Here is a 70,713-nt window from a genome sequence, read left to right on the forward strand (position 1 = left end):
ATATCAGCTTCAGGAACTTGGGTTGATGGCTATAATCTCTGACCACAGTGCATAATGCTTTACGACTCTGAGTCACTAAACCAATTAGCAAGAAGAAGAAGCAAGCTCGATATTCAACATCACAGTAGTGGAAAAAAAGATCTACGTCTAAGAGGATGTTGACAGAGGAAACTACAAAGAGAAAACGAGTGATGGAGCAGAAACAGGAAAAGAGTAAGTGTTCTTTTGGCTTTTTCTTGCTGGTAAGGGTTTGAAAAATCAAACGCATTCTTCTGTTGCCTCCTTCCTGTTTGACTTGTAAGTGTTACAAACTAGCCTGCTAGGTCTTGTGTTGTCACACTTTTTGTTGTTTGGCTGAGTTAGAAAAGTTGACGACTTGACTGACAGTTTTATTTCCATTTTATTGCACCCAGAAACCGAATTTGATATGTATGCAGTAATGATAAATGCACTGCAGTACTTCACCAAACAAGCCCTTCTTAGGTCGAACAAAAGTCTTTGATTTCTGGGTCAAAGTGAAAACAACTGTTTATCGACCTTTTCACCCGGCCCCTACTGGATGTGGTTAGTGAGGTGTGGCCTTTCAGTTGTAAAGCATCACATTAACTGCTTTGTGGTTCAAGAAGCATAACAAGATGAGATGTGATGAAGATTTAAATGTCGCTGTTTTAGTAGGTGAAATGTCAAGACAGGAAACTGAAGACAAACTACAGGTTGAAAGTTTCATTTTGGGCCTTTTTTTTTGGGTACAAATGGAACCATTTCCTTGGCCGGCCTTCAGTCACTCACCTCGCCCTCCTGATGGGAGTTGTACAGGTTGCATTAGCACAGACTCACAGCCTGCTGGTTGGAGAGTCCTGTGTTGGGAAAAGTCAGGACGAGTGCCAGGTCTGGAGGGGTGCACGGGCCCAGCCATGCTCAGCACGTCCCAAACAACCAGTGCACGAACCGCAGCCATCTGCTGTCCATTTCACTTACACTCTCACTTGATGCTGTGCCAGCAGCTCCTTCTTTCACCCCTGGAAATGAGATTCATCCTGCCGTCCTCACAGGAGCCACCAAAGCTTCAGGTTCATCTGGCAGGACACCGCGGTTACACTTCTGATATTTTTTTGAGAAAACAAAGAGCCATACTTCCCCTGAAACCTTTTTCAAAGCCGTATCATTTATCACAAAGCCTCTTCCAAGCCTCATCCTCCACTTACTGTAATGGCCAGAGTTTCCTCTCCACTCTTTATGAGTATGTTTCAGTAATTTCCATCAACTAAATAACCATTAAGCACTCAGCAGCATGGCCTCAAACTGTTGAAGTACATAAACGGCTCATGACCTGAACATCGAATGCATCATCTTCAAGACTGCAGCATCACTGCTTGAGTAATTTCCACTGACTAAATGACCATTAAGCACTCAGCATCCCGGCCCCCTCACTCGTTAAAACACACTGGGGCATCAGAGAAGAAAAAGAGATTGATCAGAGAAGTTATGACTCATATAGAAATAAACTACAAAGAGCCTTTAGTTTGAGTCGAGTCCATTTGAAGGCTTTCAATCCTGGGAAAAATGGGGCATTTGTTCAGTTTTACTAACTCAACATGCTTTCAGTTGCATTCAACTTTCTACTCTAAGCTTGAATATGTGAAATGACCTTTCAGAATTTTTACAGTTGTAAGAAGCCGCATTTTAGTATGAGTCACCTTACTCTTTAACACGTGGAAATAGAAAACTATGATTCATTTATAACAGAGGTTTCAAACTTTCTTCCTTAAAGCTCTGTAGTTGTATTTAAGAAAAGTTGAGTCCCTCCACGACCCAAACTGGAACATTTTATTGTCTTTTTATTGTTTTCATTAGAACATGAATCACAGGTGTCTCACTGGTTTACATACAGACCTTTGAATAAACTATCCAGTAAGTGTGTTGTCATGATTTATGTTGCAATGAGCAAATTTCATTTTGACAAACTCAGAGCAAACAAACCCCTGAGATCTTTGACGCCCCCCTTAAAGGGTCCCAGGCCCCAGGTTGGGAACCAATGCTTTAGAAACACAACTTACAACTGTGTATGTGTGTGTGACATTTTAAGTTCCCAGTTTCTTCTTTAGTTGATCTACCATACTGAGAGAATTTGAAGAGCATTAAAAAGGGCTCGCTTTAATGTTGTCAATACCAAGTCATAAACAGTAATGGCAGGATCATGATGCATTATGGATGTATAATGTTTTATAGAAGTTGATAAAACGCATCAGTAACCATTATGTGCTCTTAAAAAACAAGGTCAGGATGTTTGTGAATGAATTGAAGTTGAGTGTCCTGATGCATTATATTAAAATGCAGGATGCGTAGTTCAAATGTTTGCACTGAGGTGACTTGTTTTTGTTGTTTCTAGAGCTGCTTTTTTGTGGTCACACCCAATGTGAATGTTTTTTTGCAGTGTGAGTGTTATCAATCGATCAAAGGATATATGCAAAACTACCTTTCAAAACCATGAAAAACTCGTACGACTTGTGATGATAGAGTTGGTAAAAGTGAACCACAAAAGGTTTCCATAAAACCTGTGTTGAGTTTAGATTTCAACAGACTGATGCACACATTATTTTTAATTTATTAGACCTGTATGTTCTTTACATAGTTACAGTGTAGCAGAGTGTTTCGTTATCAACAGAACCAAATTTGTTCTTGTCACTTACAGAGAGAACATTGTTCTAGATTGTTCTGTTATTTCAATCAACCTCTGTTTGAAGCATATCACATGGTGTGGCGTCTATTTTCTATTTTTAGGCATCTATTTTTCTTTTGGCTAACTAAAACTTACCCTGGTAACAGGATAGGTTGTAACAATGGATCACCATCTATTTGACATCAACTCACGTGATCTACAAAATTCTTACAGTTCTGAATTGGTTCCATTTTAGTTAACAAATGTGGGTACTTTGTGTACAAATTTGAGAACTCAAGTTAAAAAATGCAGTGACTTATAGGTGCTGAAGCAAAAGTGTTACAACCACCCCCAGTCTCCCCTACATTAAACACTTTATACTTTGTGCTAGTTTAAAATACAGGACTTTACTTGTAAATTTGGGTTGCTGTACAGGTGCTTTATAGCTTATATATGAGTCTATACTGCTTTTGATTAAAAGTTATCAAGAAAAATCCTCCAGCTGCAACCAACAGCCTTGCTAACATTAGCTACAGCTGTGCCATTGTTCCCTCTAAAATATCATGGTATTTATTTCAGTACAATGTTTGCAATGGCTTTAATAGCCACACACTCACCAATGATATTCACACTATTAACAATCTTGTTAGAGAACTCACAACCAAACTTCATAACCAGTAAAGGTGGTACCTGATCTATCTGAATTTGCAGAATTTTTATCAGATTTAGTCCTTAGCAGTGATAGAATAATTGTTGTAGGTGACTTCAATATCCATGTGGATGTTGATAATGATAGCCTTAGCACAGCTTTCATGTCACTATTAGACTCTATTGGTTTCACCCAGGGTGTAAACAAACCTATTCATCGTTTCAACCACACCCTGGATCTTGTTTTAGCTTATGGCATTGAAATCCATAACCTTACAGTTTTCCTAGAAAATCCTCTTCTATCAGACCATTTCCTTATTACATTCGACTTTGTCCTGCCAGAATTATCTCTGCTTGGAAGAGGTGTGCTCTCTAGAATTTTGTCTGATAGTGCTGTGGCTAGATTTAAGGAAGCTATTTCAGCTGCTTTTGATTCAGTACCGTGTTTCAACCCAGTTGGAAACTCTTGATGATAGCTTTAGTTCCTCTCAGCTAGATCAGTTTGTTGATAGTGCAGTGGATTCGCTGAGAGTTACTCTTGATTCGATTGCTCCCCTGAAACAGAAGGTTATCAAACAGCAGAGAGTGGCTCCATGGTTCAACTCAGAAACCCGTACTCGGGTACAATCGTCGCGGAATTTTGAAAGAATATGGCGCTCGACCAAAACGGTAGAATCTTGTTTATTCTGGCAGGATAGTCATAGAAAATATATGAAGGCTCTACGTCACGCTCGAGCTGCCTACTACTCCTCTCTAATCGAGGAAAACAAAGGCAATCCTAGATACCTTTTCAGCACTGTAGCCAGGCTGACAGAGAGTCATAGCTCCATTGAGCCTTGTATTCCTTTAGCCCTTAGCAGTAATGATTTCCTGAGCTTTTTCAACAACAAAATTCTAGACATCAGAGACAAAATTGGTAACCTCCTGCCCTTACCTGGTGCAGATACGTCTGATACAGCAGAGACAGTTCCAGGACCAGATATTAGTCTCGACTGTTTTTCTCCAATCGACCTTTCAGAGCTATATTCCATTTTTTCTGCGTCGAAACCGTCAACCTGTCTTTTGGACCCAATCCCAACCAAGCTGTTTAAGGAAGTCTTTCCCTTAGTTAGCAACTCTATATTAGATATGATCAATTCGTCTTTACTGGCAGGCTATGTACCAAAGGCATTTAAAGTAGCGGTAATCAAACCTCTACTTAAAAAGCCTACTCTAGATTCAGGAACTCTAGCTAACTATAGGCCTATATCCAACCTTCCTTTTATCTCGAAGATCCTGGAGAAGGTGGTAGCTAATCAGCTGTGTGACTTTCTCCATGACAACAGTTTATTTGAGGAGTTCCAGTCAGGTTTTAGAGTCCACCATAGCACTGAGACTGCACTAGTTAAAGTTACAAACGATCTACTTCTAGCTTCAGACAGGGGACTTCTCTCTGTGCTTGTCTTGTTAGATCTTAGTGCTGCTTTTGACACCATTGACCATCAGATCCTGTTGTACTATTATAGCCCGGCGCAGTCTAGGCCTGTGAAGACTGTTTCGTCATGAGCCGGGGATCCGGCCGAAGATTTCTGCCTTTTAATAAGGCAGTTTTTTCTTACCACTGTAACTTTTGCTGCTTTGCTAAAGTGCTCATAATGGATAGGCTGGATCTTTGTAACATAGCAATAAGTAAGGTCTTTTACCTGCTTTTTGTAATGTTAACAGACAAAGAGTAAGGTATTTTACCTGCTTCTTGTAAAGTGTCTCGAGATAACACTTGTTATGAGTTGACGCTATACAAATAAAAATTGATTGATTGATTGATTGATACAGACTAGAACATTTACTTGGAATTACAGGGACTGCTTTAAGTTGGTTTGAATCCTACTTATCAGACCGATCTCAGTTTGTACATGTTAATGATGAGTCCTCTATGCACACTAAAGTTTGCCATGGAGCCCCACAAGGTTCAGTGCTTGGACCAATTCTCTTTACATTATATATGCTTCCTCTGGGAAATATTATGAGGAAACACTCCATACAGTTTCATTGTTATGCAGATGATACTCAGCTTTATGTATCAATGAAGCCCGATGGTACCAGTCAGTTATGTCAGCTAGAAACGTGCCTTAAGGACATTAGGACCTGGATGACCAGAAATTTTTTGCTACTTAACTCAGACAAGACTGAAGTTATTGTGCTAGGCCCTAAGAACCTCAGAGAGACTTTTTCTAGTGATTTGACTGTCCTTAGTGACATCAGCCTGGCATCTAGCACCACTGTTAGGAATCTAGGAGTTCTTTTTGATCAAGATATGTCCTTTAGCTCTCACATCAGGCAAGTTTCAAGAACAGCCTACTTTCACCTTCGTAATATATCCAAGATCAGGAATATCCTGTCGCAAAATGATGCAGAAAAACTAGTTCATGCATTTGTTACCTCCAGATTGGATTATTGTAACTCTCTTTTGTCAGGGTGCTCTGGCAAATCTCTAAAGACTCTTCAACTAGTCCAGAACGCTGCAGCTCGTGTACTGACCAGAACTAGGAAAAGGGACCACATTACTCCTGTCCTGGCTTCTCTGCACTGGCTCCCTATACAGTCTAGAATAGAATTCAAGATCCTTCTTCTCACTTACAAAGCTCTAAATGGTCAGGCACCATCTTATCTTAAGGAGCTACTAGTGCCGTACTGTCCCTCAAGAACATTACGGTCCCAGAATGCAGGCCTACTAGTGGTACCTACAGTTTCTAAGTGTACTATGGGAGGTAAAGCCTTCAGTTATCGGGCTCCTCTCCTCTGGAACCGCCTTCCAGCCGGGGTCCGGGAGGCAGACACAGTCTGTATTTTTAAGAATAGACTTAAAACTTTCCTTTATGATAAATCTTATAGTTAGGGCTGGTGCTGGTGTAGACCAGCTCTTAGTTATGTTGCTATAGGCTTAGACTACCGGGGGAACTGGCACCTTGAGCTCCTCTCTCTCTCTCTCTCTCTCTCTCTCTCCCTCTCTCTCTGTGCATATACAGTACATCATATTACTGCATGTATCTATGTGCAAATCTCAGTCACTAACCACCTACTTTCCTGGGAGCTCTTGAGCTCTCCTTGGCTCCTCAAGATCGTTGGTTGACGGCCTGCCAGAACAACATGTAGCCAGTTTCCCTGCTTCCACCATGGGCTTCCAGTCTTTATGCTAAGCTTAGATAACAAGCTACTATGTGTAGGTTATTTTTATCACAGTTTATTTTCTGTCTTTTTTTCTTTTTGATACACCGTCAAACTTGTCCAGCAGAAATCTGCATAAAGTTGCATTTGACATTTCTTGTCTACACGTTTAAATAGCCTATATTAAAAGCAAAAGCCAAAAGCTCCCTCACAGGGACATCAAAAGGAAACATATTTAAAGGCTTTACATGCGATTTTTTCATCCAGCAGATGTCGCCCTTGAGCACCAGCACGAAACCAAAACAACTTGCGGTGCATTGTTGTGTTAGCATGCTAATGCTAGCGATCTTTATTATGCTCGTATCTTCACACTGCATGTAAATTTACCCGAAATGAGAGTGATCTAGAAATGCAGTTAAGCAGTGAGTACAGTATGTTATTCTTCTTTTCTCTAGTCCCTCAATTAAACAACTTTTATACGTGAGGGGAGGAGTCAGCCGGCCGTCCTGGCGATATAAACAAACTGAAGATAGGACTCTGAAAACTCTGAAAACATCACAGACAGTGGGACTCGGATGTTACACCCATTGTAGACAGTCATTACTCACAGAGTTATTTTCAGAGGACAGACTTGATTTCTATTATATTTAAGTGTGAAAAATGGCATATAAAGCCTTTAAATTAACTGTTTGCTTATTGATTGTTTGATTTCAAGAAAACTTGAATGAACATGTGCACTGAGATATGAAGCATTTCTTATCTCAGTCTATTAATTTTCTCTATGATGCAGAGCCCACAAGTCTTTTCAAACGTTTAGTGGTGTTTAACTAAACCTCAAGAAATATAGCCCCAAGAGAGTTGCTTTATATTTATTCGTCTTTGTACACAAATGCCAGCAGCGGAGTCTCATGCAAATCAAATACTAGTATGTGACTCAGATTAGTAGAGGCTTATCAATCAAGTTCTGTGTCAGTGTGGAATCTGCTAAAGCGCTCTGTGTGTGTGTGTGTGTGTGTGTGTGTGTGTGTGTGTGTGTGTGTGTGTGTGCGTGCGTGGGGGTGAGGGCTGCTGGGTTTGGTGATAATTTAGCTGTAAATGAATAACAGCCGGATGAGTTTCTGCAGATGATCGGTTATTTTCCTGCTCTGTAGAAAGTGATGATAAGGTTTTGCAGAGTTAAGTAGGTTTCCACACTGTCCTTCACGGGCAGGTTTGCTGGTGTTTTACAGCACACACACATTATTGCTGGCTGATCCCCAACAAGCCTTTTTCCAGCTGCATTTTCACGTGTGCGTGTCCATAGAGAAAGTGATAAAGAGAAAGCCAGCAAGGTGGAAAGGATGCCAGTTGTACATCTGTGAAATGTATAAGTACCTTGTCTGTGAAATGTTAACAATTCATTGTCAGTAAAATACATTATCATGCAGACTAAAGACTGCAGGTTTCCAGACTCCTTCCCCTAAATCCTTGTCCACCTCCGCCCACCTTCAGGGACTTCAGGTGATTTAATTAGCTGGAAAAATGATCACCAGAGCTGTGTCTATGTGATAACATGGAGTTTTAGGAGATAAACTCCTCTCGGTGTTCAGTGTTGGCCATCAAAATGAAATGTTGCATGTCATTTTGTAATAGACTGAACTGTGTTTTACCTTCTGGAGATATGATCTTCGACAGCCCCAATCAAGTCGGAGAGCAAGACTGGAAGTCTGGAGCTTGAAACCTTCTTAGCGCACACCGACAAAACCTCTGTCTGTGAGTTTGAGAGGATTTCTTTGATTTGTCATTCATATGGATTTAAAATATCCAGATTTTTTGTCAGTTAAACTACGGTTCAGCCTGTCTCACAAAGCAACAAAAATCATCATGAAGACAAATACATTTTAAAACACTTAAATACAAATGTCTTAACTTCTTTAAAATACTTTCAATAGAGTGTTATCAAAAGTGCGAAACATACCTTTAATGGGTTCAAACATCTGAATACACTGAATGTATTGGCCTTGAATGTTTCCCTGGCTCTGTCCTCTTCTCTCTTATAAATGATTCAGGTGTATTTAACAGCCTTGGTGTCTTAACATCCACATAAAGATACAACAGGGGCTTTAAATTCTGGATTTTTACAGGAAGTGTGTTGAGGAAAATGCATTTTAGTCTTTGTAAAGGGATGTTTTTGTAGTGTAGGCTCTCCTGCTGCAGTGACTGTAGAGAGGAGAGCAACAGGATGACTATTATTTTCTTAAACTCACGTTCACACGCTTTTAAAAGTCTCAATACTGCTGCCAGTTTCATACCAGACGATTCACAAAGCCGTTAAAAAAACCCCACATGTAATCGAAATTGGTTTTCTCTATGACTGCTTTTTTTTCTGTCGGGTTCATTTCATTCACTGTCATCCCTCTGTGGTCTTAATGACTCAACATTAAAGTACTTCAACTTCAACAGGAAATATAAGATGGCACCCTGACATAGACAAGACGTGAGAGACTGCTCACAAACGGCTTTACCTTCTCACCCACATTTGAGTCTCTTCATCGATATTTTTTCCACAGGTTGAGAAATGTTGTTCAGCAAATAAATGGCTGAAGAAAAAAAGAGCCTTAAAGGGAGCTAGTGGTGCATTAAATCATGAAATAATGCAGAGAAGTGGGTGATTTCCCAAACTGCAGGGGTGCAAGTGGTGTCAGAGGGGCCGTTTCTGCAGGCCCCAGAAGGGACGGGATGGTATGAATGATGCACAGACTCTGCACTAGGGGCCATGACATGCTATATGAGTAAGTGTAGTCTATGAAGAGTCAAATAGTGCACCAAAAAACTCTGAGAAAAAAAACTCAGAAACCTGAAAAGTAAGAGAGATAACTCTCATAAACAGAAGCCTATCTATTGTTTCAGGGGAAAAAAAGAGCTTTACACAGTTCAAATGTGGCACATCAAGTGTGGGTGTATGAGTAGCAGCAAACGTGCACTAACAAAGGCACACAGGCACACATATGCACAAAAGTGTCAGCTGTAGAGGGTGTGTACATCCTAACCATAAACCACAGAAAACAAATGATCTCACACACACACACACACACACACACACACACACACACACACACACACACAATTTAAATCCCTGTGTGCCTTACATGCAGCCGACACTTATTCACTCAATGAGTCCATCATGGGATGCTCTGGCCTGCTGATTCTGGTTCTGATCCCAAATATTGCTCACTGCTTGGAAATTCTGGGTAAGTCTGCAGGGTTGTAATCAATCTGTGACTGTCAGCTGTTTATGGGTGTATTTTACTGGCCTGTAAGGTCTTGTTTAACCTGTGGCATTGACACTAAACAGGGCTGCTTTAGTTTTTCTCCACTGATTAGTCTTATTAAAAATGCAAACAGACAATAAAGCCACATACTGAACACATCATGAAGGCACTGAATTACTTTTTCTACCATGTATTCCTGATGGCAAGATGGTATTGTCACTCCTGCAGTGAGTTCATTATAATTGATCAGTTTGTGTCACCTAAAACCGCATTAGTTTCTTTACAGCCCTTTAAATGTAATATACGAGGGTCGTATTTAATTTATGAGGATCATTAGAGTTTCTGCTCTTTGTGTGAGGGGAAAACCCTCCGCAGGCTTTCACTTATTTAAAGTCCCGACCGAGCAGTTTAAGTCTCTGAAGTCTTTGTTTCTGCAGAGTCACAGAGACTTCCAGGTGCAGATGAAAGTTTAAACGTGTGAAAGAGATTCTGTTCTGTTTTTAGTGTGGAGTATATCCTTTGTTTACCACATCCCCAGCCTGCAGAGGAAGAGTTTCTGTGTGCCATAGTTAAATGCTGTTAGGTGAGAAAAAGCAGCCCCTCAGGTTCAGGAAATATATATGATGCAGTGCATGAATACCTGATTTTTCTCTCACTTATTATTTAGTTTCTTTCCTTAAGGTGTGCCTTTTCCATGCTTGGCTGACATTTACGTTGGCAATAACCTGCAAGGGCAAATGAATTATAAACCCACAAAGCACTATTGAACCAGTGCAGCATATTTATTTATCTCCCTCTGTGTCTTACCTCTTAAAAGGTTTGGAGGCTCTCCACATTGTTTCCATTTCTAGTGATGTATAGTCAGACTTACAGCATTTCAACACTAACAGCATTTGATGCAAACTGTATAAAAAAAAGCAGCAGACGCCTGTATATTCAACGGTTTACAAGAAGCACTGCAGCAGCAGGCTGTCATCATTTTCCTCATCATGTATCTAAAGCTGAATGGAAGTTCTTGGCTACGACGGGTGGTTGGAACAAACTGTGTCCTCAGGTGCACTTTGATGAAGTCAGCAGAGGAAGCAGGATAAGAGGGGACTTTGTATGCATTAGAGTCTGCACTCTGTCCTCTCTGCAAGAGCTGAAACCTGTCAGCTTCTATTAAATGTCCATTTCTCTGAAGACTCCCTAATCATGGCTGATTTCACAAGTAAGGGAGGAAGATGTCCTCTGTGTTTGGGTTTGGATCAGGGTGTACATTTTGGACTGTCTTTATGTCATTAACATAATGGATTCCTTTATTATTAAATATACACTGAGGGGACAAGGCCACATTTGTCAAGTGTCACTTTGTGCACAAAGCCCAATTCCTGTCTTCAGCCGTCAGAGTTAGAGTGCTCCATCATGTTTACTTTCATATCTTGTTTCTGGTTGCAGCAGCAGGTTGTTAAGACATTCTATCAGCGTCACTTTTCAGATAGCATTTATGCACTGACATTCAGGCTCCCAGATGATAAATCAAAAAGACGGATGGATCGAGCACCATCGACAGTCAAATTCTTGACTTGATTTACTGTAGTTATACCTCAGCAGCTACTTGATTGGTGCAAAGTGTTGTACACAGCTTCATGCTTCCCAGAGGATGAACCCTAATGACTTTGGCCATCAGCTGATTTCCCCTCCTCATCTTCTATGAGGTGGATTTTAAGGGTTGTGAGTAAATAATCAAATTACAACTACTGAATGGATTCAGTTGAGCTATGGCATTTGCCCATGGGTCGTTTTATTTTTTATCACTTTATTATACACTGACTTGTGCTAGTGCCAATATCAGGTCCGTATGCCATATGCATATGCGAGGAATATGACTTTGTATTCTTGTACATTTATTATATTAACTTTTCAAAAATCTTCTTAATTGTCATTTTAAAGAGGTCATCTTATGCCCTTTTTAGGGTTTGTATATTTAATCTATGTACAGTACCTGCTAAAGTATGTTCACAACAGCTAAAGTTCTTAAAAAGTGTCTGTTTTCATGTACTGCTGCTCCATGCACCGGCTCGCTTCTGACTCTCTCTAAGGCTCTGAAGTGCCCACGTTCAGAGTCCCCACGTGTGCCAAGTCTGATCTGATTGGTCGGTCTGTCGGCTCTGCCATAATTGGTCAGTCGCTCAGCACAGTTCTCGGAAATGTCCCGCCCCTTTTACCATATTGGGAATGCAGCCACTTTGGCTCAGAGGGGAGCAAAAACATTAGCACCTTAGCACTACTGTGCTACCGCAGGCTACGGCATATCGTGGGCGTGCTACAGAAGTTAACGGGCGTGCAACATGAGCTGCAGGGCTTGCCACAACGAGCCAATGGGCTTAGATCAGTGATATCACACTGACAAAGACGTCACACTGGCAAATTTTTTTCAAGGGGGGCTAGAACCGAGCGTTACATGCAGCTAATGCTGCTGCTAGCAGGAGGACGTAGGAGAAGCCGCGTTTCTGCGGACTTTGAATTTTTGCACATAGATGTGCCTAAACATGCACAGGACACTTGACACACAAACACACTAAAGAGCATATAAAACCAGAAAAAGCATAATATGGGACCTTTAATTTTTAACCACACACTTTTATATACTTCTCTTTATTTTATTTTAATGGATAATGTAAGATAATGGTCATAGATGCTACTATTTGATGTTTAGAGTTAGCTTAAAGCTTCTTTTCATCTGCAGTACTTTTCATTTGAGCATAAATGTTGGCATTTGCATGTTTGAAAATCTTTAAATTTCAGGACTTGTCCATTTCAAAGTTCTGTTTAAAAAGACGATTTGCAATTTCCATTTTAATCAAATTTAATTTCCATTTAAATTAAATTTGAATTCTCACACAATGTCACCTCCAGCCTATAATTACCCTTGATATGATAAATGGGTAGCCTTCAGCTAACAGTTGCATGTTCATGAATTCCTGGTTTTATAATCAACTATAGATTTATGACCTGCAATGCTAATGATACGTATTACCATGAACCTCAGCTTTGTTTTGAGCGCTAATAAGCTAATATTGGCATGCTCCCACCCTTTAAACAACGGTTGACCTTGTCTGCTAAATATTAGCATGCTAGCGTTGCTATTGTGAGCGTGTTAGCATGCTGACATTAGCATTTAGCTCAGAACATTGCTTGCACATCTTGATATTGATTTGTCTTTGTGTTTTGTAATTATGATAAAATGACTGAGAGCCTCATAACTACTGACCCGGTTAGTCTATCTCATCCATCACAGTTTGATTTAACAAGTGAAGACAATAGAAGAGGCGGAAATCTCCTTCCATAGAAAGCAGTCCATCTGCTTAGGACTCTTCAGATGAACTTCTGACCTCTTTGTTTTTTTCTGCACGTCAGGTCCGGGTGGAGAGCGACATCTTGATATCACACACAACATCACGGCGGTCCTGGGAGAAGATGTGTATCTGAGGTGTAGATATATAGGCGAGGGTGAGATCCTGAGCGCCACGTGGAAACGACAGATTAACACCAGAGTTAAATCCAGACCACTGGCAGGATTTACTGATGACAAGCCATTCAGCCGGTTTTCTGATTTCTCTGAGCCAGAGTCTGTCACCAACCTGACAGTAAAGATGAGTGTTTCCAGTGTAGACGCAGAGGGAAAATACATCTGTGAGTTTGAATCGGAGGAAGAGTCTTATTCTGACAGTGTTTTCCTCACTGTAGTAGGTAAGCCAAGCCAAGAACTCAACTTTACCCGACTTTATTAGAAACTTTAAAAAACTGAAAAAAAAAAATGTAAAACTGAAGTGCAGTAGGGAAAAAGAACAAAAACGGACAAACATAGATACAATTTTCCAGGACTAAATAGTACAAAATAACTTCAACAAATCAATAAATAATAAATGTGAAAATTGAAGAAAAAACATGACGTCTCAAATTTTCCTAAAAACAAGAGAGAGCTTGCTTTCCTTTATCCTGATGCACTATAATCAATTATTAAGGTGAAATCTCACCTGTATGTTCGAGGAACACATTATTTACGTTGACTTCATATATAAAGATATAGGACATGTTGCCACCTCCAACAGGTGTACAAAAATGAAGCCACTTTGATCAATCAGCATCAGCATGATAAGGACTAACTTCAAAGACAGAAACCATGTTTCAGAAAATTATTTGACGTTTCATTGGATTTATCGTTTCACTGATATCCCTCCCTTAACATGGAAGAGGTGTGTTTATGATTTGTACTGCAGCCGACCAGTAGGGGGAGCCCAAAATATTTTTTCATTCACTTTTAGGGATCTGTCATATTGTCCATCTTTATATACAGTCTATGATTAAGAAAGGTTAAAGATCTCAAATGTCTTGAAAACAAGGTCATCTAAAGATGTATATACAAGTTGATAAATGGAAATGTTTTATTATCAACGTATTTGTTTTTAAATTGTGCATTTATGGACATGTTTGTTGCGCGTTCATTCACAGCTCGACCTGAAATCCAGATCCAGGTGAGTGCTGAGACAATAAACGGCTCTCACTACCAGTCCGTGTCGTGCTCTGCTGTGGGCGGCCGGCCTGTATCTAACATCAGCTGGTTGGTTGCTGATCATCCTTCATCGGACCACCCTTTGACCCAACACACGAGCGAAACTGTTCACCCCAATGGCACCTCCACTGTTAGCAGCACCCTCCGCTTCCCCACCCACCTGCAAGATGAGGACAGTGTCGTCTGCATCGTCCAACACCCGACCTTCCCATCCCCCACACTCACCACAGTGAGGGTGGAAACGTACAGTAAGCTCACAATCACAGCTGAGGGAGTGTGTTTGTGTGTGTTGTTTTTGTGTTTCTACATCTGTGTTGCCTGGAGGTGACAGAATGTATTGCATCACCCCTCAAGAGTTTTTGCAATCATGCATCATGACTCAGCATCTTACAACACAATCACCTTCTCCTGCTGATTGTTCAGGCGTAGTTTCTTCTCTTTCTGCTCCACATACACACTGACACGCCATAAATCACACTGCACAGTGTAAGGCATTAAAGTGAGAATGCACTCTTTCACTGGGGATGGGCATATTAAAAACTATTATGCAGCAACAGCCCGGTAACTAATTAATTAACAGTATTTCTGTACAGTGCACGGTACAATTTAGTGGCTTCATTTGTCACACTCCCCTCTAATATAATTAGATTGTTGATTAGTGAAAAGACACTTTCCATTTTACAGCCTAACTAACAACAACAAACTTCTTGCACTCTTAAGTTTTATTTACAGATGAGTTTGAAAGAATCAGGTACATTTACAGCATTAGCCGCTACAAGTGAGTATTCCTTAGAGGATTTTTGACTCTATCTGCAGTTTCTGTCTCAACTGTGGAACATTTTAGAGTCTCTGAGCACCTTTCTCACTGGTTTCACGATAACCACATCTTTTAGCTACAGTAGGCAGCTGTTTTTTAGCAACAAAAAAAGCTCCCTTTACTCCATTGTATGCTGGCTACTCTGCAACAAACAGCAGACAGACTGGTAGCAACTGGCTATCAAACAGTCCAGCTAACTAGCGTAGAGCGTTTAGCACCTCAAAAGCCAATGACTTCACTTAAGGGGTCTGAGAAGAACCAATCAAATATATAAAAAGTTGATTTTTGTGCCTAAAGTTGGATTTAAAACAAAGTCATACCTTTGGGTCAAGCTTCGGATCTAAAACAAACAACTAATTATATAAAAGTTTTATTTTTTATGATCATTTAAGCTCCACTTTTTCATGACAATGAAATTCTTACACATTACTTGGTGATGGTCCATTATGGCTTTAAATAACACTGCAATAATACTTTGTATTATATAGACCATCTTCTCCACCATCTGCACTTTCCAATTTGTGATTTTCTGTGAGAATGGCATGCAAAACAAAATTTTTTACCCGGGCTGACAGGAAATCTTGTCAGTCAGATAAACAAACTGGCACAATGCCAAGGAGCGTCAATAGATGGTCCATATTAACGTAATGCAGAATAAACCTTATTGCTAGGACCATTTCAACCTGGTTATCATCCTTTATATGTTCTTATAATATCAACTTAGCAAAAAAGAGAACGTTTAAAAAAGAACAAAAAAGTTGAATGTGCCTCTCCAACACAAGTTTCAGTTCTTGAATCGCCCCCTGGTGGTCACAGGCTGAATTTCTTATTGGCTGCCCTGCGTTTGAACCTTTCCATACAAATCAAACTTCACCTTTTCTGTAGTTAATTCATCAGGTAACTTTTACATTTTTTAAGACCATGTTCTTTAAAATGACCTTCACACATTAGGCAGTCCGGAGTATCCAGATCCCTGCATGGACTCTGATAATATTCATGCAGCAGGCTGTATGATAAAAATCCATTCAGCACGAGCCAGGCCAGCCAGCTAATTTGTCTATGATACATTCACACCCAAGTGATTGACTAACTGCAGTGGTTAGATCCACACAAAACTACAACAGATGGAAGGTTTAAAGTCAAAGCGCTTTAACTCACTTTAATCGTACATCCCCTTCCGCAACAATCCAGCTATTACAAGGTGTTAGCTCACTCATCTTACTCTTTTGGGATGTTCTGGCTATTGCATGACACCACTCGTTTTATGTATTGGATAATGGACCTGATCTTGGCTGATTCTCTGTATAAAAGCCTGCGGTTCTCCCAGAGTTGGTGGGACGGCAGCTGGGCCAGACATCTGCTCTCAGCTGCAGCTCGGCCAACAGATGGGACAGGTGATAAGCCTAAGTCAGCACTCTCCAGAACCCGAGCAGAAGCCCCTCACGGCTCATGTTTAGCTAACATTAAACTCATCCGGCCTCAGCTTCCTATTTAACAAAAACACCCCGAGCCTCAACTTGCTATCTGACTTTTTAATTTGCTGGAAAAAACATTAGAGCTTGTGAAAGAATAACTCTTCTCGCCTGTCTTCCTGCTCTGCAGCGAGGCCAAATGTGACCATTAAAGCAGAGATGGTACAACGAGGAGGAAGTGACTTCTGGGTGGTCTCCTGTATTTCGTCTGGAGGGAGACCTGATACCGAAATCTCCTTGGCTTTGAACAGAGAAGAGGAGCAACAGAGGGAGGACAGCACAGACTCAGACACACAAACAAGCTCAGTCCTCCTCCCTGCAGATGTGTATGAGGGACGCAATGTCACGTGTTTGTTTGACCATCCTAAATTTAAACAGAGAGTGTCACGAGTCATAACCCTGCCATCTTTCTGTGAGTATCATTAGTGGATCACATTCAAACTACTCCTCTGAAAAGCTTTCAGAAAAAAATAGATATGCTTTTTCCATCTCTATCTGCAGATATATCAGGAGTTCATCTGTTGTACTCAGAGCTGCGAAGCAACTATGATAACTCTTTAGAGCTGCGGGAAGGACAGAGTGATATAGTCATCAGCCTGCAGGTCACTGGGAATGTGCCACGTTACAATGTTACCTGCAAAAAGTAAGTCAACATAGAAAGCATGTACTGCCAACAAGACATGACAGTTTTTTCAGGAAGTGAAAGTGAAAAAAAAGCTAGTGAAATGCAAAATGAAAAAACCTTTTCACTTCCTTGTCTGGAAGTCTGGATGGCACCTCTGTCTCCAAGGTACTCTCCCCTCATGAGCACCTGAGATCCTCAGGCAAAACTTTATAAGCTGCTCCAAAGTCACAGGTTAAAACAGCTGTTATGGCCTCCAGACTGTGGGGTTTATTCTTAAATCACTGCTTTTATCCATGCTTGATTTTGATTTTTACTTATTAAGTCATGGGTGCTTGTGTTTGCTTTACATCCACTCTTATAGATTTTCTTGCATTGAGTCATTACTTCTGACTGCATTCTGTATTCAGAGTCATTATTTCTGTCACTCTTGACATTCTGTATGTAGGTGAGCCTGATTTAAAATCTGAGAACTTCTACTGGTTGTGTTTGTTCCCCTTTTTTTCTGTTTTGGTTCGTTTAGTTAATTTATATTATTTAACTTAAAAAAATGTGTTTCAGAGCCAAGCCAGGTACCGCTTTTTATTTTCTCATGTATGTATTCTGAAACGACATACAGGTCCTGAAAAGGATGTGGTAGCACGCTAAGTGGCACCAGACCACAAGTTATATACTGCAGGAACCAGATTTAAACATGTTTCCTGATCCAAATAACACTTTTTTATGCTGCAAAAAAAGTGAAGTATGAATGTCTCTTTGTTTGCTTGTTTTTGATTGTAGAGACGATGGACCCTTGCCTGATGGCGTGGAGATCATTGGCAGTAGCCTCGCACTTCAGGGACCTCTGGAGCAGCAGCATGCCGGTGTCTTTGAATGTTTCTTCTCCTATCGCCATCTTCAAGCTAATCTGAAGTTTAATGTCACGGTTAAACCTCCGGTTACAGAGCCAAGTGGGTCAAACACGTAGAATATATTTCTTTAAAGATTTTCATGCTACATCCTGCACCGTCTGACTATAAAATATTGATGTAGAACCTTCTCTCTCCTCGCCCTCCCTCTTAAGTTCCTCCTGCTGTACGAGTTGATGTGCAGACTAAAGATGGACGGCGGGTGATTGAGTGCTCAGCAGCTGATGCTGTTCCTGCAGCCAACATGTCCTGGCTCCTACCGGAGGGTGTGTCTGGAGTCTCTTGGTTCAATTTCACTTCTCATAATGGAAGCCACTCAGTCAGAGGAGTTTTACTCCTCCCTGCCTGCTCGCCCCGGGAGCTCTCTGCAGAGTGTGTGATAAATCACCCTGCGTTCAAGGAGCCACAAAACAGAAGTATAACACTCCCTCTTTGCGGTATGTTCAGCAAATTGAGCAATGGTTGATTTTGTCTAAGTAGCCGACATATTTTTAAATGTAAGAGCTCCATAGATTTAATCTTTTTCTCTCTTCCTTTGGTTTCTTTCCCACGCAGCTTGCCCAAACATCACCATCAACTCCAGCACTGAGTGGAAAAACGGTGACAAGTACATGAATGTGGACTGCTCTGTGGACAGTGTAGCTACTGCAGCATCCATAACCTGGCATGTCGGAGCCACTGAGAGCAGCATCAGTCCTCTCTCAGAGGCTTTAGCACACTCTGATGGTTCGGTATCTTTCCGTAGCTCCGTGCACTTCATGTCCTCTTTGTATTCTGGTCACAATTTGACCTGCATGGTGGAGCATCCGAGCCTGGAGGCAGCAGAAAAAAGAACAATACGCATTCTTGTGCACAGTACGTTTCTTCTTGCTTTCACACATTTCTCTCTCTGACTCACACAGCGGCTCATCCTCCTTCCTGTCATCCCTTGTTTTGTTTTTTTTCAGAAGCCCCTCAGCTGAGTGTGTCGGTGGTGAGACAGCAGGACTCTCTGCTCTGGCTGGCCGTGTGTGACTGCAGAGGGGAGGGTGACGGGGCAAACCTCGCCTGGCTTCTTCCCGAAAATGCCAAAGAGCAAACATCCCTGCACTCTGAGTCTGAAGGCCGAGTCCTGAAAGCAAGGCTGACTTATCAGTTTGCTTTGGCCCTTCACGAGGGGCAGAACCTGACATGTGTGTATCAATTCAAACATGGAGCCACAGAGAAGAAGACCATTCACATCCCCAGATACTGTGAGTTTTAAAACAAACAATAATCTTAAGACGAACACCTGCACTCTTCTGAAATATGTTATTGGTTCATAGATCCAAAGATATGAGGTTCATCTTTAACTGACTTTCCTGCAGATATTTCCTCTTTAAGAGTCCTAAACCGCACGACCCCTCTGCAGAGCCGCTACGGAGGTGAACCCGTCGTAAACAGACTGGCTCTCCAGGAAAATCATCAAAACCAGAGAGTACTGCTGCAAGTCGAAGGCAACGTGCCAGAGTACAACCTCAACTGTAAAAGGTGGTGTACCCTCTTACCAGCTTTCTCATCATCTCGAGGAAACACCTGCACTGGGTGCTCTCTGTACAAACACAACTCTCTCACTGATAGGAGGAGCAAACAGTATTTCTGTAACATAAATCTGGAAAATGACTGCATTCATTTCCCTGTAGAGTAGACCCTTCTGTAGTTTTCAAACCACTTCACATGACTGACACATTCACCCTGTCGTGCACACATACGGACAATTAACATGCAGGCTGCCATACAAGGTACAGACCTGCTCATGTTACAGCAATGGCCACGCCTACAGGTGAAATTTGGGGTTTAATGTTGTGCTGAAGGACACTTATGTATGTGTATACCACAAGAAGATATTTAAAGATATGATTTAAAGATATTTTCATGCATGTATGAGTAAACCTACTGAGCAGTAAATCTGATTCCGATTCTGACATCAAAATTGCAACGGCCAGGGATGGAACCACCATTTTTTTTTTTGGTTTAATGCAATGATGAACCGCTGAACCAAACCAGCTTTTAATTAACAAATGCTGATAAAGGTGCACAACATGCCCTCTTGTTGCGTATTCCAGTAACATTTTACAAAAATGAAACTTCCAAGAAGTTGAAAAGTGGTGATAAAAACACATGAAGCTTCATATTTGTTGTGCAATTTGGAGGATTTGTGTCTTCAGTTGGAACAGATGAGCTTGGTGTTGAGTGCCACAAGTTGAGAACAGATGTCAGAAACTCTTTTGGCGGGGAAGTCACAAGTCATTTGTTCTTAAAAAGAGGAACAATAACAAATTCAGCCGTATCCTATTTTGAATGAAGTGAACTTGTTTTTCAGGAGTGATGGCTTAGTTGTCCAAATGCATGGGGCTGCTATGGTTTTCCCATCAGAGCTGACGGAGGAGGATGAAGGTTTGTACACCTGCCGGGCTTCTTTTTATCACCACACAGCCTCAGTCAACATTCAAGTCGAGGTTGCATGCCAGGACAAACTGTTAGGTGAGTCATTTTCTTACTTTCAGGAGAAAAAAGGAGATCTGTTCCTCGATAAACTTTGATCACATCAACATTCATTAGATATGACCTCAGTTCTTGCTGACAGCTTTTGCAATGTTTCTATGTTTGTGTTGCAGCGCTGGTGACCATGATCTGCCTCTCTTCAGCCTCGGCCATTGCCCTCATCCTTGTGGTCACCCTCTGGGTGTGCTGGTGAGTTAAATGCGTCAGCAGATGACACGTTAAAGCTCGACAGGTGATGTGTTGATGGGCAAATGAGGGCATGCTCTGCCAGTGCCGTACGAGACGAGACAAACAGGATGTGCGTATCATTAAACCAACTAACCAAAACCCCAATATAATGCAGTTTGTCATAAACAGGAAGAAATGTGGCTGAAGCAGACAGGTGTCTGTTCCACACCGCAGACCTGTGTGTAGACAGGTAGAAATGGTTTGTAGACATGAGCTATTCTCTTGTTTCCTGCTCTGACTTTTTAGCAGTGTTACTTCTGGCCACTTCTGCTGCAGGCTGCTTTGAGCCAGCCTGTTATTGCCAGAGCATCGCTGCAGAAACAGAGGCTAAAAGTTCAAAAAGTCCACATCTTCAGAAGTTATTAGCGTAATGAAATTCAAGCTGACATTCATCAATGACAAAAAAAAATCCCCAAATCCAGCTCTTAATCTTATTACGGCCGTGAGTCACTCGTCTTTTATCACTGATGGGAGCTGTCTGTCACAATCCCAGAAGTGCTTATGGTTTCTACCGGCAGAAGTCTGCACATTTCCACGCTCAGTGCCAAATGGAACTTCTCTCAGGAATGTTAGTCAGTCTCAGATCAGGTCTCTGTGTGAGTAAAGCTGCACAGTCTGCTTCAGAAGCTTTTTCAAAAGCTCTTCCTTTGTGGTCAGAACATTTGGTCAAGGTGCCATTGGGTGAGCCCCGGTCCCGTTATCCCTCGCTCTGTCGGGAGGGTCCTGTCAGGCTAATTTGGGAAGGTCAATCACATAGCGTACACAAGAAAACATGACTCCCCGGGAGAAAAGCTATTTTAGGACGGCGTCACCCTCCTCCACACCGCAGCACTGGGGACACTTGGTATCAGCAGCGGGTCTTCAATGAGTTGATGTCACTGAGGTCATAAATGTACAGAGTGATCCACTGATTCTGACATCACAGATCAATCAAGGACTCGGGTCATCACTACATATGTCCATTGAAATTCCTGTCCCATAATAATGCCAATACATCCACCAACTTGTCCTTCTAGCTTACTAAAGGTCAGATTGGGCCACAGTGCCATCTAGTGGTGGTGTTCAGCATTAAAAAAAAACATTTTTTTTTAATTATTAATGAAATTTTTTTTGTTTTCCAGCAAAAGAAGTAATGTGCCAAATTACAAGGTAATTTTTATGAATAAGTCGGTGCATCACAAGTCTTACTCTTCCTTGCTCTTGTTGTTTTGGCCTTACTGTCATGTATATCTGAAATCAATAGTATCTTAACCAGTTTCCATTTCTCTCCTACGCCTGCATTCACTTTCTCTCTCTCTCTTACCCAGAAGCGAGAGTCTCTCTCGGCCTTGACGACACTGATGCGGGGGCCTTCCTCTCCTGATGCAAAGAAACCATCAGTGACAGAGAAGGACAGTAAGGAGTACGCTCACCTCATCAGCTACTCCATAGTCATCGATGTCAAGAGTGACGTGTGAAGATTAAAGGTGTTTTGGATGACACGTTCATCTTTACATTTTTCACAAGTGAACAAATGAGGGGCTTACTCAAACTGCAGCAACGGCATTTTTTTATTTCTGTATATTTTTCTTTTCATATGAATATGGCATTAAAAGTAGAAGGATTTTGTTTATGTGATGGAATATCTGTTTTTATGTCAACAGTCCAGTTTAATTGGCATTAATCATTTTAAATGCAATATTTTACACTTTTTATGTATGTACTTGAATTTTCTGTTGATATATTGTGCCTCTAATTTTTGATATTTGTGAATAAAAAGTTCCAAGATTGTTGGTTTTCCTTCATTTCTGTTTAGTGTTATTGTTGGCCGTCTAATGACAACAAACAGACTTCCAGATCGAGCAGAGATGACCTGGCTGACACTTCAGCTTCTCACCATCTGCTCTCCTGACGTTCACAGTCACAGTCATCTAAAGCATCAGTGATTTACCATCTGCTGTAAAAATGAGAGTAAACGTATGATACATTCACAGTCTATGAGCCAGAAGAAGATTCATCTTCTACTCATGTTAGGTTGCAGAGTTGTTACACCCTCTTGTGGCAACACACACAACTGAGGGAAGCATGTTTCAGTCATGACACTCAGGGCAATCAAAACCAAAGTATCTCGTGAAGCTTTGAAAGAGGTTTGAATTAATGTTTTTATGGTGCCACAAAGTTGTTTTTGACTATGTTAGATAAACACAAGCATTAGCACAATTGCTCCAAAGAATACAGTCACAAATCTCCCAATTAAGTATCTGTATTTAATGTCCGATTGTATTTATGTATTCCAACAACACACCTTTCAGGAATATTCCACTGATCATCTCTAACCAGGGAGAATGAAAGGAAACATTATTACAGCACATATCATGTACTGAACATTTTACATTTTTTATAAAAAATGTACAACTTCTGCTTTGGCGAGCAGTAAACCAGAGCTGCACATCTAAAGACAAAGTTAGGAAAATGTCACTTATTGGGCGGGGGGGGGGGGGGGGGGGTCACTCTCATGTCAACTCATCTCTTCTTGTAGACACACGGCTTCAGCTCAAGTCCAAACTTCTTCACATTTTCTGGAGCACCTCCTGACTTCACTAACTCAAAGGTGTAGAAGTGAGTGTTCTCTGTGTCCTGAAGAAAGAACCACATGAAGACAATTATTCCTTACTCACGGTCCGTCACTGAGGAGGTGTCATTTTTTTAACAGCAGCTATCAGATACCATGGGGTTAGACTTTTTATTCCTACTGATCTGTTAGAATAATATTTGTGAACCTCCTCAAGTTCATTTAACAAAGTCTCTTTGTCACTGTATATATATCAGCCAAATAACAGAATATTCTTTACCAACACCACACACACTATCAGAGTGATGCAGCTGTAAGCTTGTTACTCCATCTTCTATCAAACTGAGTTCTTTAAAAGGTAAATGAAAGATGAAACGTGCATTGACAGTAAATAAAGCTGTTTAAATGTGTTGCTGGAAACAAAAAAAACACATGTAAGACTTAACTCTGCTTCATCTTCATCAGGGTTCAAAACATTTAAAATCAGCTGTGACATTTTATGGACAAACTTAGTAAATATGTTGAACGTGGATAAATAAGGAAGTCGTATGGATAGATCCAGTTCAATCTTATTTGTGGCCTCACCTTGGACACCATCTTGAATCCCAGGTTTGCCAGTCCAGTTACGAAGCTTCGAACATTCTCGAACCTACTCGCAACTTCCGCTATTTGTAGGACGCCCCTGCAAAATAAAGTGCAAAACAAACATGCACTTGTTAAAGTAAGTACACACACAACACTGCATTTCCTGTACTAATCAGTATGACATGTTTTTACCCCATCTTTAAAACCCGGTTGGCCTCGGCTAGAAAATCCGCGAGGTTCGTTCCCATGAGAGAAAGGCAGAACACAGCGATGTCCACCGAGCAGTCAGGAAGAGGAACCTGTCAGACAGAGAATGTGTTTCATTTTGGAGCAATCACAGCATCAGTATTTATCTAAACAAGCACACAGAAACACCGTCACACTCACGTTGGCCATGTCACACACTGTGACAAGCTCGCAGGCTGCCGCCAGGTCGAAGCTGTGCACTTTGTTCTTCACATTGCGTGCGATTTTACAGTCGCCGCAACCGAAGTCAGCGACCACCAGGGAGGGAGGCCTGAAAACATATGACACACTCCAATTAACCCCCGAAGGGAAGAGCAAAACCTTTAAGTGAAATCTTAGTTACACTCCGCACAAAATAGGACAAACAAGCCAGTGCTGTGAGTGCCAGAGTTGTTCATCGCCTCCCAAACGGCTGACGTTTACAACACGGCCCTCCAACAGCAGCTAAATGAAGCATCAATTAAAGCCCCGCACTGAGCATCAGCTCCTGCATTACTCCTCGCTCCTGAGCACGGTCATAGAAAGGATTTACTGTGGACAGCAGATAAACGGGGGAGATAATGGGAGATTTGGACGGAAAACTAAATAATATGTCAATTATAGACGAATGACTTCATTCTTTTTCCCCTAAAGCAGGTTCTGTTATTGGTGTGGACAGAGGCTGAACCTAAACAAGTCTGTCCAGCTCACAGGGGTTTGCAATTCTTTTAACACTGGATTGATAAATGAATTCTAAACCGTGAATAAAACAAATCTTCACATTCACTATTCAAATGTGTGGAATCAGGTTGATTTTAGATATTATACAAAATGTCCTGGATGGGGAACATAAATTTTCTCTTTGTGGGAACTGTATGCAGAGAATAAACAAAAATAATTGTAAATAGAAGAAACTCTGGCTTCAGCTAAAGTGAAGATTAGCTAAACCTAGATGCAGTAAATTAAATTAATAGATTAAGACTGTTGAATTACATGTGTACGAGCCATTACGCCAATGTAATTTTGCATTTGTTTTTTTAGTTGTCTTTGTAAGCAGCAGGGGGCAGTGGGCACCGTGCCAAGCACTAAGGCTGAGGGGAACCATTTAAAGTATGCAGGTGTGTCACTGTGAGGTGATGCACCAGGAAGGGAAACAAGTTGTTTATCAGGTCAGGAGATGTGACATGAAATGTTTGTCTGTTTGCAGGATCATGACCAGACATTGAACTTCTTATTGCCTCCGCATGGACCAACTGGAACGTTGCATCAGTGGCCGTTTGTTAACCGTAAACCTTTCTGTTTTTTTGACAAATAGCCACGATAACATGTGAAATTTAAAGTACAGTATCTCACTTTTGACGAATGTACGCGATGATGGCATCCACTGGATTGGCGGGCCACCTCTGAACCTGTGCCGTGTAGCCTCTGTGGTAGATCCCGAAGGCCTGCGGGTCCTGTTTGAACATCCGCCTGGCCTCGCCGCTGGTCGTGCTGTACAGAACTTCATTGATGAAGCGGAAGCGAGCCGACTCCAGACGCTCGACCATGCGGGACCTGAGGGAGGCCGAGCGGTCCAGTTTGACATCCGTTTCTGGTACGGCTGGCTCGTCCTTTTGCTCGGCGGGACTCTCCTGTCGGACTGTTTCCTTGCTGAGCATTTTCCGAAGCTTCTCTCTTCTTAGACTCTGTTCTCTGCTCAGCTCGGGTTTCACTCTTTTTGCGGGTGACTGCGGCTCGTCTGTGATCTCCACCTTGGGTTCAGCAGCTTTTTGTTTTGATTCAGTTGCACCTTTTTCAACCTTGTCACCCTTTTCTTCTCTGAGTGTCTGTGTTTCTGTTGTACAAGTTATTTCAGCCGGCTCTTCAGTTCGTTTCCTTTTCTGTGCTTTACATTCCTTTTGCTTTTTCTTGGCTGGTGTCTGAGTGACTTTTTCACTTTTGTTGTTGTTGTTGTTGCTGCTGTCTTCTTCCTTTGGTTTGTGTTCCTCTGTAGATTCTGCTTTATTTACTGCCTCCTCAGGATTCTTCTGACTAAATTTATTTTTACATTTCTTCTTGCTTTTCATTTTGTTTCTCCACTGTTGTCTGCTCAGTCTATCTGTGCCCTCTGGTATGTTTACATTTGCTTTGATAGATGTTGTTGTCTCTTCTTTCTTTGTTTGGGCCAACAATGCACATTTTCCCTTTTGGGCCCCTTCGGAAATGACAAAACAAAAACATCTTTGAGCTCAATCGTGTGAACTTCAACATTGTTTCTGAGTTAATTAGAGAATTATTAAAACTGTAGAACGATGATGGATTGTAAGCTTTTAACAAGCTTATGACTCACCAGATTTGTTGTCGTTCTTCCTCTTTTTTGCTACGAGTTTCTCCTCTTCATCATTCTGATCTACGTCCCCGTTCTCTGCTTGCTCTTTAGTCGACTCTGCTTTTTTTCTCTTCTTCCTTCGTTTCTTCTTCTTCTTGATTGGTGATGGAGCCGCTTCTGTCTCACTGTCGCTGTCCTTCTGATGCTCACTGCTCTTCCAGTCTGGCACTGATCCCAGCGTCTGAAGGGTCCGCAGCAGGCTCTTCTTCCCTACAAGCTTGGCCTGAGCAGGAGATTAAAATGATATATGAAATATTTAAATGTCTTCATTTCTGCACTTTTGATTTTTCTTCAGAAGAGTAACTTCTCTTTAACATTACTTGTGGTGCTGAACATGGTCCTTAATAAAACATATCCAAGTATCCTCTTGTATCCACAGTAAACAGCATGTCATAGTGGCTGGAAAACTCATAATTTAGTTTGGTTGTATTTCTTGCCTCTTGGAGCCTGCAGACCGAACAGCTGATCAGATCAAGAACATGTATGTGATGCACCGATGTACAGTAGCTTAAACAAACTGGCTTGCTTACAGTATAGTATGACATTGAAAGACGTCTTAATAAAGCATACACCTAGATCATCATGGACTTTTAGTTTTTTTATTTTCTAGAATAAGCACAATAAACTCAATCTAGCATCAACGCTAGTGTGTCTTAATTAGTAGTATTGACAAGTACCTCATACAACCCCAATTCAAAAATACTTCACTATCACTCTAATGTGCTTTTTTTTTTCATTTTCATTTTACTCTATTAAGTATTGGTTGGTCTTAATTATTTAGATGTGTCAAATGCTTTCAGGTTAAACTGTCCCCAGAGATTCTAAAAAATAAAATGTTAAAAATCCTCTCAGAGTGCCAAACTATCTCGAACCACTTTTGTGATTAAATTATTAATGCAAAACTGAAAAAGTATTCACATAGTTACTCACGTAAAAAGAATCTTATACTACTATTTTAATTTGACTGGAATTATAGTGCATTAGCAAAGAAATGTACTTATAAGTAATCTTACTCATTATGCTGTCAGTGCTATTCTATATTACTACATGATAATAAAGAAAGCTTCATTTAGACACACTAAATGTAAGGACCTATTAGATAAGATGACACCACTAATGACTACTTTATATACTTTCGGTAATATAATCTATAGACGTGGGTTATATTTCATTAAGTGTTGCACATTTTATGTAAAAATCCTAATTTGTAAAAACAGGTTGTGTACAGTACATATTTTCCCGGAGTTCAATGTTTAAGTATAAAGAAGGGTAAATTGAAATACTCAAACAAATTATTTACACCAATAAATAAAGTCACGATCAATTTGGTATCCTTGATATTAACAGAATTTTTCTTGCAGCAGTCATTCATTCATTTGTAGATTAATTAATTTGAATCTATCAATCTATCAATCAATTTTTATTTGTATAACGTCAACTCATAACAAGTGTTATCTCGAGACACTTTACAAAAAGCAGGTAAAAGACCTTACTCATTGTTATGTTACAAAAAGCAGGTAAAAGACCTTACTTATTGTTATGTTACAAAGAATCTCCATGTACCTTGACATTAGTGCTGCTTGGAGTTTTCTTCTGGGAGGTTCTGAGCACAGTTTCGTTCAGGTCTTGAGCGTCCTGTTCGTCGCTCCAGTCTTCTTCTTCAATAAACATATTTCTCCGTGAACTGCAATGAACAAAACACAAATGTGTAAAACCGCTGCAAGAGGTAAAAACAAAAACCTCTACGTCTCTATCGACTTTTATTCGGTACCCACCTGCTCTTCAGTCAAGGTTCAGTCACACGTCACGCGTTCACCCCTTGGTTTTTGACTATGTTTTTATAGTAATGTTTTGACTTATGAACATGTCATTACATTCAATAACTGAGAAATATTCTTACGAAAAGCAAAAAGCCACGTTGGGTTGTCCCATGCGTGGAGGAAGGGGAGGAAGCAAAACACAACTTCACGCGCACAGTGATGACGTAAGCAAACGAGGGATTTGTGGGACTTGAAGTATTAGACCTGAAGTTTCCACAACGAAAGAAAAAAAGGACTGCAAGAGACAAAAAAATCCTCAATATTTAAGAGACAATATTTTATTTCAGGCTTTTTTCATTCATAATTGCAATGATAAATAAATCTAAACTTTAAACTGAGACAAAGAACTGCCAGCCTGAGGAGGTATTGTTTATGTTTTCACAATTTAAAACAAGTTTCATCAAATCAGGTCATTGGATATAGTACCACAACATTGTTGTAAAATCTAAGTAGGCTTCTTTTTCCTTTAACATATGCATATGTTAACATATGCATATGTTAAAGGTGCACTATGGAGTTTTGGTAGAGAAATGTGAAAGTTGGAGAAGTGTACAGATTCTATGGTATATGTTCATAACTCTATACACAAACTGTCCTCATAGGAAAATGTGGTCCCTGTAACACTGTTCGAAGATAAAATTATAGGCGAGAAGTTATGGTGGGGGGGCCCACAACAGAGAAACTGTAACTCTCCTGGTAGCTTTTTAGCTCCAAACAGTGTTCAGGGACCCAATTTTTTTTTTTTAAGTAAAGTTTATGTATACAGTTCAGAAAATATAGCATAGAATTGTTTCACTTCTCCAACTTTCACATTTCTCTTTACCGAAACTCCATAGTGCACCTTTAAAAAGGTATTAGTGCATTTGTTTGTTAACTGTTGATAATACTTGCATTTTTACATATGTAAATTATCTGAATCCTCCTTCCAACACATTCAAAACAGCTAGTAAAATATTCCTTTACTTTCGGGTATGCACATAATAACTGTAACCTGGGCTTTGCTGAAGCTTTAAAAACTGTGACCCGAGGCTGTGGATATTTTTTGACTGTCTGCAGTTCTCTCTGCCGCCTGTAGGGGGCGGGGCGCTCTCTGCCTCCACTCTACGTTACCACGTAACGTACGGAGGCCGGTGGCGGTGAGGGTGTGGACGTCCCCACACAGCAGCATTCAATCTGCTGGATACGCTGTGCATAACTTCTGCTGTCTGTAACTATATTACACGGCGACACACGAATATTTCAGGTAAGTTTATCGCCGTGGGGATACATTCACAGTCAGTTTGAACTGTTTTACCGTTTCTTTAACGTTAATATCCGTGAAGTCAGCGTTAAATAGCGGAGACGGTGTGCGGCGTCAGGAGAGTTGGTTAGCCTTTTAGCTCAACCTTCCTGTTGTATCTCATTTAGTCATCTCGATGCTGCCTGCTTTGTGAAGACCCAGTTTTAGTTACAAGAGTGCAATTGACTTATTAAAGGATACTACCTGGAGATAAAGGGATTTTTTAAAGCTATTTTAGACATATTCCACTGGGTAAACTAGATTGCAGTGAAGCTAGTCAGACTGCTGTAAAGGCAGTGAGTGGTTAATGCTAGACCCTTACTGTGACACCAGATTCATGCCATGTTAATGTTAAACACACACACACACACAAATCCTATTAAACCTAAAGTAATGAAGTTGTATTTAACTGGCTGACTACGTTTATATCAAGTTTAACTCCAGGCTCAGTTGTTCTGTAATTTACCTTACATTTTCAGTGGTTTTATTATGTAAACATACAGTTTAAAACACATTCCTTCATTAAAGGATATCATACACGAATGTCAAAAAGTGTGATTCCTCCCACTCTTGCTGTGTCATTCCATTTTTGTTACCATGTCATCATATGAAGACAAAAGTAATTGCTTTCAAAGTTGCTTCTTATTTTTGGCAACAAATAATCTAAGCATAGTTCAGCTTGTGCAAAATATGAAGAGGGTTATTCAAACTGTGATTTGTTACAATGTTACAATGTTACAATTCACTTAGCAGACGCTTTTATCCAAAGCGACGTACATCAGAGAGTAAGTACAACACTAATCCCATTCATACACCGCCACTGAAGCAGCGGGAGCAATGCAGGGTTAAGTGTCTTGCCCAAGGACACATCAGACAACTGGTTGAGAGTCGATAACTTTACCAACTGAGCCACAGCCGCCCTTCAATTTTCTCCCTGTATCTACAGTGTTGATTATAATTTATTGTTTTGCACGTTTTTTAAACACTATAATGGTTTGTACCCAGAGATTGCTACGTTGGCATAAGCAAGAGACAAGTAGGTTAGATTTTAAAAATCAATAATCGTATAAAGGAAGTAAAGAATTGGACATGCAATGAGCCTATTTATCTATCCTTGTGTACACAGAGTGCTTTTCACAGCCAAGTGTTGTGAGTCACAATGCTGTAAACTTCCCATACAGTATTACTAAGTTGGATACGATTACTCAACACTTGGATTAGTGGTTGCTTGGCTTTCTTCTTTTTATGTCTGTACAGAATCACGGGAGAGAGGATATTCCTGTCTGAAGGTCTGACTGATTTTATAAATGTGTTAATAGCAGAACTCCTCTTTCCCTAATCTTCAGATATCGTTTGAGTGCTCCAGAGTCTATTTGATTGAGCCCCTGGTTGCCCCAAATGAGGGACTGATGCTGACCAGGACCCTGCTGAACCCCTCGGGTCGCCTCTTATCTGTCCCAGTTTTGTTCCACATCTACTCCTGAGGTTGCACCATAAGAGAAGAAGAAAACAGCCCTGAAAATGGATGATATCTTCACACAGTGCCGGGAAGGCAATGCAGTGGCTGTACGCTTATGGTTGGACAATACAGAGAATGACCTCAATCAGGGGTGAGCAAAAGGTTTATTTGTGTGTTTTCTCTTACTAATGGTTTCCAGAATTCACGTGCACAAACTAGAATAGTGTCTGATATTTTCCCTATTCTCTAATTTAAATGTTCAGCCAAGTATTGCTGCAGAAATATGTTATGTTATCTGCAAAACTTGCCAGGACATAAATGTGTGACGCTAGATAAAGTGCATCAGATTATCAAGGAAATGTCTCCTACACTGCAGTGTCATTGCTTGCTTTGAATGTTGCATTTTGAAGTTCAGTTTTTGAAGCACACAGCCCGCCTTTTTATTCCCCAGTGAGATTATGGCCTGTGATTGAACCCATTTCCTTGTGGGCTTAAGTTTATGTCCCAGATGCCAGTGGAGTAATTCAGAAGCATGATGCTGGACAGGAAACCTGCCTCGATGGTGGACTTTATCTTGCTCTTAGTTGTTGCTGCAATTCAATATAGGCCTTACAGAAAGAATAAAATATATATACACTGCAGGCTTCTGTATGATTTGACATGTTTAGTAAACATAAATCTGCCCGGTAGTTACAGATCATCAGTCAGCCTCTGTATCCTCAGATGACTCTGGGCAAAAAAGACTTGGCGAAGCTTGTCAGTGAAGTAGTTGTGGCCCCCCTTGAAGCTTCTCTTTTGGATCTCTTTTGTTTTCAAAGCAGCAATAGAAGTACCGGTAATTGATATTTTACGATGGCTGTTAATCTTTGTGCTGCGCCCTCTGTTTTTGCCTCCCCTATATTTTAGTATATTTGTTGTGGAAGTTAATCACAATAGCATTTAGCAGTTTTTTTTAAATCTATTATTGATATGTTTACAATGAAGCTATTAAAATGCAGCAGACTGAGGCCAAGGCCATGTTTGCTTTCTGACAATGCATTCCCGTACATGTAGATACTGCCACTGGCAGAATCAATTCAGCTTCGTTTTCACTAAACCATGCACTAATGAATATATTCCTTCAAATCACAACGTGTACTATGAACGCTGATTGGACATGCGCATCGAAATGGCAAAAAATGTCCTTTTGGCAAGAAATGATGGAAGATCCGGTCTCTCTTTAAGTCTGCTTTGGCTTTGTTTATTGCAATGTTCTTCTTTATTATTGCTTTTTTCTCGTTGTTGTAAGACTGGATGATTGCGTCAAGCAGGGTGGATCCTTGCACCCCTACACATGACTCGTCCATTAGCTGATTACATGTCAAGTTCCCTTTTCAGTTGATGTATCTTCCTACAGTGGGGGTAAAAACACACTTATTATTGCCTTTAGAGAGTTGCTAATTCATTCCTTGCTGTATTTGAGTAAACGTGCCATAATTCAGCCTATCAGATCCTCGCTGTAATATTTGCTGAGCTCCTGGATGATAGCGTGTTTACACTGATGTAGTGCCTAGACAAGGAGTAGTAGAGGAATGCTGAATCTCCTTACAAGGAATAACACACAGGCCTCGAGGGAACCATCTACCACCTACCAAAACTTAGAGAGAGGGGGAGGAGATTATTGTAGCTGGGAAGGGCTTTAAGAGTTATGCGTGACGAGACAGAGAATCTTTGTGTGTGTTAGTGTGTGTGTTGTGTGCCAAATAGTGAATTTTTCGACAGAGAAATGGAGCACATCACCCCCCTCCTCCACCTACGTGCTTCCGGTATTCCTCTCCCAGCGGTATTAGATAGCTCCCCTCATTTCCGCTCAACATTTCCTCAAAGTTAAGAAGAGTTAATTGCAAACTTTCAAACAAATTCTCCGGTCTTTTTCTGAATATGTGTTACACTGCCACTTCCCTTTGTTTGAAAAATATGTCTGAAGGGTAATATGTCCTTTTTTTTTTAAAGAATGTTTATTATTTCTGACTAAAACCATTGTGTTACAAATCCAGTACTTGTTAAATGATTGTCATTGGTTTAAAGTGTTGACTTAAATGAAGCCACTCAAAGAAGCCGACTGCTTTCACTTGTCTGGTAAAAAATTGTATGCAGAAAGTTGAGTTTTAGACAGTTGGTCAGACAAAAGTTAAAAAACAACAACATTGTCTTACGCTATAGCAAACTGTAATGAGCATTTGTCACTGCTTGACATTTTATAGAAAACAAGCTGAGCTAGCAAGCTTTATGATTTCAGCCCTGGTTGTATGAAAGCTGAGATTTCATCACAAATAATAGAATAGCTCGGTACTGTCCCCCATATCCCTTACTCATAGTTCCCATTTAAATTGCGTTTGGTCCAAACTGAGAAATAAGTTTGATGATTTTGTGTTTTCTTTGGCTTTCAAGTGTTTAATCATGGCACTGCTGGTTATCTTAATTTAGCTTCTTCAAAATACACATTTAAAAGGAGCCTTGTACATGTGTGAGCAGAACACTTACTCTATCACTCATAACTGTTCAGGACGGTCAGACCACACTTTTATTATTATGCTATTAATGTTGAAGCTTGTTGTTTATAGGATGGAGGTAGCTTTATAGCGTGGATACTGACTTCATTCATAACTTCTGTGATGGTGTGAGCAGAAGTTTGAGTCTGTAACCCTGCCGTGGTTACTGTTATAACTAGACAGTGGTGTCACGGCTTGTTGAAGAACGTAGGCATGATTTCAGAATAAGTAGATCTGTGAACGGACAAAGTCAGTCTATCACATTTAACAAGGGTTGTTGTTTTTTTTATGACTGTACACAGGTAAACCTTATTGTTCATTGTCAACCACTGTCTACTCAGCTGCTCTGCTTCATGTGCTGCAGACAGTGCTCAGATTATTGTAAACTGTTCAGTCAGAGCATCCTCTGCTCTCTCTGTGCGATGACAGTGTTTTAAAAAAGTTTTTCCCAAAAAGTTTTCATGTAGCTGCATACCGGAAAATAAAAACACGGACAGTATCATAATAAATCTGTGACAGGCACTGATACTATCAGCCAACCGAAAATAGCCAACCAAATCCAACACATAGGCAATTCTGCTTGAAATAATGTGCTTTCATGTACTGTATGTTCAGCATTATTTAATAAAGCATGATGATTTCTTGATGTTTGAAGAGGTGACAAAATAAAGAAAAGAAATACCAGAAACGTGTTTCTCCTGAACCACTGAAGTGACAGTTGTACTACGTACTGACAACTGTTTAGAAACCATATATTTCTTCTTCTGTGGCTCCTCCTTTTTATCTGTTAGATGTGTCTGGGAGTTTGTTTCCCTTATCTGAGACTTGTTATATGACCCAGCGAGGATGTCGGGGCACAGACATACAGGGTGCAGACAGGGCTCTTCCTCTGGCTTTTCCCTCTGCCAAACTGAGCACTGTTGGCAGGTGGAAGTGCCTGAAATAAATTACCGCAGCCTGTGTGGAGGGGCTGAGCAGAAGAAAACCCTGGCACTCAAGTGCCTTTGGGTTGTGGGGATGAAGCCAGCTTGAGGGGAAATCTATCCTATAAAAAGAGCTCCTAAATAGACATACACACACACACACACACACACAAGTAGAAAGCAGATGCCAGAATGTCAATGGATGTGAAAGTGGTAGATTCTGTACAGTGTTAGGTGGATTGTGTCCTTTTTTCTGTTTACCAATTTAGGCTGAAAATGTGAGAAATTAACAATGCACTTGTCAAATACAAGTAATTTGTTTGGTGATATTTAGAAAAGGTCACATCATGTCTAATGTTATCAGCACACACAAAGAGAAAAAAAAAAACTTCTAAACATTTTTTAGGGCTTTTTCTCGTTCAAGTAAAGTTGATTGAAACAGGTAAAACACTTGATAAAGCAGTTTCATTTTCAAAATAAGTGTGACGTTGTTAAGCAGTGTTATACTAAGCTCCACTGTACAGGGTTAATGACTTTGTGCTGAGTTGTCTCTTAAATAGCCCAACTTTTCTGAGTTCTTCTGTGCCAAGTTCCTGTTGGTGTAAAGAGATCAAATAATGACAAAGATGTAAAAAAAAAAAAAGGGGGGGACAGTTAATTGACATGAGACTTCAAGTACTCTCCCTCTTCACGTGTTTAGTGTTTAAACCTGAATTCCTGAACAAACACGGACATTCACAGATTTGTTAACAACGATATTAAAAGAGAAAAGCAGCAAATCTGCACATTGGAGAAACTAAATAAAAGTGAGGGGGCTGCACAGGGACTGGCCTTCCAAGCAGTTTGGGGTTAGATGCCTTGCTCGAGGGTACCCTGGTAGTGCTAATGATTTCAACCAGCACCTCTCCAGCATCCAGTTCCAATTCCAGACTTGGTCCAAATCGGGACTTGAACCAGGGACCCCCCTTATTCCTGTGTCCCAAGTCTACAATTAAAACAACTTTTTAAAAAAGGCACATTTTAACAGTGATTCTACTGTAGTACAGATAAGCAGGGTGTTAATAGTGTTTATGTGTGAAATGTAGCTTACTAACATACAGCCTTTAACTTCATAACGCTACTTCCTCCTCTAAAAGACCCTGAGCTTACCACAGAAACCTAATAAAAAATTATAGAAGTGAGTCTGTGGGGAGGTTTTCTCTCATAAACTTTGACTAATTAGTTTTTAGAGATTTGGCCTTTTGGTCTCAGAGGAAATTGCACACAGAGCAGATGTGGCGTGGCTGCAGCAGGTCACCCAGATGCACAGATAGATGTGTGTTGTGGGACTGAGGGTTTGTGTGGGACTCTTGATGCTGTTTTGCGCCGAGCTCTGCAGGATGTGTGAATGCAGGCCAGTGAATTGATGGCAGGGTAGGGGGCAGAGGGTTCCTGCAGAATCATAATACTCCCTCAGTCCTCGGACCACATTATCATGCTGTGCGCCTACACATAATTTCAGAAAAAAGTGCAGAACTCTGTTAACAAGAGGATTGTGCTGTGTTTGGCTCGGCACAAACAGTGAATGGAAAAGTGTCTGGAACAGGGAATTTATCATCGAGACAGACCAGCTGTTTGAGTGGATAGAAAAGAGAGAAGATGAATTTGAAGGAGACATACGGGGGAGTGGAGAGACTTCAGATGAGGGAAGAAACTTTGTCAGGGAGGAGGAGGAGGTGACCACGACCCAGCAGAGAAATGAAGAATGACACAATCACACATAGCAGCTGGAGCGTCTGCATGCTTAAGGAAGTCTCACTGCGCCTTATAAGGACTGCAGTGAACACTCGGCGTGCCTTATCATTTTCTCTTTTCCTGATTGACTCTGTCACTCAGCACTTACTGTGTCTTTATCTCTTCTCCTCTGTGGACATATTCCATCAGTCACTCTGCCATGTAATCGAGGCCACTGTCCTACATGTGTTGCTGCCAGTGTCACAGCGACAATGAGGAATGATGAGTGCCCGAGGCCTGTTAGCTGTTGAAAGAACTTCCTATATTGAGGGGAAGATGACTGTAATTCCTCATAAAGCTGAGGTCGCAAGTTGAAAAAAATGCAGTAGTTGGAGATAAACAGCTTGGTTGCCCTAACAAACAAAGCTGCTGTTAGCGCTGCAGATTTATGAAGGCCATAACATTCAGTTTGTTTTGATCCAGCTTATGATGATGTTGTGGATTTAGTTTTCAGAGATGTTCATTTCGACAGCACTGTAGCTGTAACTGAAACTACAGAATTATAAAGAAGCTTATTTACCTCATAGAATATTTTATGATTATTTCTAGTTATAGGGTAATGGCTACTGAGTTTACATGTGGCCGTGTCGGCGATGTCAACCGCTGCATCGGTTCAACATCGGTATCGGCTGATATTGGCCTTGTTGACAGACATCGGGTACATTGGAAAATAATGTGGCGTGAACCGCTGTCAGCAGTAGCCGATGTTTATTTGTTGTGCCAAATCAATTGAATGCTGCATCAAGTACACCTAACTACTGATTCAGAGAAGAGGATTTTATTGGGCAGATGAAGTCACCTATTGAACAAACTCTGACTTGTTTTCAAAGTCAAACATGAGAGAAAATGGTGGCATTGTGGGAGTCTTAGACTGAAAGAAGTCATGAAACAAACATCGTGTCAGAATCAGGAATTGACTAAATTGTTATTTCAAACATCAGTATGAGTGTTGGCCCTGATTTTCCAAATTGGTGCATCTCTAGTTTTTATCTATAATCATACACGGAGCGCTGCAGGAACGACATCATGACATGCTGTAAACTATCCAACCATAGTTACAAGTTGACCACTAACCAACACAAAGAACTGATGGAGGCAAAGGTAGGTGATGGATCCTGAGCTGCATGAGCAGGACAGCACAACTCCTGTTTATAAGCTGCTCCGAAGCTCTCTACTCCATTGACAAGCATTGGGGTCTACTGAGCCTCTTCTGTACCAGGCGACAATAACATGGTTACAACCCGCTCTGCTGATGTCCGTTGTGACTGACTTTTAAGCAGCCCTGCAGAAGAGACACTCCATGGTGGGCTGGGCTTCTTGAACTGAATAAAACAGAAGCCACACTTTTTCTGAACATGACTGTTAGGAAATCAGATGTTTCAGTTGACAAAAGAGGAAAGGCATTTAAATGTGAGTTTTGAAGGTAAAACACACCACAACCATTTTGGCTGATAAATGACTTCAGTCTGGCTCTGCACTGGAAAAATAGGAACAGTAGTTGGGCCGGAGAGCGTAGTTCAGGGTTTGTGATAGTAGAGGGCTCAGTGGACAATGACTGTCCAATCAGGGCAATGCAATTGTTAGTGGGCCCAACCCTGCTGACCATCTTGTTTTTCTCTGGAATGCCTTCTTGTTGTTGTGAGTGGTATTTTGAGTGTCAAAGCAAAACACATATGCTCCAAAAAAACACTCTGAGTCTGTACCTCTTGGTTTTTTGCCAAGACCACCACAGAGTTGTTTGCAGGGAGTAACCAACCGTGGATAACTGAGGGGCTGAAGTGGCTACTGTACTTTTTCATCTCTCTAAAAACACTTTTCCTGCTTGCAGCTTGCCCATTTAAAGTTCTTGCTGTGCTTAAGGTTTTGGTGAAACCTTCACTGAATATGAATGCTCCTCTCTCTGTAGAGATGACCACGGCTTCAGCCCTCTCCACTGGGCGTGCAGGGAGGGCCGCTCCAGCGTGGTGGACATGCTCATCATGAGAGGTGCTCGCATCAATGTCATGAACCGTGGAGACGACACGCCCCTGCACCTGGCCGCCAGCCACGGACATCGCGACATCGTAGGAAAGGTAGGGCTCATGTAAACGCTGCTGCATGCACACAGAAGTGCAGCAAGAGGTTCCCTCCCACGGTTTAACCATCATCCCTTAACTCCTTGTTAAAACTTTTTCTGATTCATAATATAGGTTTCCTCCTTATTAAAACATTCAAAACTATTTTTCAGAATAAACCTTTTAGTGTGCCTGAAATTGATTTTTTTTCCTTCTCAACTAAACTGGTAAACTGTACCCAACCTGTTTTGCACACAGGTGTTCAGATCTCACAGTCCAATAAAATGATGCATCTCCTCAAGTTTGGTCATAAAAACAGGATATTATGAAACTGAAAAAATTATGACATCTGAACAGCAATTATGAACACAAAGGTCTTGTCTGTTCTTGCAGCTCCACCATCAGCAATTTGATAGAGAGGGGAGTGCTTAGCAATTTGTTAGTGTTGACAGAAAATAAAATGTGTCAAGTGGAGCAAGCCTGATTTTCAAACCTGCCCTACACTTAATCAAATGTTCAGGACAGATCAAAATATTTCTGATTTTAAAGAAAACTCTTTATACTTACAATATGTAATTTATTCTTCCTGTATTTGAGGTAGTCCTCTTGTCTTTTTACTACTCTTTGAAAGCCTTCTATAGCAGAAAGCTAAATCTATAGCAGATGGATAACTTTTCGCCCATTATATTTCTATAAGATGAGAGAAATAGAAGAACAAGTCTACTTTTTAAAGTTAGGTTTGTACACAAAGCAGTAGCTGCAATACAACCAGCAGCACAGGCATTCATTTAATGATAGTCTGTGGACGAATCCCCAGTATGTCACATGTAATATTTGTATATACTGTGTGTACATTTAGGGAGACGCAGCATTCACTTTGATGAATGCTTGTTTTGTAAAACAGCAGTGCGCTTTGTAAAACAGATAGACCTCACATATTGTAATTTATGTTTAAAGACATTCATTCTATTCTCTGAACAAACAGGAACATGCTGTATCAAAGTGTTAGGTATGCCATCAGTGCTTCAGAGTGTCTGACTTAGAGTTGCTGCCAGGCAGCTATTGAGTTTAATATTAGGCATGTCTCAATACCTCTGGTATGTGTCCACAGGCGAATTGAACCTCCATGATTTGTGTTTGCAGCATTGACGCTCATCTCTGTGTACAGCTCAAACAAGACCTGAGCAGCTTTGTTTATCACATAATCTTTTGTTTCTGCCTCTTTTAGCTGATCCAGTGCAAAGCAGACACCAACGCAGCAAATGAACATGGAAACACACCTCTGCATTACGCCTGCTTCTGGGGCCAAGACCAAGTGGCTGAGGTCAGTGCGCCCCCTGGTGGTCTTACACTGAGACTGATCAATTTTATGATGAAGCATTAAATGTTGCTGACACAGGTCTTACTTTTTACTCAGGATCTGGTCACTAATGGGGCTCAGGTGAGCATCTGTAACAAATACGGAGAAACCCCAATGGACAAAGCAAAACCGCACCTGAGTGAACTCCTCAGAGGTATCCAGACAACACATTGACCTCTTTCTCACGTATCAGTGTGCCTTTGATTGTCTTTTTGATCAATTGTCGTAATGCGTTATCTCTGTCCCTTCACCACACAGACAAGGCTGAGAAAATGGGACAGAACTTGGCTAAAATTCCCTTCAAGGACACGTTCTGGAAAGGCACCACCAGAACTCGACCCCGTGAGTTTCACACACACATAAACCAGTTTATTAGCAGACCAGCTTCCATCAGTTGGTTTGGTCTGAGCGGTGCATGAAAGGAAAAAAAGTTTCCATACTGGCGCTGGCGCCCTTACCGGCCTTTATGTAGTGTTTGAAAAGTTGACCACTTTTCCGTCTGCTTAGCATTTTGTTAAATGTCACATGAATAATGAGACTTTTGTCTGAGCTTTAACTTGCCACTAATGTTTCTCTCAATCTTGTGTTGTTAGGCAATGGCACTTTGAACAAACATGCAGGCATTGACTACAAGCAGCTCTCTCTCCTGGCTAGAATAAATGAGAACCAGTCTGGAGAGGTAGTTTATCTTATTATTTTTACTATTTAAAAAGGCTGCTGAAGATCACTTCTAACTTTGTATTTATTTATTTATTCCCCGTCAGCTGTGGCAGGGACGCTGGCAAGGAAATGAAGTTGTAGTTAAAGTGCTCAAAGTTCGTGACTGGACCACGAGGAAAAGCAGAGACTTTAATGAGGAGTATCCCAAACTCAGGTTAGTATCTAATCCTCACTTCTCCACACCTTCTGTGTTCTGTACTGTTGTTGTCTCTCATTTGTCTGTTTGCATTGTGTTGAACCAATCTTTATGTATTCTTTATTTTTGGGGGGTGCTGCATCTCACACAAGTCTGTTTGTATCAAATCCTACGTGGGTTTGCCTCTTTTTGTCCGTCTGTCTGTCTGTCTCTCTCCCCTGTCCCTCCCTCTTGGGCTCCATCCCAGGATATTTTCCCACCCAAATGTCCTACCCATGTTGGGAGGATGTCAGTCTCCTCCTGCTCCCCACCCTATCATCATCACACACTGGATGCCTTATGGCTCCCTCTACAACGTGCTGCATGAAGGCACCAGTGAGTACCACCACTCTGGTCACAAAGCTGTACTTGTCACCACTGTTGATGGGTTTTATAATTATCATTTGATTTATTGCTCTTGTGCATTTGTCATTATGCTGTCGTCACCTTTATTACAGCAGCAAGTTCAGTGTCGCCCTATTTTGTGTGGGAAACCAGAGTGTCCTAAACCTGCTTTTGTTTGTCATTTATCCTGACGTCAGACTTTGTGGTGGACCAGACACAGGCGGTGAAGTTTGCGCTGGACATTGCATGTGGGATGGCCTTCTTACACACTCTTGAACCCATGATCCCTCGCCACTATCTCAATAGCAAGAGTGTTATGGTAAGAAGATATTCGAGTGTAGAATTCAGGCTCATAAAAGTATTGATTGTCCGTAAATGTTAATCGTTGAAAGTATATTTTGTGTTGCCTTTAAACACAGAGAACTGCAGAAGAAGGAAATGTCTGTTACAATTTGAAGTCCCCTGTTTCCACAGATAGATGAAGACATGACAGCCAGGATCAGCATGGCAGACGTCAAGTTCTCCTTCCAGTGTCCCGGCAGGATGTACTCGCCTGCATGGGTGGCCCCGGAGGGTAGGCATCACTCAAACAGCGCAGATCAGAAGTGACAGCTGAAGCCACAAAAGCTCCAGAGTAAAAGATTGGATGCTGGGAACTCTAGACTCTCTCAGAGTTTAATGCAATTTTGCAGCCGATATCCTGGGAGATTGGGTGAAATTTGAGCATGTTTGAAACATAAACAGATTTATGAAATGTGAAAATAAACAGGGATGAAACAAACATCAACAAGGATTCACAGAGGAGGTTTGAAGTTTACAGAGCAGTTTGTGGAGCACGATGGAGACGTAGTATGTGTAGGGTGCAGGGGATATGTTGCAGCCAGTTGCCATAGAAACAACCATGCAGCATACGTGTGGTGGTTAGTGAGCCATGAAATTGAGAGCACAAAATGCTTGCCACTGAAACATTTACAGATTTTACCTAAGACTTCCAAAAGGCCATTGTATCTTAAGAAAGGCTGTCTTTATAATATTTAAACGCTGTCAGGTTAGAGATGGACACAGCTGATGCAGACTTCAGTGCAGTCTTTGTTCAAATTATTACATTAAAATTCCGATCTTTTTATATCTTATAGCTTGTCTTATCAATAAATCCTTCAAACGTGAGCTTCTAGGTGTGCCGATCTTATTTGCTTTTCTTTACCTATTCATGTTTTTGAATCCAGCATCAACTGAGGGATGTGCATGGTGTTTTTGTAATTCAGTCATTGTATATAAAAAGCATTAAGTAATGTTTCATTTAGAAAGTAAACTAAATATTTCAATCTTATAGTCATCGTACTGTTTGGGTATTTGCACTCAGCCCCTGCATGACTATGGCAGATGGGGTAGTGTCTGTTGTGAAGGGTTTTGTGTTACATTAACTTGTTGCCTTTTTCAGCTCTGCAGAAGAAGCCTGAAGAGATCAATCGTCGGTCAGCAGACATGTGGAGCTTTGCTATCCTGCTGTGGGAGCTGGTGACCAGAGAGGTGCCGTATGCAGACCTGTCCAATATGGAAATAGGCATGAAGGTTAGCAGAGCCATCTTTTCCTTATTCAATTACCAGCTGAGTGGCAGATGCTTGCAGACAAAACTACTGTTACTCAAAGCTATGATGCATTTAAGAATGTATTTTCCACTAAAGCAACATCTCTGTTTGCTTTGACTCCCAGGTTGCCTTGGAGGGTTTGAGGCCCACTATCCCCCCCGGAATTTCTCCCCACATTTGCAAGCTGATGAAGATATGCATGAACGAAGACCCAGCAAAGAGGCCGAAGTTTGACATGATTGTGCCAATTCTTGAAAAAATGCAGGACAAGTGAAAAAAAGAAGTCCTCTTCCCTCCTGTTCTGAACCCGACCTCTTATCCCAGATGGTGTTGTGGTGCTTACCAGTATTGCCTTAAACTCTTACTCCTCCGCTGCATCCAACACCACTGTCGCTACTGAGTTTAACTCAGCAGCCGTCACTTCTTTTATATTGTTTTTTTTGTGTCTTTTTTTCTATGTGATATAAAGTTTTAAATTGTGTTGTCATCTTTGTCACTGATCTGCTGATACTGTCTGCACAGGAGCTTAATATTGACTGTTCATCTTCTAACCTGTAATCATGTGGACTGAGTACAATCTTCAAACTTTTAGACTGAATAACCTGTGGAGGTCAGCATGGCAGTCTGCTGCACTGCTTCAGTGGATGCAAAGCCTTATTTTATTACTGGAGTGGGCTTACTATAAAGAAGTCGCCCTGTAAGGATTGTGCTACTCTTTAATAGTGCCTCCTATAAAAACAAATGACACGTTAACTCTATGCTTGTCTTGTGGGAAATGTTCATGAACTGTATACAGCTGGGCAAGCATGAGGGATGTCTGAAACCAAGCATTTAAATATTATATAATTATGCAAGTATATGAATGAGTGGTGTTAATGAGAGCATTAAGAAGTGTTCTACCATTCAGCTTGGCTGTGTAGTGATGAGTAGAGCTTGAGCTTTGGTCTCTGTACAACCTGCTGAATATGACTTTAACCCGGCCTTACAAACTCTTTATTTGTTAAAGCATAAATGTCAGTGTTGTTAAATGCAATTTTGGGAATATTTCTTTCAAAATGCCTTGCAAGATGTCACATCTTTGATTGTTCATTTCTATTTTGGACTTTTATTTACTAGATTTCTCAAATGTTTTACCACGATCTCTCTTTTTTTAAAACCATAACGGATTAAATATTTGATTATGTTAGCTGTACTGTCCAACAAATGGTGCAGTCAATCTCGATTTGAAGATTTCTAAAAGTGTAGTTATCATGTTGCATACTGGCAATCTACACAACATGTATTAGCCTGTGTTTCTTGTAGCGTCAGACATGAGTAATGCAATCCATACTGTAACTGATTGATGGATAACACAGGTACATCTATTATCGTTTTGTTTTCCAGCATGGGAAATGCCTTCCCACAATTCTGGCTGCATGAACAGCTGTTGTCAACAGAAGAGGACTGGGACATTGAGGGCAGTTATAACCTCAAGAATATTGTCTTATTATTTTCTATTTTTTATTATTTTGGTCACGTAGATTAATTCTGAATTTAAATATCAGTCTCTTGGGTTGTTTCTGTGCCCCCACCAGCTTGCTCGTTTGTGCTGAATCACAGGTCGAAGCCAAATCAAGAATGAGATATACAAAAGTTTGTATTTATATATATAAGTATATTAAAAAGGTAAAAACATGGACAGCGGAAATGTTTTAATTTATTGCTGAATACTTTCATTTAGCTTAATTTCATCCATCCATCCATTATCCATACCGCTTATCCCGTTCGGGGTCGTGATGGGCTGGAGCTGATCCCAGCTGTCACTGGGCGAGAGGCGGTACGTATGTTTTATTGTATTGCAACTGAAATAGAGAACTTCTCTGTGCAATCGTTTCTAGTGTGGGCTGAAGTGGCGGGGCCAAAAGTCAATATCTTTTCATGGGGACCGAATGTCTAAATAAATAAACCTGAATTAAGCAGAATTAAAAGTTTATCAATGCCATTCTAGTCACATACAAATGATCCCTAAAAAGCTGTTTTGTTGAAGGTCAGAGGTCAAATGGTTCATTGGAGTTGTCTTGTGACTTGGGACCAGCTGAATGTTTTTCTTAATGGTCTTAATAACTGATTCATACCATAATAATAAATGATTTAATAACTTTTATTAGAGATGTTACTGACATTTTATTGAGTGAAAAAGGGGCGACTTAATAAAATGGTAATATGGACATGTAGGTACTACTACAGTCACACTTCTGATATCTTGACATATGCGCGGGCAAAAAAGGCTAAGCATACTGTTTTACACACACTTAAATCTTGACAATCTGGTTTAATATGTCCATAAAGAGGCATATCATTTGTATTTCTCTTGTTCCTCTGCTGCTCTGCCTGTGTGTGTGTGTGTGTGTGGCAGCAGTGGGTTCTGGCAGTGACGTCAGTCTGTGACGCAGGTTCGCCCTCCATCACCAGTCGAGCCCACTGACAGAAAACACCTAGAAACGAAGCAAGCCCTCACGATTCACGGAAATATGTAGCTAGCTGGTGGTGTTGCGCATTTTTCGACAACAAGGGGGTTCAGTTCAGCTGGTAAGTCATAATTCCCTGTCTCGAGTTTGATAAATCACTGCTTACTTTCCCTCGCTGTGATTTCTCTGTTTGGAAGCTCGTTAGCCTGCTAGCGTAGGAGCTTAGCATTAGCCTAGCCGAGAAGACGGCTGTGATGATGGCGGATGGATCCCGTTATTTTACAGCTGAGACGATGTCGCCCGATCATTGCTGTGTTTTTACTGTGTAGTCTTCTGTTAGAAATACATTCGCATTAACGGGCAGCTGATTTATTCTGAAATGGCTCCGATTTGTCCGTGTTCAGCTCAACATCAAAAAGAGCAGAAGGCCGTGTTGGCAAATGGAAGTTGAAGCCATTGAAGTACGTTTCAGGTTCGTCCTGTGAAGTTAGCAGTGGACGTGGTCGCGGTAATTGCAAACAAGAAACTGACTTCAGTCTTTGGATTAGCATTGAGAAATGTCTTCATAGTGTATCAACTTAAACAATTTTTTCATTATTGACACATTTATATCAACGTGTATCGATGTATTTCCAGCCAGCAGCACAGTGTATCGTCCTGTAACATGGATAATGCTTACATATCTCGACCTCTTTCTCCTCCAGAGCAGTTACATGGAAATTTACCATGGGAGGCCATGATGATGAAGACATGTCATATGTAGTGAATAAACAAAAACAAGATGAAGAGTTGAAGAACAAACTAAACGACAGCGGCCACTGGGGCGATCAGGAGTCCACTGGCAACAATGCCAAGTGGGTGAAAGAAGGCCAGAACCAGCTGCGGAAAGTAGCCGAGAACCAGCAGGACCAGGACCACAACTGCAATATCAGCCAGAATGGGAACAAGGAAGACTTCCCTCACCAGACCACCACTCAGGAAGAACAACAGGGAAACGAGGAGCAGACCAAGTCCCCCAAAATAACTCTGAGCCCTGGCCTCAATCAGGAGGAATCCAAGAACATCCTTAATGACCCGCTCCTCATCGACACTCTGGAGTCCACAGAAGAGAAAGATAAAGAGAGAGAAGAGGATGACAAAGAGAAGATATCAGATGAAGATGAGGATACGCCAGATCAAACCAGGGGAGTCACCGAGGAGCAGGGTGAAGTGGAGCCTCAGAAGGAGGGCGGTGTTGCGGGGAGAAATGCCTGCCTCCTGTTCTCCAACATGAATGGGTCCCCCAATGAGGAAGAGACCAGCTGGCCTTCACCGTCCCAGGACAACACAGCTGACAGCTCTCCGAATGGCAACAGAGGTAAATAGAAAAAACACGTAGTAAAGGTCTAGGCCACACATGTACGGTTATAAGAAATGCAACACAGCCTGTTATCTAACATGTGTAAGGCTATTTTATTGACGTGGATGCTGCAGTGGAGTGAAAGAAAAACATTTAGAGGCTCCTTGTTGGTGCAGTTTTGTTAACTGGTGAGTCAGAGCAAACTTTTGGGGTTTTGAGACGCTATTGCAGTTTCATTTGTCAGTGTAAGAACTCATTGATATAGCGAGGTTGTCATCTCTTGTGGTGTAATGAAGGAAACAAGTGTTTAGTGCTTGGAGTACAGTAGCTGTGTAATCAGTGTTGAGGAAATTACTAAGAACTCGACTTCACACAATAAGACTCAGTTGACTCATGTGGCTTAAGTTAAACAAAGTTTATACATATACAAGAATACAGATGGAGTCTGGAGAGATGGAGTCTGATGCTGTGTCCCTGCTATGCCAATTCTGCCAAAGGCTCTGCATTTATAGAAAATACATTACAATGTTACAATTCACTTAGCAGACGCTTTTATCCAAAGCGACGTACTTCAGAGAGTAAGTACAACACTAATCCATTCATACACCGCCACCAAAGCAGAGGGAGCAATGCGGGGTTAAGTGTCTTGCCCAAGGACACATCGGACGTGTTGCTCAGACAATTTGGAGCAGACACTAGTCTAAGTCTAGTAAACAACATTGCAGATAAAGGGGAAGACCCTTAACACGTTTAAGTTGTTCCTTGCTTACTAGTCACAGCTGAACTCTATCAGCTCTGACTGACAGCAGAGAACAGTGAATAAACAAAATGTCTGTACATTTAAATGTCAAACAATGATGAGGTGACGCAGCTTTACAAATAAACACCAAATGGTTTGTGTCACATGCTTTAAAAGAGGAGAAACAATAAAGTTTCTCCACTACACAGCTGTTAAAAACAACAGATTCCTCATTAGTCGTTGATTAAAAAAAAATCCAAATATCCTGAAGGAAATTAGTAGCCGTAAAATATCTGTTTACTGATACCCTTTAAAGGAGATTGAATTTGTTCCCTTTTTCAGACACCACAGATTATTACTAATCTGATTCAGTGTTTTCAAGGTTTGAGTATTCAATACACATTTTCAGAAAGTGTGTTTTTGTCCTTGTTTGTTTGTTTCTTTTCTCACATGGTCACTGTGATTTATTTCTCTTCAACCCGACGTTAAACATTTTCCCTTCACCGTGTCTCTCCTTTACTTCCTGCCCTTCAGAGTCCTTTTGGGATTCCAGTGCTTTCGAGACCGACACAGACCTGCCGTCAGGATGGATGAGGGTGCGGGACACATCTGGCACCTACTACTGGCACATCCCTACAGGTACCACCCAGTGGGAGCCTCCGTCTCCTCTGGGGAAAGTGGGCGACTCCATGATGTCCTCCACGATGTCCCTGGAGACGACACCCTGCGAGGAGCCTGAGGTGAGGTCTAATACACATTTTGCTTGAAAGGGAGGACGTGATAGTGGAGAGTGTATTAGATGATAATATTTGGCTTAAATTTGGCAGGAATCTTGGGCTCAGCTGTCCAGCACAGACGAAGGAGCCGGTGAAGGGGAGCTGTGGAAGGTAAGAAGGGACAAGAATATAACTAAGTGTACTTCAAATAAACAGGTCCTGATTTGTTTGTGTTTATATACATGTAGTCAACGATAAATAGTTTATAATATGTGTTTTTGGAGCATATTCAACCAGATCATGGTTAATCTATATAAAACTGCAGTTTGATCCTTCAAGTCTGTCCACATGGTAATGAGGATATCTGTGAGAAGCAGGTAAATTGTCAAATGTTTTGAGTTCTGTTCAACATCCAACACAGATATCTAGAATGATTGATCAATAATCCCAAGTTTTTTAGGATCACATATCTTGACACTTTTCATCCACTTATCAGTGAAATGTTCATCTTTCTCTCTCTATCTTCCAGCCATAATAAGTATGAATCTCCATTGATGTGTTTGTTCTTTGTCAACAGGAGGAGGGAGAGGTGGCATCTGATCAAAGTCTGAAGGAGTTTGAAGGGGCAACTTTACGCTATGCATCCATCAACCTGAAGTATGTGCTGCTCAAGCTCTTTGTCCAGTTGATAGTTAGTGTTTTGTATATTGTCAGCTGTTGTTATTTTTTGTTGTGGTGATGTGTTCTTACCTTTTTAATCTTTGTCGTTGTAGTTACAATTGCTCCCAGTCAGAGGAAGAAGAAAAGCTAACTCCACTCAGCACAGATATAGAAACTAAGGTGAGTCAGATTGAATATCCGCTGTCCTGTGTCTTTCTACTTTAACTTACTTAAGTACAATTTCGCATCACATACCTTTGAGACTTAAGTACATTTATAATTGGCTACTTGAAGACTCACCACTGAGGTGTGACTCTTCAATCTGTTTATTCTAATTCATGATCAGGATCCAATCATGCCGTGTAAATGTCTCATCACATCCAATAATATCAAACATACACGGTTTCATTCAAGTCAACTACCTGCTCCAAACACACACCCAAATCCAATTACCTGGAGCATTGGCTTTATGAACAGCATAAGCCAAGGCGCCACCTAGTGTTCAGTGTCGATATTACACTCAAATACAAATTCACAGTGTTGAGTTGAGTTTCTCAAAGATCAATAAAAATAAGAATTTTGGCTCCAACAGCCATTTTCTTTGAGCTGAATTTTACTTTTAGCAAACTACCTTTCAAGTAAGGTGTCTTTTTTATCAAGAATGGTTTCAAGAACTTATCCAACACTTAAACGTGAACACCTTTGATTTGTTGTTTTAGTATGTTACTCTCTTCCACTTGGCCGTGTTTGTACTTTTGAGATGGTTGAGCCATACTTAGTTTTTGACTTTATTTGCTATGTGAAGCTCAGTACAGTGACGGAATCACCTGCACATTCAGTGGACATTAAAGCAGGGAATACGTAGCATTAACACATACAGAACACAGTACAACTAGAATTTCAACCCTCTTTCAACGTTATTCACATCTTGTGCTTATGTGCCACACCTTTTGTTTGCTCAGTGTTTCGCTGTGCGCTCGCTGGGCTGGGTGGAGATGTCTGAGGAGGACATGGCACCGGGCAAGAGCAGCGTGGCCGTCAACAACTGCATCAGACAGCTCTCTTATCACAAACACAACCTACACGACACCGCTGGGATCTGGGGAGAGGTGAGTGGCACAGAAGAACCTTTCACCGTTCATTCCTTCTTTATATACAGCAGATCTAAATTAAACGTTCTGTTAAAATGTTCTGAGTTCAAACATTGCTTCAGGAAGTATTTAACGTGCAATCAGATTGACCCCTTGAACTCAGCCATCAGAAAGATGTGAAAACCTTTTTTTGTAGTTTCTGCTCTGATATGTGACATGGTTTGAAGCCAGGCTGCTCACACCTGTTCTTTGTGTTTGTGTATGTGACAGGGTAAAGACATGCTGATGGTCCTGGAGAATGACACCATGAACTTGATCGACCCTCTGGGCCAGACTCTGCTTCATGCTCAGCCAATAGGCAGCATCCGGGTCTGGGGTGTTGGCCGGGACAACGGCAGGTCAGTCTCCACACTACAAGACTATGGACAAGAACGGTATTTATTAATCCAACTTCCTAAACATGCTTAAAAATGTACTGTAAAGGGGATTTCCTTTTTCATATGAACATCAGTGTATATTTTGGAAAATGTTGGATTTAGGCATTATTTATGTGGGAATCATGGTTTTGCATGATTTTTTTTTGTAATAAGTGCATTATTGTAAATCTACACCCTAAGTGGAATTGAATCACATTTTGACTGAATGCTTTACAGACAGTCATTCCTCTTGTGTTGAAAAGTTTCCTGCTGAATCTACATTTAGAGGTTGATTCCCCTTTAGAATAACTCACAGCTTCCTGAAGCCGTGACTCATTCATGACTCACTGGTTTGGCATTTCTTAAAGAATCTAATATGAAGCACAATAGACATCTTTTGTTTGCTGATGTGTTGCACTCTGCTGCCCTCTGCTGGATTGTTAAGGACATTGCAGACAAAGATGACCCTGACTGTTTTGCACCGTGTTCTAACAATCCTGTTTTCTCTTTCATGCTGCATTTTCTTCATGAACAGGGAAAGGTATTCATTAATGATTACATTTCTTAAAGTTTGATTGGTGTTACTTGCACTAATGTGTGCGTTTGTGTTTGTGTGTACAAATTAGAAGTGTAGCTTTGCTCAAACAGGCTCACATATTCACACTGCTTTAATGGTTCAATGTGTGATCGCGACCTTTGTTTCGGTTTCTCCTGCAGGGATTTTGCTTATGTGGCTCGAGACAACCTGACCCAGGTGCTGAAGTGTCATGTATTCCGCTGTGACTCACCTGCCAAGAACATAGCCACCAGCTTACATGAGATGTGTTCAAAGGTCAGCGTCAAGTGGAATTAAATTTGTTTCATCATGAATTCAGTTCATAATTAGCCTCGATTTTCTTACTTAAACATTTTGCATTCTTCTTCACCTGATGTGACTTTAGATAATGATGGAGAGAAAGGCGACCAAGCCGGGGGTGAGCAGGCTGAACTCTGACCCCATGAACCCTGGGATCCTCCCTATCGAAGGTAGAGCTCAGAGCATTCATGGACCATGCACATACTGTACATCATCAGAATTAAATGTGTGGATGAAATCACTTAATGCTTCTTCCTTTTCTTAACAGAGTTTCCTGCTCCAAAAAATGAACTCTTCCAGCACTTCCAGGTTTATTATCTTGGTTGCGAGCCTGTAGTGAAGCCAGTGGGTAAGAAAACACTTGTGTTAGTCTACTTACTGTACATATTATGTCATGATGCCTATTCTGATTTTCTCTCTTATGTCGGGTGTATTCCCTTTTCTTTATTCCTCAGGTATGGATATAATCAATGACACGCTAGCGGCAGCAGTCATTAGCAAAGATAGGAGTGACTGGACTCCTGTCAATGTGAACGTTGCACCCGCCACCCTCACAATACTTTCAAAACAGGTAACAAACAAGAACTGAGCATGACGTGGACTCGGGGAGATGATTCTGATTTATGTTTCATGTCTACTTTCTGCAGCTCTGCTTCAGTTACATTAATTCATTGACACATTTCTGTTTCTGGCCTCAGAGTGAGGAGGTGCTGTCCGAGTGCAGGGTGCGTTTCCTGTCCTTCATGGGTGTGGGAAAGGACGTCCACTCCTTCGCTTTCATCATGGCCGAGGGTCCCCGAGACTTCACCTGTCACATGTTTTGGTGCGAGCCCAACGCTGCCAGTCTGAGTGAGGCTGTACAAGCTGCCTGCATGGTGAGTACTGAACACATATACGAGGTGGAGGAAGTCAGAGAGGGAATAGAGATTTTCATTGTGACATGTTATTTTCGATTTATTCACTTTGGGAGATTAATGCATCAGTCCAGTTAATGCAGACGTATTATTGTTCACAACCAAGCAGCAACCTCCAGTGTTGAAAAATGAAGTGCAAAATCCCACTGTTGATCTCGTGTCTGCTTGAGGCAGGCTGAAGAAACATGAAATTAACAACTTTACAGCCTGGTTCAAAAATCCAAATTAGTCTGATTAAGCCATGTCTCGATCGGCACACACTGCATGGGGGAATCTCATCTTTTTGCCCCTGCAGTAACAGATTGGTGACGTCACTCGGCTTCATCCATTAATATTTACAGTCTTATGTTTACAACTACTACAATCATCTACAGTAGCTTTGTAAACAAAATGGAAGCAGACGACACAATTTTACATTTTTGTGATTTTTAAATGTTTCTGTCTGAGAGAACACATTCCTGAATACTGAACCCTGTCTGAAAGATTGAAAACACAAGTGGAGGTTAAGGGTGAATTAGTGAAAACATACAGATGATTAAGGATGTACTTGGAGAGGACAATTACAGAACATCTGTAGATCTGTAAGGTAAGCAGTTTAGTATGTTCTTTTTGATGAATCGTAAAGCCTATAATGAATTAGATGAACTGTTTCAATTGTTTGACTGCCCAAAATTTATTTTGAAGGAGAACTGAGAGAATTGTGTTTAATTTTTTACTTTTTTTAAAGGTTTATTTTGAGCGTTTTATGCCTTTATTTTAGAGATGGGACAGTGGATATAGTCAGTCATTGGGGAGAGAGAGAGTATGGAATGACATGTGGGAAAGAAGCCACAGGTCAGATTAGAACCTGGGTCGCACGCTTGGAGGACTCCGTGCATGGGGCGCTCACACTGACTACTTAACTACTGGCGCCTCAGAAATGTGTTTTCTTTTTGTCGAGACTGAAGTTTGTTATGTGAGAAGTTCAAAGCTAAAGAGGAACTAATGTGAACCGAAGTTGTTTACATACACGAGCCAGTGTTTCGAGCTTAGCCGAGTGTCTGAAATGCATAATTTATGATGTGTTTTGTGTTTGTCTTTTTATAGCTTCGCTACCAGAAATGTTTGGATGCTCGTCCGCCAAGCCTGGCCTCCTGCCTGCCCACTCCTCCCGCCGACTCTGTGGCTCGCCGGGTCAAGAAGGGCGTGCAGAGTCTGCTGGGCAGCTTTAAGAGCTACAGGTCGGGCTCTCAGTCCCCATGAGCTGGAGCCAAGATGATCCACAGTCCATTAAACACAAAGGTCCATCACCACAATCTCACTTCTGCTCCTCCTCCGCTCATCTTTCTGCCACACTTCTCGCCTTACGACCATTATCAGCTGTCTGTTCACTCGTCTAGTGTGTGGAGAAGTCTGTGAGCAGAATTTGTGTCTGAAAAGATTGAATCGTTTTCCTTTTTTTTTTTTTTTTTGAAAAGCTTTTACTTTATACAACACTTAAAATCTGCCATCTCTTATCAGAAACACCCCGGCATCTCTTCATCTCGCTCTGCTGGGATTCTTTCTGTGAGTCTTCAACTATTTTTGTGTTTTAACAGAAACTATGATATGAATGTTTGAATTGGATGTCATTTTACATGAAGATGCTACAAGATGCATGAACAAGAGGTCGCTAGATTTTCTCAGAAATGTTCTCCATCCCCGTTTTTTTCCCTCCTTAGTGCAATGATCACCTGTTCCACTCCTCTTTTTTCTACTATGTGAGAGAAGCTACTGTAACAAACTCATCGGTCACCTCTCTCTACCACTCTAGGATGTTATACAAACACTGTAGGCGTCTGTGTAGTGTGCCAGCTAGTTATACGTCCCCCAATCCTCCTCAACGATGTATTTTAGTCTTCCAAAGAACTGTATGGTCATCTGTCACATAGTGAGCAAACACTGATCTGAGTGTAGTGTGTTTCTCATTCATTCTGCATGAACATTTGGAAGTTCAGTGCTCGTGTGCAATAATCAGATGTTCCTGTATGGTGTGGTGATTATGAGTTCACTTTAATGAGAGTGTGTGGCTGGGGTTGATTGTGAGGCTGACGGAACAACAGAGCCATGTTGAAAAACTATTAATCTTGTGATAGAAATGATAGTAATAAAAAAAAAATAAAAAAAGAAGTCACAAACTCTGGGGTTTTCACACAGCCGTTTACCACCGACAAATACTAAATCGTACTGTAGAAACTCGCCAACAAGCTGCATGTTTTGATAACAAAGAGTTCTCGCTGCTCGCCGCAGCTTAGCGCTTAAGATCCATCCGTGTAACCTGTAAATTCTTCCTCCGTGTTACTGTAGGAGGCTGGAGTTGATGTGTTGTTTCGTGTTTCTTAGGCATGTCACTCTAGTTAGTGTCAGTGTGTTTACCATTAAACTAGGCTAGCAGTAGAAAGGTAGACTTTCTGTCCGTTCCTTCAAGCTGAAAAGACGAGAGCAGGTAAATGTTTGTATTTACAGTTTGTGTATATGAACAAATCTAGAGGCGATTTCTTCATGGTTTGACATTTTTTATGTTTTATCCTCGGCCTCGTCTCGACACGCGTCGACACGGTCGCTCCACTTCATGTATTTTTTTTATTGTTTCCAAACACTACAACGTACACTATCAACATGATTTCCACATTATTAGCTCCTTAGATTCCCTTTTTTTATGAAGATCACACTAAATAGACCAGTTGTATTTTATCTCTATGTGTCTGTCAGTGATCAATCCTGTATGTAGCACAACAGTGGTAGTCATCTCTAAGACTTGAGACACAGTTTGTAAGACTTTTGTTTTGTTTTTTTTAAATCTCTGCAGGGCATTTGTTCGGCCATGTTGTCTGAAACACTGGGAGCTAAATCCAAATATCCCCAGGCTGACTCACAAAGAGATGAAAAGAAGTCTAGAAATAATGTGTATTCTTTAAAAATGAAAATAATTTTAGAGCGAATCTTCACTCACGGCAACAAAATATTGTGATATATACTTTATAGAAACGCAAAACTAACAACACTCACTTTATCATACTGATATTTTAAAAAGCGAGACTCTTTTTTTTAAATTTCTTTTTGATTTTTTAAATTGTTAGAAGTTGTGTTTTTTAAGAAATACTAATTTAGGTATTGTTACTATATTGCAAAAAGAGAATTCTCCTCAAACGACTGATAATAGGGATTCTTAAACTTCTAAAATATGAAGCCACCAATGATAAAACTCATGTTTGAAACATATGGATCAAGTAGAATCTCGTGTGTACAGACAAATGTGACGGTAAGGCAGACATCCAACCAATAGAGTCTGTCCTGTTGTGTGATGTCATCGAAGGTCAACGAGATCTGAAAGCAAAGCAGTGATTTGTGATGACGTTTTCCCCCCACTTACATGTTTCTCTAATATTAGAAGTAATGAAACACTAAAACTCTTACCAGCTGCTTCTTTCTAATGTGTAAAGTGTAACACTAAATAAAAACTAGACAACACTGACTCATATTACTGCCTTGTCACTTCATGTGTCACTTTGTTGGAACTATTTCGCTGTCTCTTGCTCCGAGTGTGCGGTGTCCAGTCCGTGGCAGAACTACAGCCAGATGAGTCACAGAACATTAGCAGATTAATTTATTTCTGTTCATGTAAATTAGGTGTATAAAAATGTATGTATATAAAAGTCACTGCACAATAAATGTGAACATATCATACCTGTTTATCGTGTGCTCTTTTCATTTCTAAGCTGTGAAGTCAAGTGAAGAGATTGCCTTCCAAAGGGCAGATCTGCTTAGCCTGAAAATGTCTCCTTTGGTTTCTCGTTGTGGTGACGTGAACATTTCCTCTTTTTCTATTAGAAGTTTTATCTGTCGCTCCCAGCTTTCCCATTAAAATGTAAAAGAAGCCACACACAGACTGTCAGGCCTGTTTGCATATGCATTAAAGCCGCTGACACTGGGTTTTACCATATGTATTGACAGGCCAGCCACACGGTGCATGAACAAAAAAAAAAAAACACACAATACGCTGCCCCTCCTCCCTCCAGGGTGGACCTGTTCACCTGTTCAGTTCATATCTGCACTGCTGCCCCCACCTGGTGAGTTCAAAAGGAAGGGTCTGGCTGCTTATTGTTTCCATAAGAGATGGCTTTTGGAGATGAAAGGTGCACATCAAGTGGAATCCAATGCAGCCGCAGACTGCCTGTAATTGGCTTCACCATCTCCACACAAATAGTGGGACTCCCCTGCCAGCGGGATCCCAGAGCGGCAGGACAGATCAAGGCTCTGGCTATAATCGCTTCCTTTTGAAGAAGGAGACCAAGACCTTTGTGCTCGGTGACTTATTGTTCTCTCTTTGTGTAAATTAAACACATCAAAGTATTTTACCATAGAACGTCCCATTTCATCATGTGTGTTAAAACATGTCAGGAGTGTTTTCCAGGACAAAAATGAACAGCTTCTTTAATACATGGCAAGTATAGGTCAGGTTTTCACCACAACAGGCTACTTGGCAGAGTGTCTGGGACTGTTCTCTGTATCTAGACAGATCAATGCTAATATGTCATCATTTGTAGTTTAGTAAGCCCAACTACTTTACATTAACCTATTAATCACCTTTATTGATAAGAAGAAAATATGTCAAAATCTTTGGATCATTTCCTCTGACCACAACATGAGATTGACACTCATAGTTTAAATTGATGTGTAAAAAACTATCTGAAGGTCTTATTTTATATATTGGGCACAAACATTCATGTCATCCACAGTGTGAATTTCAATAAATTGTATTTTGTGCTAAAAAAGTACATGATTCAATGGTAAACATGGAATACATTGTACCTTGCACATTTGGTTATTGTAAGTATGCACTCGATGATGATGTAATGTATTAATGGAGAAAACATGAATTTATGCTTCTGACTGACGACCCTTTGATCCTACAATGACAACAATCGAAATGTTTTTGCATCTTCCTCAGTTTTAATTTGTAATTTGACTGCCTCCTTTCAAGTTACAGTTAGGCATGTTGAATGTATACTTATGTGTTGTATGTGCTGTCTGTAGTGTAGAACTGGTGCACGTCTTGAGCTTTGTTTGAATCTCTCCAACATTATCCGTTTTTTTATCTTCTTTTAATATATATTGCGCAATATTTCCCTCATCTTTATTCGTCTTATTATTATTTGTGTTATTTCCATGACTGCTAATATGTGTTGCTATTGATCTATAATCTGTAGAACGATAATAGATTTAACTTCTACAAAGCTTAAGATTTAAACCTGCAAGAAGATGTGATTTAATGCTGAGTTGTTGTATCACACTCACACAGAGTGTATTTGATATTCTCTGCTAAGCAAAGAGTTAATGTCATTTATTGAAACAACATGTGTAGTGTTGTCTTTATAGCATAGATAATAAATGTGAGGCATGAGCATGTTTACAGCCACCCATGCCCTGAATCCTTTTGTCTGCTCTGTATTCTCATGCTTGTTATTGTGATACAGCTTGTGTGTCTGCGTAGCTCTCATTTATGCACTTCATTCTGCCGGGTGTCAATCACAATTTGCCTAGGTCGGCCCATGGAGAAACTAATCACAATTATAATTATTCCTATAGCCTAATTATGCATATGGCATTTGTTTAATGGAGATTTATTTTGAGTAATGAATGTGTAGTCTTGTGGAACATTGCTTTTCCTCTCTGTGGAGGAGAGGACCTGTGTCTCCTCTGCTGTGCTCTTCAATCTAATCACAAATCTCTAGATAAAAAAAAGAGCCGTAGCAAGCTCCAGCTTCAACCTGGTATCAAGGTCTGAGCGAGGTGATGGAAATCTCTGTGGAACCTTTTCCAACTGATTCATATTGCAAGAATACACCACTTTGAACAAAGATTCTCATATCCTCTGCAGCCTTTTCTTTCCCAGCAGAGCTTGTCCATTACGATTTCTGCTGCTTTTTGTGTGTGTTTGTTTTGCCCTCCTCTCGGTGCTGCAGAGATCTGGGCTTCTTGGTAATCGGGGACGACACAACTGTGTGCAGAGCTTTGGTCAAGGCCACTGCATATCAGACTCAGCCACAGGAGATGTGTGAAGGCGCGAGGTTGGATCGACTACAAAGGCAAAACAAAGGAGAGGATAATCATTTCTGTGATGCAACTGTGTTAAAAAGAAAACAGTCCGTGTTCCCGCAGTCTGACATACAAAACATGGAGGGACAGCTGAGGGAGTGTAAACCACATGAAACTGAGACGTCAGACACAAATGTTGAGCTAGTCTACAATAACACCCCCAGGCATTTATTTGAGGATTAAGCAGTGTAATCTCAAAATGTTTAGTAATTCATTCTCGCCCAAACAACACAGTGATTGCTTTGCCAGTGGGAGCATCCAGCAGCCCACTGGTGTCAGAGTAATCGCTTCTCCACTGATTCCAGCTGTTCTGCAGTGGTTAAATAGCAGTTCAGTAAACACTGTCGTTATTGATACTGCGTTAAAGCAGTAGATACATATATCACATTATATGTTAGATATACACAACAAGAGAAATATCAACATTCTACATATTGAGCAAAATGAGACCGGTCTATAAGGCAAGGTGATTTCTTAGTGTTTGTGGAGAAGGTCTGACTGCAGTGATGGAATGATGCGGGAGCAGTGTTTAAAGAGGTCTTATTATCCTATTTCAAAAGACTCTAAGTAACCCACCAATGAGTAAACACTTTGCGACAGAGGCAAGGAAAAACTTCCTTTAAGCAGACAGAAACCTCGAGTAGAAATGGACTCATTGGTGGACAGCCAAGGGAGTGGAGATAAAGCTGAAGTAAACAAGTAGCCTATTATAAGAATCTTTGCAAACATTCAGCCTCTGTGTAACATGTTTTCATGGAGAAACAACACAAACATATCTGCTTAAAACTTGAAGTCTGCTTCATGCTTTTTCTAGGTTTTTCACTAATTAAAAAAAACAAAAAAAACATTTTGCAGTCCTTCAATTTCACAAGATATTGGACTGAATGCTTGAAAAGCAGTATAATTTGGCAGAAAATTGTCCCCCTTTTTGACAAATATCCAATTGATCCTCCCACCAGTTACCTCTGAATTCATCTTTTGAGAGTTTGTCATGGACATAAGAAATGTGTGAATGGAAATGCAGCTGAGTCTCTGACAAGTCCTTTTGAGAGAATTATGCCTCTGTATCGCACCTAGGCGGCCTCTCTCTCCCATCTCCAATCATCGTCATTTCTATTCAAATTTGTCAAATTCCATAATAGAGTAATTGCTATGGAGGAAAGCAACTGTCACACTGGAAATGGATGGTCTTTATATGTAGTAAAATACTGTGTCACTGGAGTCTTTAGTCATTAAACTTCGGGTGACAGACAGCAACCAATTCATGTTCCGACTGTGAGATGATTGGGGGTTTTGTCAGGCTTTAATGTTCAATGATTGGAGTTAGTGGAAGATGACATGTCTCATTATACACGAGGCTAAAACACTCCAACTGTATTATGGAGGTTGTTACAGACACAACGTTGTCAAAGTCTCCTCATTTCCAGACAGTATACAAATAATTTATCTGAAAAGCCACTGTATAAGACACACTTTTAATTAATTGCTGAGAGTATTTTTATGGTACAATAATCTATTTAAGCCTCATCACAGACATGATCCCTTGTGCAGCCATCACCATCACCCACTGCACGCATCTGGTGAAATTGAAAAAGCTTTGCTGAGCAGTGTGCCCCCAATTAAAGAAAAGTGACCAGCAGAGGTGGGCAGAGCAACTCAAAGTAAATTGCTCGCTGGCTGTGGGTTCCTGTATCACAACCATCAATGTTACCATTGTTGTGTTGTTAACAATGGCTGAGAAGAACTCAATTACCGTACCAGTCGCTGGCAGGATTGTAAACTTTGGTGAGGTGAACTGGCACCTCTCCATCTACCAGACCAATTTCCAGACATGGTCCCAACATAGGGACTTGAGCCGGTGACACTCCGGGTCACAACCCAAGTCACTACGGACTGAGCTACTCCCGCCCCAAGAGCTACACAGCTGCATAGAAACTGCATTGCAATGGAAATCATGAAACAGGAAGGAAGTGGGAGGAGGAGCCTTGAATTATCTGGCTTTTTACTAATGGAACTTTTGTCCATGTTTGGATCCAGGAGGCAGAAACCCTCTCCCCTTTCGAGCGGTAAACCTGGCTCAGGCTTGATTTGGGTCAGGCCTGCTATAGGCTTAGACTGCTAAAGATCTTGGAGGTTACTAACCCTGTATCCTCCCAAATGTTTGTGCCTCAGTGTCTCGTTGGTTCCTGTGGATGGGTGGTGGAAGACCACCTGCTGCTGTTTACCTTCTTGATTCACACTTAATTGGGCCTATGCAACATCTTCTTGTTGTCTTCATTTTCAATATACCATGACAGTTGTCAAACTTGCTGCATGGAGAGACCACTAGCACTTCAAATGAACAAAACACAGTTCTTGTATTGGCTATGGGATTTCTCCATATCCCAGATGTGATTTACATATTTTGAAGAGGCGAACATTAGATACAGTGTAACTACAGAGCCTACGCACATGCATGGTGGCTGAGAATTAAAAATGAAGCTTTGGAGGAAACTTTGTCTCAATGGTCTGGAGCCAGGTTTTCTGATTCCTCATGTGTTCATTATCTCATCTTACTCCTGGTAATAGAGCATATACGTAAGTGTTTTTCTCAAAATGTAAAAAAAAGAACATCCTTTAACTCTCTGTAGGTTCATTTTGCTGCAGTCCAACCAAGCACAGGTACAAAACAAAACACGTAATTGTCTTACAGGTGTAATGGTTAACACTGAGATTAATTTACTTGCAGAGGAGTCTGTCAAAGAAATCAACAGCTCCCCAGCCTGGTCCCCTGCGAGAATCTGAGCACATCCCACCAATCCAACGGCCCAAACCCTCCCAAGGCATTCTGCAGCAAATTGCATCGTTACTTTGCAAATTTGTTCAAGCAATCAACTCAATCTCACTTGGGGTACCGATCTGACAACAGGAATGATTAGAATCCTGGGCGGCTCGGCGCTTGTCACTTGGGACCGAGATGAGAGCGGAATTACAATGAAGCCTGAAATTGCAGGCTATTGTTACCTCCCTGTTGTTCCTGTCCTCTTTCCTCCATCCATCCTTTTCCTCATGCCGACGTCTGTCCCCTCTATTCTATTCTTTGGAGATGTGGTAACAAGGTGTGACTGTTGGAGACAAAGCCAAAGGGCAATCATCTTGGAGGGGTGACTAGAAATAGCTCATCTTTTATTACAGAGCACACCTGCCATCACCGGAGTGTAAAAACCCCTCATTCGGGAGATGAAATATGCAAAGTTTGAGTGGAAATGCGACGGAGGATTGGATTTGATGGCCTCTAATGTTGTAGTATTGGACAGGGAGTGCTCTAAAAGAGGAATAAATACTTCATCACATCATATCTTTGCAAGAAATTTGAGCCTGAGAGGGAGCTTGGACCAGCTCCTTTTAGGTTTCTACAAAATACATTAAAATGACCTCAGCGATTGTGGCCAAATGCAGAGGGCAGCGGCAGGCAGCTCTCAATTTGCTTTATATTTATCAGTTTCTCCTCACATGTTGCCTTCAAGATGACAGTGGGGGGGGGGGGGGGGGGGGGGGGGGGGGGTGTCCAAATGACCTGACGGGGAGTTGAGGGGAGGAGAAGCAGGCTGTTGATTCTCATTTCACCGTCCCCATCTCCCAGCAGGATTGTCTGAGACATAGATAAATACTGCCAGCGCTGCGATTTATAAGCTGTGCAGCAGACACAATTTCACCCATTACCTGACCGACTCAAAAGTCCAACACGCTCCAGTCCCCTGCATACAGAGTGCCGTGATTTTGACTGCTTTTGCCGGTCTTCCCCCCCCCCTCCTTTGCCTTTCATCAAACACTCTTTTGTCAATACCCTAGGGGGGTACTCGCACTCTGAATGCTTATTTTTTAAGACTATACCAACACAATGTGACATATGAAGAGAAATACTTGTTGTGTTTCTCAGCCTGGTCTTTTTTTTCTCCTTTTGTTTTGACCTCAAATCACAGAACCTCAAAGGCTATACTTAGTGGAATTATAGCTTTGTGGTGAGACATGGGTGATCCAATCAATGCCAAACGCTCTTAAAGTCAGTATTCAAAAACAACATTTATTTCGCCAATGAAACTTTTCTGCTCTCAAAGTTTGTTTGAAATACATTCATGGAAGCACTTCTTATGTCTTATGAGCCATTTACAACAATAATAAGTAGAGATGCACCGATCCACTTTTGCTGTACTGATATGGGTAAAATAAGTACTTAGGATGGGTCTATAATTCAGCATAGCATACTGAAACTTATACACAGATAGCAGAGGAACACATGTTTCTATACTTGCTATAGTTGGGGGTTTGAGACTTAATGAGCTGCTCTCATTGGATGATTTTAAGAGGATGTTAAAGGACTTGGAGGCACTAACATCTGTAGATGTGTTTTGAGGATGATTTTGACAGACATGTGCTGTTCAGATTTGTTACAGTAATTGTGTCTTTTAATGTCTAATGGTGTATTTTTTGTATTAGTAAATGTGGCTGCTGTTTTTCAGGACACTCTTGAAAAATATAAGTTTAATCTCAACAAGTTTCTTTCCTGGTTAAATAAAGTTTTAATAAAATTAAACAACTGGGGATGTGGATATAATATTCATCACTCTTTTAAATCCTATGAAGTGCTGTACTGTAACAACGGATTACAGTTAGCATCATGATAAGTATATAAAGAGGATTTAGAGACAATGTGTGACGTTAACTCTCTGGTTCATACAGCAGCAAACACTTTTTGCTCTATTTCTGAATTTAAAGCTATTTGGATTCCAGTATAGTATGAAACACCACAGGCTTTCCTCCATATTCTCATTCAAAGTCAAATGACTCCTCGAAGGCCTGCCAGTAATATGGGTTAATTGTTCTGGATGGCTGGATCACTTCCAAGCAGTTCATCCAATTTCCATTTAAATTGAGCTATCGGAGCGTGACACGGGTGACGCCTGGCTCGGCACTGTTGCAGACAGGCGGCCGCGGCTGGGATGCAGAGAAACCTGTTTACAGGTCACGCTGAAGACACCCAGGTGGCTCCTGACAAATGAAATGCGAGCACACACCTTGCTGGTTGATAGAGCTTTAAGAGGAATCACAGAAAAAAGCCTTGTATAGTATAACTGGTCAAGTGTACGTGCATTGCTGTGTAGTCAGTCTGTGCTTGACTGAGGCTCCTTTTCTGACCCCACACGCTGAATAATCACCAGTGAGGTTTGGATGCTTTCTTTTTCTCCTGCTCTCTGGTGATTCTTACGTTTCCTGCAAGAGCTGCTCTCTTTTTCTTCCACCTTTTTTTTGCTCAGAATTGTAAATATTTGAATTATTATGCCACTTTTTGCTGCCCCTGCATGTCACACATGTTACAGACCACCCTGCTGCTCCTCATTCTCTCTGTTGATTTAAAGCTCCTGTTCTCTGATAACATGTTGGCTCAGATGAGCCCTGATTATTTCCTCTCACTGCTTTTGTCATACACATATTATATTTTGTTGTTGGACTCTTTGTAAAATCAAGGAGGTGCATATCATTTGAACAAGGTGAATAAATCTGCTTTCATTATACGAGTCATGCTGATAAAAATAAAATTAAAAATCTTTTGAAAAGATGATCTGAATTCATCAAATACACCACAGGACTCTTTTGGTTCCTGTAGTTCTTTTGCTTTTGAACTTAAAGTTAACATTCCCTTTCTTTAAATAAGAAACATATATATTATGGCGGTATTTGCCTTTATTAGATAGGACAGATTAAGAGAGACAGGAAACATTGGATGGAGAGAGTGGGGGATGAAGTGCCGAGGCTAGATTCAAACCCATGCGCGCTGCGGCTATAGCCTCGGTTCATGGGGCGAGTATCATAACGATAAAGCTATCCGCCGCCCTAACATTCACTATCTGACTGCACATTTACCTCGCAGGTAGCCGTGTCTCAATTTAGAAGTGTACTCTTTCAAGTAACAGTTCAGAGATACCTCAACTTTCCAATCATTCCTCAAACCTATTTGAACATATCGGTATAGTTGGGACCCTCTGATACCATCGAAGGGACGTTTTCTTAACTCGTGAATAACTGGACTGATGTACAGAGAGATAAACCTTAGATAATCTTTCCTCAGGGTCGACAGCGGTGTAGTGGTTGGTGCCACGCCCAATGTGCAGAGACTATGGTCCTCCAAGCGTGAGGCCTGGGTTCAAATCCGACTTGTGGCTCCTTTCCCGCTTGCCATTCCCCACTCTCTCTCTCTCTCTCTCTCTCCCTGATTTCCAGCTCTATCCACTGTCCTATCTTCACAATAAAGGCTCAATTTTTTTTGTCCCTCAGTTCAACTCACAGAATATTTCTTCTTCAATGAGATGTTTGAAGTGTCTTTAAGAAATCATCCAACCTTCTGGGCTTTTCTGCGATTGGCGACTATTTATTTTTCAGAGAACCTTAAGCTTAGTTCTTTCTCTTTCAAATCATTCTATCAAGATTTCCACAAAAAAAAAAAAAAAAAACAATAACACCATCAGGGTTCAAGGTTTGACCTCCCTTTGTTCTCACATCTCGCTCTGTGACTTCAGTGTAATGGTAATACATGGGAGGCACACACTGTGTCTGTTTCTAACCCAGCCTCCTGCCTCACTTTGCCTCCAGACTTCACAGAGGCAGCGTCCGTGCTCCGTGGATCAGCTCGGATGGCTTGCATCAGTCATACCCCCACAGCCCAACTTCTCATAAGACCTTTACCTTTCTGTATCATCGATTTGCTCTCTTCTAGAAATGGGGCCTCATGTCACGCGTATTGTTTCTCGATTGAAAAGGAATTCGCCAACATCTGCTGTAAATCATAAACTCCCATTAACCACAGGGACCCATTCTGCCACCAAATACCAGCTCTCTCTATCTATCTTTGTCCTCAATCACACCATTGTCCTAGTTTCATGTGCCTGTTTTTTTTTTTTTCTGCAGCCTCAGCAATCCAGACCCTCCATCACTGTCTCCATCGTCAGAGAGAGAGGACTCTGGTTTGTGGACACAATGATGTCGGGTACAACATTAAAACGTTTAACCAAGTGGAGGGGCACCGTGACCCCGCATGCTCACACTATCAGTCAGGTCAGGATGAGAAAATGGAGGTCACAAAACACACAAGTACACAACACATATTATTCTACGACACTAAATAACACTGAGCAGCAGGGGGGACCGCCAAATTCACTTACACATATTTGACCCTGTTCATATCATATTTCACATCATTTAATTGGGTTAAAGGGTCAGTTTACCCAAGAGATATCAGGTAGTTAGGAAACTGCCTTCATGGTCAGACGAAATAACACACTACACTAGTTTCAGATAGCGGAAAAGCAGATTATGTAAATTATTTTCCTTTTAAATCAAGACAATAGACAGCTTGGTTTCATTAGCAGTGAAGGAAAATATATATATTTTGGTGATTTTTTGCACTCACCCTTCCAGAAAAAGTGCACATATAGCCATCAAGGGAATTCTGAAATGTCCATATCAACATTATGTTGTAGTGGTATGATAATACCTACTACTGTGACATGGATAAATATTAGTAGATTTTCTAAACACTAGAACGTATTCGTTTCACACGCAGCAATCTGTCTGTAAAAGGCTCATTTTGAACCAGACTCTGGTCTCCCACATTTGCAGTTCCCCTTGAGCTGCCCTTGACTGGAAAAGCACTGAGCCCGAGGCGCTGGGCTGAGGGCTGGGCTACACCCCCCCAGGCTCCCCTCCCCCAAGGACACTCTGCAGGTTGCCTTTCTGTCTGTGGAAAAAAAAAAAAAAAAAAACATGTCCAGATACTTCTATTGTTCTGTGCTCTGATCTTCACACAGGTTGCTAAAACAAAGCCCTCGCATTAATATTTATAGCCGCTCTGATGGGACGGGATCAATGGAGAGAGGAGAAAGAGAAGAGAAGAGTGCGCCTGAATAATCATCATCCATCTACTTCCAGCCCTCTCTCTCTGCTCTCCATGTCTCTGAAGTAGAGGTGATGTTTTAGAGAGGGATTCAGCGTGTGAGCGAAAGATGGAAATTTGGTGCGATAGGAGAGAAGAATGGCTTTATCCATGTTTGCACATGACTGTTTGTTTTCGCTTTCATGGCATGCTCACTGCTTCCTTGCCAGGCATGTCATAGAGTTACTTTAACAACTGTTTTGCTTCACATTAAGAGCCAAATAAAGCAATACATCCCAACTCTGTATCCCTATTTGCCTTTCACAAGTACTTCTGGTCTGACATCTGTTGAAATCTGAGCTGTATTTTGTTTGTTCTGGTGACTTTCATTCTCTGTAATTTCTCCTCTTTTCCCAGCTGAAGATGTGTGGGAGAGCGTGAGGGGTTGGTCTTGTAACAGACTTCTGGTGTCTTCATTGGCAGGCCCAGCATGGAGGATCTCCAAGATGAAAGTCTGACAGCCTGAGTCAGTCTGCCCTGCGTCTTCGCTAGGTGGGCATGCTGCCCAGTGCTCAGTAAGCGAATTAGGTGGGCAGCGCGCCCAGCTTCGCCTTATTTGACTGACAGCGGAGTGGCCCTGCTGAGCGGTCTTTAACAGCACAAGGGGAAAGTTATTAATCAGATGTGTTCGCTTCTTGCTTTTCTTGCAGAGGGGGGCGGGGGAGACCTGGTGTGGTGATGAATGCTCTCACTTCTACGTGTTTCAAAAGTACAGTTTATCCGTGAGGAATGGAGCAGCCTGCACACGGGCTGAGGGGAAAATTGCCTTTTCCTTTGACCTGTAGCCAGGGGTGAGGAAGAGAATGGAAAGCGATATGAGAGCGTCTGCCCAGTGAGGGGGATGAATACGGTGCAAATTAGAGGAAGAGGCCTTTCAATCTCCAGTGCTTTGACTTTTTCCATTCTTACCGCTCTAAATTGTTTTCTGTCTTTTGCTCATCTCTTACCAGCCTCTTTTTTTCTTAATCTTCCTTCCTCTTTTATATCTTCTCCACTTCCAGGGCCGCTGTGCTGCACAGTACAGCAGCTGGGTTCTTCAGCAGGCTGTGCGGGGTTGACAGGTTGAGCTCTGAGAGGTCGAGAGGGCTAGGGCAGCATTTGCAGATTGTGGGACAGAAAGCTGAGGCAGCATGGGTCTCTGTGAGAATCCATGGTGTGCAGCAGGAATCGCGAGGCCACGCTGAGACACAGAGAGGCATGACCTTGAGCCGTGAGCAGAGACAAAAATCAACACGCATCCATTGAGTGTGGACACAGGCTCACAATTGGTGCCGGTGCCCTGCATATGTGCGCGCTCATTGGCATCTGGTGTTTTGCTCCAAATGGATTAGACAGAGACCCTCATGAATTATTGTGAAAGATCAGGATATTGCAGAGCACCGCTGAGAGATAAACAAACGAGTGTTTTTATCTTGTCTGCCTTTAATTGTTATTCATGAGTGCAGCAAGTCACATGAGACGAAAGGTTTGGTTCACTGCTAAACATTTAAATATTCTTTGTTAATTTCTATTAGAACTATAGGGTGAATTTGGTTGTCAGTGTGATTTATTTATAGCAGTTTGTGTGTTTTGCTTGCAGAAAAAAAAAACCTCTGCTAACCTGAAAGTCTCCAACACAAAGCCTGTGGGACATGAATCTTTGAATCAAACGTGAGAGGAATAAAAACACTGTGATGTCTAAGAGGAGACTGATGGGATGCTTTAAATATTACAGGATTCCAACTGGACTCAGTCTTTATTTGGAGCCAGTCCTGCTGGATTGACACTAATACCAACCTGGAGAAGTGGCTCTACTGTGCTTTTTTCTGCTGTTCAACCATTTTTGTAGTTAAAATGATTCCTCAGTAAAGAAAATGTTTTAGAAGAGCTATACTTGAACGGAGTTTAAACAGTATGTGCATATATCAAACGGTCCTTCACTAATGTTAAATTAAGCTGAAGCTGCTTTAAGGTGGATCTGAAAACTTAACATTTTGAACTCCTTCACAGAGCCTTTGGCAAGTTGAACACCCACAGATACCTATTTGAAATTCTAATCAATACACCAGGTTTCGAAATGTGATTTCAGGTTGAATTGTGCATGAAGAAAAACAATCTTTGCTTGGTTGTAACACTGCCGGAAATGTAGATTTAAAAATAAATCCCTCTTCTGACAAGGCAAATAGCCAGTTACATAGTTCAGGATTTTGGTGTCCACTGGGGTGGACAGTCAAATTTCTAGGAATGCCCTGACCACTCCTTGCTCCGCCCCCGCCTTAACAACTTGCCCAAAAATAATCTGTTCAGTTTTGAAGCTGCATATTTAAGTTAAATGTCAGAAGCTCTATATATGAGAACATATACTGTATGTACCTTCTTTTTCACATGTGGGGAATTCAGTTCTGTTCTCTCTGGATATATCAAACTCTGACTTTACTTTAAGTTTAAGTTCAGCTCCTGGTATTTGTTTAACTCCCAAGTATGTATAATTTGACCAATGCTGAAAAGTGTAAAGATTTCTTAAAGTGTAGATAACAAGAAACTGTCAAATGACGCACCACAGGTTACTACATTAAACCCAACAGGCATTAAAACCTTTAACAACATCTCAAGCAACATTTAAATAAAAATATTCATTGGAAAAATTCAATATTTAACCCAATGGCTATGACACCCATATAGTGTTTATACTGTTTCCTTCCAGTGTTGAACATTTCTTTCTTTTTTTAAAGGCACGTTTAAGGTTAACAACTGGGCTTAGATATTGTAAATGTAATTCATGCGGATGTTTTTAGACTTTATTATGGTCTGCATTCTGGATTTATGCTGACCTCTACAGGTGTTCTGATGATCCCAAATGGAAAAGCAGGGAGCTGTGTGTGACCCTCAAGAGCCACCATACTGAAAAGTTAGCTAGTAGCTGCAGGTGTGCTCATGGTGGCTACACTCCTGCTCTTACTGGAGTAGCCAATTGTTTAAAGTAGCTTTCTTTCTGCAACAACACAGACTGGTTTGGATATCATGATATCATTCTTAATGGACTTAAGTGGAAGGATCATATCTTTGAAAATCATCAACAAACACTGGAGTATGGGGCTTTCCCCTCTCCAAAGAGGCCTGTGGAGAGGATTGAATCAAGACTCTCTTCAAAAAGTAAGTTGCTCTTAAGTTTATATACTTTTACTTCAGCTAAGTTTATAAAAGCCTATAAAAGCTGGATTGATGGTTCCCTACAGTTTAGAGATCATTTGCAGTGAGTAGGAGGTTAAGTGGAGCACTTAAGACCTCTCCTCTGTGGACTCCAAATGATGTTTCTTTGACTACTTGGCCAAGTTTCTTATGTTTGGGCAGAGATTGCTTTGCCAGTTTCTGCTTTTTTTTTCCTCTCACTGAAAAACATCTGTTTGCTAACATGCCTCTCACACAGCCAGCAGATGTTTCAATCCCATGATTTAAGATATCCGTCTTAAAAATGAAAAGTTGCTCAATCCCTTCATTTTTAACCTACAACCGCATTTTAGTTTGATTATAGAGAGAAATTGATCACTATGTGGTGTTCTGGATGAAACAGCTGCTGAGTGTATCTGTTCCCTGTCGTGTGCCACCTTACTGCTCCAGCTAAGTGATACCACCATCACCACACTGTGCATGTAAATATGTGACTTTTGTGGCAGCTGGCACAAGCTCTGGCTCATGGCGCAAACTCCCAACAGTATTTAGTGGCTCACTTACCCAGATTGTACATCACCATCAGTCTTGAGCCTGTGCAAGGGTAAACCTGCATTAAAGATGGATTTATTGTCTTATAGAGAAGCTTCCAGTGATCCAGGAATGAATGTTTTTTTAATGCAGTATTGTTTTTCTTACGCTCTAACTGCACTTGTATTAGTGGGAAATGATGCACACTCATGCTCTCTGCTGGGCGACTGCGTCCCTGTCGCTCATTTCCTGAGTTACATGTGGATTTGAAAGATTGGAGGCTGATGATTATGATTCATGGTCAGCTCGGGAGCTGCAGCTGTGATTATCTCAGACTTTGCAAACATGGAAGTGAATGTGTGATGAAGATGCAGCAAACTTCCACAAAGCCTCACACTTCAGTGAACGCAGCTTTCTGAGACTTGTATTGCTTTCTCGCTCATAAAAAGATGACGTGAACTGAAGAGACTGTAGTTGTGTGGGAGTTGGGAAAAAACAGACACCACTCTTATTTCTGTAATGTAAAGGCTAGCAGCTGGTTAGCTTAGAGGTGATTTTATTGTTAATTTCAAAGGTTATTGTCAGTGTTTCTTTCTACCTGTGCAGAGCCAGATTCACCTTGTTTTGCTTAGTCTGCTAGAATAAGCTATCAATGCTGGCTATAACATAAAACGGATAATAGGAGTTATTAATTTTCTCATGTAACTCTTGACATGCAGGGAAAGGTATTTCCTACAACATACAGTAATCATAAATTAATGTAGTCTGCTGATCCCTGGATTCGTTTTTTATCTATGGAGGTAAAAAAAAAAAAAAAAGATAAAAGAAAGGAAATGGTGGACATTCAGTTGTGCTGACATACGTACAAATAGCTCTGCTCCCAGAAGCGTTCCATTCATCACCAGAATGAATTTTGTCTCATCATTTGCTGAGATTTCCGTCCATTCATCTCTGTGAGTTATGGCCCCTCTTTAGAAGTGGATCCGTGCTACCTCAACCTTCACCGCACTTGTACACATCTTAAACCCGCTGTGCTGTGCTGTGCTGTGCTTTTGGTTGTGCCTGTCTGAGCGTGTAGTGTAGTGACACATCCACAGGGACAGCAGACATAAGGTTAAAGCAATTCGCCATGGACAAAACTGGAGCCTGCTTTGGCACTGGCGAAGAATGGGCAGAGACAAGCGTGGGT

The 70,713-nt window shown here is 41.1% G+C and overlaps 4 protein-coding genes across 7 annotated transcripts; 3 read left to right on the forward strand and 1 right to left on the reverse strand.

Annotated features, from left to right (window-relative positions):
- Positions 1 to 9,527: 9,527 nt before the first annotated feature.
- On the forward strand, positions 9,528 to 22,596 carry si:ch211-149e23.4 (uncharacterized). Its single transcript, XM_061046944.1, has 14 exons — positions 9,528 to 9,681; positions 13,102 to 13,434; positions 14,197 to 14,505; positions 16,677 to 16,958; positions 17,048 to 17,189; positions 17,949 to 18,118; positions 18,232 to 18,513; positions 18,632 to 18,931; positions 19,024 to 19,308; positions 19,423 to 19,585; positions 20,418 to 20,578; positions 20,713 to 20,788; positions 21,949 to 21,976; positions 22,135 to 22,596. The coding sequence occupies exons 1-14, from the start codon at positions 9,615 to 9,617 to the stop codon at positions 22,282 to 22,284; spliced, it is 2,748 nt and encodes a 915-aa protein (XP_060902927.1). The 5' UTR covers positions 9,528 to 9,614; the 3' UTR covers positions 22,285 to 22,596.
- A 457-nt stretch (positions 22,597 to 23,053) lies between these two features.
- Positions 23,054 to 28,524, reverse strand: rrp8 (ribosomal RNA processing 8). The gene is made up of 8 exons (XM_061046945.1): positions 28,332 to 28,524; positions 28,120 to 28,240; positions 26,518 to 26,779; positions 25,542 to 26,382; positions 24,351 to 24,480; positions 24,156 to 24,262; positions 23,964 to 24,060; positions 23,054 to 23,443 (listed from the first exon to the last, which is right to left on the reverse strand). The coding sequence occupies exons 2-8, from the start codon at positions 28,225 to 28,227 to the stop codon at positions 23,330 to 23,332; spliced, it is 1,659 nt and encodes a 552-aa protein (XP_060902928.1). The 5' UTR covers positions 28,228 to 28,240; positions 28,332 to 28,524; the 3' UTR covers positions 23,054 to 23,329.
- A 1,009-nt stretch (positions 28,525 to 29,533) lies between these two features.
- On the forward strand, positions 29,534 to 44,263 carry LOC132980672 (integrin-linked protein kinase). Its single transcript, XM_061046929.1, has 13 exons — positions 29,534 to 29,619; positions 31,002 to 31,265; positions 38,248 to 38,413; positions 39,624 to 39,719; positions 39,813 to 39,909; positions 40,014 to 40,097; positions 40,349 to 40,434; positions 40,520 to 40,629; positions 40,859 to 40,986; positions 41,193 to 41,314; positions 41,470 to 41,569; positions 42,437 to 42,567; positions 42,710 to 44,263. Exons 2-13 carry the CDS (start codon positions 31,177 to 31,179, stop codon positions 42,857 to 42,859), a joined length of 1,359 nt encoding a protein of 452 aa, XP_060902912.1. The 5' UTR covers positions 29,534 to 29,619; positions 31,002 to 31,176; the 3' UTR covers positions 42,860 to 44,263.
- A 756-nt stretch (positions 44,264 to 45,019) lies between these two features.
- apbb1 (amyloid beta (A4) precursor protein-binding, family B, member 1 (Fe65)) lies at positions 45,020 to 55,468 on the forward strand. 4 transcript variants are annotated; one of them, XM_061046933.1, is made up of 14 exons: positions 45,020 to 45,153; positions 45,737 to 46,389; positions 47,645 to 47,850; positions 47,938 to 47,997; positions 48,404 to 48,483; positions 48,600 to 48,666; positions 49,449 to 49,595; positions 49,848 to 50,011; positions 50,711 to 50,825; positions 50,935 to 51,019; positions 51,118 to 51,198; positions 51,305 to 51,420; positions 51,548 to 51,724; positions 52,850 to 55,468. In XM_061046933.1, the coding sequence occupies exons 2-14, from the start codon at positions 45,759 to 45,761 to the stop codon at positions 53,003 to 53,005; spliced, it is 2,085 nt and encodes a 694-aa protein (XP_060902916.1). In that variant the 5' UTR covers positions 45,020 to 45,153; positions 45,737 to 45,758; the 3' UTR covers positions 53,006 to 55,468. The 4 variants fall into 4 exon arrangements, with proteins under 4 accessions (XP_060902916.1, XP_060902915.1, XP_060902913.1 ...); XM_061046932.1 differs by having other exon boundaries at positions 45,069 to 45,157; positions 45,742 to 46,389; XM_061046930.1 differs by lacking the exon at positions 45,020 to 45,153 and adding an exon at positions 45,458 to 45,504.
- Positions 55,469 to 70,713: the final 15,245 nt, after the last annotated feature.

This window comes from Labrus mixtus, chromosome 9 (assembly GCF_963584025.1).
Source record: "Labrus mixtus chromosome 9, fLabMix1.1, whole genome shotgun sequence".
In the NCBI taxonomy this organism is placed as follows: domain Eukaryota; kingdom Metazoa; phylum Chordata; class Actinopteri; order Labriformes; family Labridae; genus Labrus; species Labrus mixtus.

What these genes read in the sequence shown, in the direction of transcription:
- si:ch211-149e23.4 (XM_061046944.1), top strand. Translation starts at nt 9,615, where the DNA reads ATGGGATGCTCTGGCCTGCTGATTCTGGTTCTGATCCCAAATATTGCT. An exon ending in TGTTTTCCTCACTGTAGTAG is followed by an intron (nt 13,435 to 14,196) that starts GTAAGCCAAGCC and finishes GTTCATTCACAG; the next exon opens with CTCGACCTGAAATCCAGATC. An exon ending in GTCACCCTCTGGGTGTGCTG is followed by an intron (nt 20,789 to 21,948) that starts GTGAGTTAAATG and finishes TTTGTTTTCCAG; the next exon opens with CAAAAGAAGTAATGTGCCAA.
- rrp8 (XM_061046945.1), bottom strand. Translation starts at nt 28,227, where the DNA reads ATGTTTATTGAAGAAGAAGACTGGAGCGACGAACAGGACGCTCAAGAC. An exon ending in GAAGAACGACAACAAATCTG is followed by an intron (nt 26,383 to 26,517) that starts GTGAGTCATAAG and finishes TCATTTCCGAAG; the next exon opens with GGGCCCAAAAGGGAAAATGT. An exon ending in GATTCAAGATGGTGTCCAAG is followed by an intron (nt 23,444 to 23,963) that starts GTGAGGCCACAA and finishes TTCTTTCTTCAG; the next exon opens with GACACAGAGAACACTCACTT.
- LOC132980672 (XM_061046929.1), top strand. Translation starts at nt 31,177, where the DNA reads ATGGATGATATCTTCACACAGTGCCGGGAAGGCAATGCAGTGGCTGTA. An exon ending in GAGAATGACCTCAATCAGGG is followed by an intron (nt 31,266 to 38,247) that starts GTGAGCAAAAGG and finishes CTCTCTCTGTAG; the next exon opens with AGATGACCACGGCTTCAGCC. An exon ending in CACCACCAGAACTCGACCCC is followed by an intron (nt 40,098 to 40,348) that starts GTGAGTTTCACA and finishes TTGTGTTGTTAG; the next exon opens with GCAATGGCACTTTGAACAAA.
- apbb1 (XM_061046930.1), top strand. Translation starts at nt 45,473, where the DNA reads ATGGAAGTTGAAGCCATTGAAGTACGTTTCAG. An exon ending in GCACAGATATAGAAACTAAG is followed by an intron (nt 48,667 to 49,448) that starts GTGAGTCAGATT and finishes TTGTTTGCTCAG; the next exon opens with TGTTTCGCTGTGCGCTCGCT. An exon ending in GCCTGTAGTGAAGCCAGTGG is followed by an intron (nt 51,199 to 51,304) that starts GTAAGAAAACAC and finishes TTTATTCCTCAG; the next exon opens with GTATGGATATAATCAATGAC.